Source organism: Pseudophryne corroboree, chromosome 4 (assembly GCF_028390025.1).
Source record: "Pseudophryne corroboree isolate aPseCor3 chromosome 4, aPseCor3.hap2, whole genome shotgun sequence".
Taxonomy (NCBI): domain Eukaryota; kingdom Metazoa; phylum Chordata; class Amphibia; order Anura; family Myobatrachidae; genus Pseudophryne; species Pseudophryne corroboree.
Window position 1 is genome coordinate 723,107,994 of NC_086447.1, and position 72,089 is coordinate 723,180,082.

General features: G+C 46.2%; 1 protein-coding gene across 4 annotated transcripts; it reads left to right on the forward strand.

Annotated features, from left to right (window-relative positions):
- The first annotated feature begins 11,040 nt into the window (after positions 1–11,040).
- Positions 11,041–47,680, forward strand: B3GAT3 (beta-1,3-glucuronyltransferase 3). Of its 4 annotated transcripts, none has more exons than XM_063918050.1 (7): positions 11,041–11,183; positions 26,755–26,882; positions 33,700–33,819; positions 33,921–34,044; positions 35,905–36,235; positions 40,791–41,081; positions 47,293–47,680. In XM_063918050.1, the coding sequence occupies exons 3-7, from the start codon at positions 33,738–33,740 to the stop codon at positions 47,389–47,391; spliced, it is 927 nt and encodes a 308-aa protein (XP_063774120.1). In that variant the 5' UTR covers positions 11,041–11,183; positions 26,755–26,882; positions 33,700–33,737; the 3' UTR covers positions 47,392–47,680. The 4 variants fall into 4 exon arrangements, with proteins under 4 accessions (XP_063774120.1, XP_063774119.1, XP_063774122.1 ...); XM_063918049.1 differs by having other exon boundaries at positions 26,777–26,882; XM_063918051.1 differs by lacking the exon at positions 11,041–11,183 and adding an exon at positions 11,553–11,621 and having other exon boundaries at positions 26,777–26,882.
- Positions 47,681–72,089: the final 24,409 nt, after the last annotated feature.

Consider the following 72,089-nt stretch of genomic DNA (forward strand, 5'->3'; position numbering starts at 1 on the left):
GAAACAAACCAAAAAAGTGAAAATAAACTGTGTTTGAGAAGAAGCACAAGTATGCCTAACTAGCTATTAGTCGCCCTGAAAAGAGAGGAGCAAGTTGGTATTGTTTGTCCAGACCATGCTTATACATTATGTAAATCCAGATGCATCAAGACTGTTCTGGGAAAATAAACCCAGTTAAATACTTTTAATTGAAACAACTGAGAGAGTCCTGGCAAAACAAGAATACATGTGATCCCAACTAGAGATGAGCGCCTGAAATTTTTCGGGTTTTGTGTTTTGGTTTTGGGTTCGGTTCCGCGGCCGTGTTTTGGGTTCGACCGCGTTTTGGCAAAACCTCACCGAATTTTTTTTGTCGGATTCGGGTGTTTTTTTCAAAAAACCCTAAAAAACAGCTTAAATCATAGAATTTGGGGGTCATTTTGATCCCATATTATTATTAACCTCAAAAACCATAATTTCCACTCATTTTCAGTCTATTCTGAATACCTCACACCTCACAATATTATTTTTAGTCCTAAAATTTGCACCGAGGTCGCTGGATGACTAAGCTAAGCGACCCTAGTGGCCGACACAAACACCTGGCCCATCTAGGAGTGGCACTGCAGTGTCACGCAGGATGGCCCTTCCAAAAAACACTCCCCAAACAGCACATGACGCAAAGAAAAAAAGAGGTGCAATGAGGTAGCTGTGTGACTAAGCTAAGCGACCCAAGTGCCCGACACAAACACCTGGCCCATCTAGGAGTGGCACTGCAGTGTCACGCAGGATGTCCCTTCCAAAAAACCCTCCCCAAACAGCACATGACGCAAAGAAAAAAAGAGGCGCAATGAGGTAGCTGTGTGAGTAAGATTAGCGACCCTAGTGGCCGACACAAACACCGGGCCCATCTAGGAGTGGCACTGCAGTGTCACGCAGGATGTCCCTTCCAAAAAACCCTCCCCAAACAGCACATGACGCAAAGAAAAATAAAAGAAAAAAGAGGTGCAAGATGGAATTGTCCTTGGGCCCTCCCACCCACCCTTATGTTGTATAAACAGGACATGCACACTTTAACCAACCCATCATTTCAGTGACAGGGTCTGCCACACGACTGTGACTGAAATGACGGGTTGGTTTGGACCCCCACCAAAAAAGAAGCAATTAATCTCTCCTTGCACAAACTGGCTCTACAGAGGCAAGATGTCCACCTCATCATCATCCTCCGATATATCACCGTGTACATCCCCCTCCTCACAGATTATCAATTCGTCCCCACTGGAATCCACCATCTCAGCTCCCTGTGTACTTTGTGGAGGCAATTGCTGCTGGTCAATGTCTCCGCGGAGGAATTGATTATAATTCATTTTAATGAACATCATCTTCTCCACATTTTCTGGATGTAACCTCGTACGCCGATTGCTGACAAGGTGAGCGGCGGCACTAAACACTCTTTCGGAGTACACACTTGTGGGAGGGCAACTTAGGTAGAATAAAGCCAGTTTGTGCAAGGGCCTCCAAATTGCCTCTTTTTCCTGCCAGTATAAGTACGGACTGTCTGACGTGCCTACTTGGATGCGGTCACTCATATAATCCTCCACCATTCTTTCAATGTTGAGAGAATCATATGCAGTGACAGTAGACGACATGTCCGTAATCGTTGTCAGGTCCTTCAGTCCGGACCAGATGTCAGCATCAGCAGTCGCTCCAGACTGCCCTGCATCACCGCCAGCGGGTGGGCTCGGAATTCTGAGCCTTTTCCTCGCACCCCCAGTTGCGGGAGAATGTGAAGGAGGAGATGTTGACAGGTCGCGTTCCGCTTGACTTGACAATTTTGTCACCAGCAGGTCTTTGCACCCCAGCAGACTTGTGTCTGCCGGAAAGAGAGATCCAAGGTAGGTTTTAAATCTAGGATCGAGCACGGTGGCCAAAATGTAGTGCTCTGATTTCAACAGATTGACCACCCGTGAATCCTTGTTAAGCGAATTAAGGGCTGCATCCACAAGTCCCACATGCCTAGCGGAATCGCTCCCTTTTAGCTCCTTCTTCAATGCCTCCAGCTTCTTCTGCAAAAGCCTGATGAGGGGAATGACCTGACTCAGGCTGGCAGTGTCTGAACTGACTTCACGTGTGGCAAGTTCAAAGGGCATCAGAACCTTGCACAACGTTGAAATCATTCTCCACTGCACTTGAGACAGGTGCATTCCACCTCCTATATCGTGCTCAATTGTATAGGCTTGAATGGCCTTTTGCTGCTCCTCCAACCTCTGAAGCATATAGAGGGTTGAATTCCACCTCGTTACCACTTCTTGCTTCAGATGATGGCAGGGCAGGTTCAGTAGTTTTTGGTGGTGCTCCAGTCTTCTGTACGTGGTGCCTGTACGCCGAAAGTGTCCCGCAATTCTTCTGGCCACCGACAGCATCTCTTGCACGCCCCTGTCGTTTTTTTAAAAATTCTGCACCACCAAATTCAAGGTATGTGCAAAACATGGGACGTGCTGGAATTTGCCCATATTTAATGCACACACAATATTGCTGGCGTTGTCCGATGCCACAAATCCACAGGAGAGTCCAATTGGGGTAAGCCATTCTGCGATGATCTTCCTCAGTTGCCGTAAGAGGTTTTTAGCTGTGTGCGTATTCTGGAAAGCGGTGATACAAAGCGTAGCCTGCCTAGGAAAGAGTTGGCGTTTGCGAGATGCTGCTACTGGTGCCGCCGCTGCTGTTCTTGCGGCGGGAGTCCATACATCTACCCAGTGGGCTGTCACAGTCATATAGTCCTGACCCTGCCCTGCTCCACTTGTCCACATGTCCGTGGTTAAGTGGACATTGGGTACAACTGCATTTTTTAGGACACTGGTGAGTCTTTTTCTGACGTCCGTGTACATTCTCGGTATCGCCTGCCTACAGAAGTGGAACCTAGATGGTATTTGGTAACGGGGGCACACTGCCTCAATAAATTGTCTAGTTCCCTGTGAACTAACGGCGGATACCGGACGCACGTCTAACACCAACATAGTTGTCAAGGACTCAGTTATCCGCTTTGCAACAGGATGACTGCTGTGATATTTCATCTTCCTCGCAAAGGACTGTTGGACAGTCAATTGCTTACTGGAAGTAGTACAAGTGGGCTTACGACTTCCCCTCTGGGATGACCATCGACTCCCAGCAGCAACAACAGCAGCGCCAGCAGCAGTAGGCGTTACACGCAAGGATGCATCGGAGGAATCCCAGGCAGGAGAGGACTCGTCAGAATTGCCAGTGACATGGCCTGCAGGACTATTGGCATTCCTGGGGAAGGAGGAAATTGACACTGAGGGAGTTGGTGGGGTGGTTTGCGTGAGCTTGGTTACAAGAGGAAGGGATTTACTGGTCAGTGGACTGCTTCCGCTGTCGGCCCAAGTTTTTGAACTTGTCACTGACTTATTATGAATGCGCTGCAGGTGACGTATAAGGGAGGATGTTCCGAGGTGGTTAACGTCCTTACCCCTACTTATTACAGCTTGACAAAGGGAACACACGGCTTGACACCTGTTGTCCGCATTTCTGGTGAAATACTTCCACACCGAAGAGCTGATTTTTTTGGTATTTTCACCAGGCATGTCAACGGCCCTATTCCTCCCACGGACAACAGGTGTCTCCCCGGGTGCCTGACTTAAACAAACCACCTCACCATCAGAATCCTCCTGGTCAATTTCCTCCCCAGCGCCAGCAACACCCATATCCTCCTCATCCTGGTGTACTTCAACACTGACATCTTCAATCTGACTATCAGGAACTGGACTGCGGGTGCTCCTTCCAGCACTTGCAGGGGGCGTGCAAATGGTGGAAGGCGCATGCTCTTCACGTCCAGTGTTGGGAAGGTCAGGCATCGCAACCGACACAATTGGACTCTCCTTGTGGATTTGGGATTTCGAAGAACGCACAGTTCTTTGCGGTGCTACTGCTTTTGCCAGCTTGAGTCTTTTCATTTTTCTAGCGAGAGGCTGAGTGCCTCCATCCTCATGTGAAGCTGAACCACTAGCCATGAACATAGGCCAGGGCCTCAGCCGTTCCTTGCCACTCCGTGTGGTAAATGGCATATTGGCAAGTTTACGCTTCTCCTCCGACAATTTTATTTTAGGTTTTGGAGTCCTTTTTTTACTGATATTTGGTGTTTTGGATTTGACATGCTCTGTACTATGACATTGGGCATCGGCCTTGGCAGACGACGTTGCTGGCATTTCATCGTCTCGGCCATGACTAGTGGCAGCAGCTTCAGCACGAGGTGGAAGTGGATCTTGATCTTTCCCTAATTTTGGAACCTCAACATTTTTGTTCTCCATATTTTAATAGGCACAACTAAAAGGCACCTCAGGTAAACAATGGAGATGGATGGATACTAGTATACAATTATGGATGGACTGCCGAGTGCCGACACAGAGGTAGCTACAGCCGTGGACTACCGTACTGTACTGTGTCTGCTGCTAATATAGACTGGTTGATAAAGAGATGTAGTAGTAGTATGTATGTATAAAGAAGAAAGAAAAAAAAAACACGGGTAGGTGGTATACAATTATGGACGGACTGCCCAGTGCCGACACAGAGGTAGCTACAGCCGTGGACTACCGTACTGTACTGTGTCTGCTGCTAATATAGACTGGTTGATAAAGAGATGTAGTAGTAGTATGTATGTATAAAGAAGAAAGAAAAAAAACCACGGGTAGGTGGTATACAATTATGGACGGACTGCCGAGTGCCGACACAGAGGTAGCTACAGCCGTGGACTACCGTACTGTACTGTGTCTGCTGCTAATATAGACTGGTTGATAAAGAGATGTAGTAGTAGTATGTATGTATAAAGAAGAAAGAAAAAAAAAACACGGGTAGGTGGTATACAATTATGGACGGACTGCCCAGTGCCGACACAGAGGTAGCTACAGCCGTGGACTACCGTACTGTACTGTGTCTGCTGCTAATATAGACTGGTTGATAAAGAGATGTAGTAGTAGTAGTATGTATGTATAAAGAAGAAAGAAAAAAAAACCACGGGTAGGTGGTATACAATTATGGACGGACTGCCCAGTGCCGACACAGAGGTAGCTACAGCCGTGGACTACCGTACTGTACTGTGTCTGCTGCTAATATAGACTGGTTGATAAAGAGATGTAGTAGTAGTATGTATGTATAAAGAAGAAAGAAAAAAAAACCACGGGTAGGTGGTATACAATTATGGACGGACTGCCCAGTGCCGACACAGAGGTAGCTACAGCCGTGGACTACCGTACTGTACTGTGTCTGCTGCTAATATAGACTGGTTGATAAAGAGATGTAGTAGTAGTAGTATGTATGTATAAAGAAGAAAGAAAAAAAAACCACGGGTAGGTGGTATACAATTATGGACGGACTGCCGAGTGCCGACACAGAGGTAGCTACAGCCGTGGACTACCGTACTGTACTGTGTCTGCTGCTAATATAGACTGGTTGATAAAGAGATGTAGTAGTAGTAGTATGTATGTATAAAGAAGAAAGAAAAAAAAACCACGGGTAGGTGGTATACAATTATGGACGGACTGCCGAGTGCCGACACAGAGGTAGCTACAGCCGTGAACTACCGTACTGTGTCTGCTGCGACTGGATGATAAATAATGATATAAAAAATATATATATATATCACTACTGCAGCCGGACAGGTATATATTATATAATGACGGACCTGCTGGACACTGTCTGTCAGCAGAATGAGTTTTTTATAGAATAAAAAAAAAAACACCACACAAGTGAAGTCACACGACGAGTGTTTAACTTTTTCAGGCAATCACAATATAGTATACTATACTACTAACTATACTGGTGGTCAGTGTGGTCAGGTCACTGGTCAGTCACACTGGCAGTGGCACTCCTGCAGCAAAAGTGTGCACTGTTTAATTTTAATAATAATATGTACTCCTGGCTCCTGCTATAACCTATAACTGGCACTGCAGTGCTCCCCAGTCTCCCCCACAATTATAAGATGTGTGAGCTGAGCACAGTCAGATACGAGTGTTTAACTTTTTCAGGCAATCACAATATAGTATACTATACTATACTACTAACTATACTGGTGGTCAGTGTGGTCAGGTCACTGGTCAGTCACACTGGCAGTGGCACTCCTGCAGCAAAAGTGTGCACTGTTTAATTTTAATAATAATATGTACTCCTGGCTCCTGCTATAACCTATAACTGGCACTGCAGTGCTCCCCAGTCTCCCCCACAATTATAAGATGTGTGAGCTGAGCACAGTCAGATATATACATAGATGATGCAGCACACTGGGCTGAGCAGTGCACACAGATATGGTATGTGACTGAGTCACTGTGTATCGTTTTTTTCAGGCAGAGAACGGATATATTAAATAAAACTGCACTGTCTGGTGGTCACTGTGGTCAGTCACTAGTAAACTCTGCACTCTCTACAGTTCTACAGTACTCCTAAGCTCCAGTAAATCAGGTCAATCTCTCTCTCTCTCTCTTCTAATCTAAATGGAGAGGACGCCAGCCACGTCCTCTCCCTATCAATCTCAATGCACGTGTGAAAATGGCGGCGACGCGCGGCTCCTTATATAGAATCCGAGTCTCGCGAGAATCCGACAGCGTCATGATGACGTTCGGGCGCGCTCGGGTTAACCGAGCAAGGCGGGAAGATCCGAGTCGCTCGGACCCGTGAAAAAAAACATGAAGTTCGTGCGGGTTCGGATTCAGAGAAACCGAACCCGCTCATCTCTAATCCCAACATGTGCTGTAGTTAACTCTGATGTTATTTTAAGCTCCAAGTTTCAATATACACAGCTTACTAAACTCTGCTGGCCCGGAGAACTCACACATGCCTAGTTTCCCATATTTTGAGGGAAAAACAGTACCCTGATGTAACCAGTGATGTTCGGTGAGGTGAGGCAGGTGAGGAAGAGCTTTTGCTGCCATACTCCAGTATACGCCACAGTTTTGACTATATAAAGTATATGAAAAATACAAAGAAAATATAAATATTCTCTTTGTATTATTCTAATCATTTTTTATAGTCAAACCTCTGGAGTAAAAAGTCTATGACAGCTGAGGCAGCGACACACCTGACTACCTTGTCCGCACATCTCTGATCAACACTCACCAATTTTCCAGAAGTACATACTGCTGCACCTGTGTATAATGCCACAAGAACCCTTGGGCTCATATATTGTGTGCTAATCTGGCTCCGGTAGTAGTCAGTGCCTTCTCAGTCATTTACCTCACCGCATGTCCCTGGATGTAACCATAAATAAAATCACTTAATTTTGGTATACATTATATTAATATAACCAAGGCTTTTTTTCTGTGGTACCAATACTCAGCTAAACTTACCTCTAGCTTGCTGAATGCCCTGTGGCTAGGTAATTGTCTCCGAAGTCTATAAAGTAGCTGGAATGGAGAAGGCTGGTGGAACGGTATCCGGGCTCTAGGTCGACACGCATTATGTCGACACCTATTGGTCGACACACATTAGATCGATACAGGAAATAGGTCGAAACAACCACAAGGTCGACATGGAAAATGGTCGACATGAGTTTTTCACATTTTTGTTTCATTTTTTTTAACTTTTTCATACTTTACGATCCACGTGGACTACAATCGGGAACCTTGCCCGAAGCATAACGAGCGAAGCATGGCGAGCGAAGCATGCAAGGGGACATGGTGCACTAATTGGGGTTCCCTGCCACTTTACGGAGAAAACAACACAATTTAAAAAAACACTCATGTCGACCTTTTTCCATGTCGACATTGTTCATGTCGACCTAATAGCAGTGTCGACACATTCCATGTGTCGACCTATTCACTGTCGACCAATAGGTGTCGACCTAGACACTGTCGATCCTGAGTCCGATAACCGGTGGACAAGGTTCTAGGCAAGAGTGTCAAAATATATATACAGGACTGAGAGAATTTCCTGTTTCCAGAAGCTAGTTTAATTCTCTTGGGTTCGATTCCTACCAGGACTCTAAAGGGGGGTACACACGGGGTGTGCTGAGCGATCTATCACAAAATGCTCAGCACACCTTCTTCCCCCCCCCCGCTCAGCATACAGCGCAATGTGCAGGGGGGGGGGGAATGCACCCAGCACAGATTTTAAGCACAGATCGCTACGTGTGTACCCCCCTTAACTGTGTGGAGTTGGTATATTCTCCCCATGCATGTCTGGGTTTCCTCTGGGTACTCTGGCTTCCTCCCAAAATCCAAAAATATGCTGGAAGGTTCATTGGCACCCCCCCAAAAATAACCCTAGCGTGTGTATGTGTGTGTACATGTGGTAGGAAAAATAGATTGTAAAAACTCCACTGGGCAGGGAGTGAATGGCCAGGTATTCTTTGTAAAGCGCTGCAGAATATGTGAGCGCTACATAAATAACTGGCAATAAATAAATGACTGCCCTCTCATCTATCATCATGCGTAGTACCGATAATGGGGGAATCTGATTAAGAAAAATATTTACTGTATATCGAACTAAATGGTAACCCTAGTGATAACTTTGGAACTATATACAGTAAGTCACAATATCATGCCACGATAATGTAATTACTGGAGATGAATTTGAGTATCAGTACGGTAAGGGCCTGATTTAGAGGTGGACGCAGTGATGGTGTTGGACATAAGCGGCTGATGTTTTCAGCCAGTTAATACATCTGAGTCGCACTGTATCCCGATGGTCACCGCCAAGGACGCAAAGAACGCCCACTGTTTCGGCATTCCTGGTTGGTAACAGTGAAGTGGCTATGCAGATGTGGGCGTGCTGTGTCCAGCGACTGCATCTTTTTACGCAGTTGCACTGACTTGGGCGGCCATGATCAGACATGCATTCTGTGCCTCCATAGGCCTGGTATAATGTCCGATGGTGCGACCGATGGGGAGTCTTTGTAGGCACATCGCTTGATCAGCGGCGCATTCTGTGGCATTAGCATATAGGGGCAGTAGTGCTGTGTAACAAGACAAAGTTGAGGCTGCATTAATATGAACCTGTCAATCAGGCCCTTAGTCTCCTAAGATTGCAATACACTGTCATGCCCCTAAGTTAAATAAATTAAAGTTAAATAACACCCAGGTTGCCCCATAATATCGGGCATACATTCATTAGCTGCAAGGTTTTCACACTCTATAGATATACAGCTACAAGCAGTTGTTATGAAACTAAACTCCTATACAAGGGATGCCATACTACACTCCTTAGTAGATTGAATGGAAAGACACCTGTAGATTGTTGGCGGATGACGTGCAGACCTTGAATCGCTTTCCGCTATCCCAGAATTGGGAATAATAAGGGCTGGTAATGAGGAAAGCATTGAGGCGGTCGTCAAAGAACTCAGCCTAAACATCTGGAATTTAAAATTTACCCACAAATGCAGTGCTGCCATCAGAAATTGTTGGGCCTGACAAAATAGGCAAGCCCCCCCCCCCCCCCCCATCCTGGGATGGGGGCATGGCAAGAGGAAAAGTTGTTGTGAAGGGCACAGGAGAAAGGTGGGTTGTGGGGACGCAGGGAAACATGGGATGCTGTAGGATCAATCTTAGAATTAGGTGGGGGGCAGTGGCGTATCTATAATGGGTGCAGTGTGTGCGGTGAACACGGGCCACCGGGGTTCAGCGGCGACCGCACAGTCTGCACCCATTTTTTAAAATACTCACCTCTCTGGAGTCCCCCGCCGGTGGTAGCATCTCTCCTCAAATCTCCGGTAAATGGAGCTGCGGACATTTTTCTGGAGATTTGCGCATGCGTAGTAAGAAAATCTCTGGGAAAATGCTGCATCACCATTTTCCCTGAGATTTGCGCATGCGTAATAGATGCACCACCGCAAAATACTTTTTTGCCTTAGAGGCTGAGTAGGGAGTCCAGCAGTACAATCAGTAGCAAACAACGTCCATGTCGTCCAAACAACGCGTTTCGGAGAAAATCTCCAAGCTTGAAAAAGGAGATTCTGGACTCCCTACTCAGCCTCCAAGGAAAAAAAGTATTTTGCGGTGGTGCCGTGTTACTCTACCGGGGCGCTATTGCTTTTCAAATAAATGCTCTTTGCCCACCGCAAATCCTCTAGAGGGTGAGAAACTCATTTGGGATCAGTGCAATCTTATCTGTTGTATATATATTTATGTTTTACTGTGTAATCATTAAAAAGTGTGTTTTTATTTATAACACCTTGTTATTCATCTTTGTTATAAGAGCGCCTATGCACATATTATATTATTTTCCATATATTTAAATATTGTATTTAAAAAAATATATACCTAGGGGGTGTTTTGCAAATGTTATTAGGAATTTCTCCTACAAATACATGGAAATCTGGTAATCCGGATAGGGCATGAATAAACTCTAACGTGTTTCACGGGCCTACTTTCTCAGATTGTTTATGCCAATTTGTAAAGTAAGTCCCTATTTATGATGAGCACACACTTAAACATGTTCTCATGGTTGGGACGAATTCCCTTCATCCTGGACCATCCGGCATTGAGCGTAGCCACTGTGTGATGTAATGAATGAAGGAAGGAACGATATGTTGTTCCGTCCTTCATTGGACTGCAATCCTTGTATACTCATACACCATTTCTTCTGGTTGGCTGTGCAAAATGCTAAACTAGAAGATAACATATGCGACCCGTGGGAGTGCACAATTATGCACACACTGCACGATATACACAATTTGTCATTCTTATTTGCCCGGAAACAACAAATTGTGCAAATATCTTGCAAGAGTGTACCTGGCCTAAGATGAGTTCTGTGGGTTACTCTGTGGCAAGGCCTGGTTAGATCCCAGTTGATGTGGCAATTGCCTATTTATGGCTATGGCACTTACAGTATAAGTAGGCAACGTGTCTGGATTTAAAGCAAACTAAGCATCAGAAATGTTTATTGGCAGATGGGAATTTTAATAATCCCTACTGTGGATATTAAAATGCTTTAAATGCATCAGGAAAATATCTTTGAAAAAGTTGGGCGTCACCCAGTGAAACACATCATTATTTGGAAATGATTATTGCAATTACAACCTGTGAATGAGACCATTATGTGTGTACCAGAACTATCGGCACTAGGAACCTTATTTCACAGCCTCTGCAGTGAGGGATGACACTTTTGGTTGAACTGGCTGGCAACTGCAGGAACAGACAGCATACAAATCAAGCGTTTTTTTGCCCCAATAGCTGTAGGAGGATGTCATAGATATTAGTACGAAGGTAACTATGATTGTAATCTATTACTAACAGCCTTCATTACTAGCATGACAATTACCAGTACCCTCCTAATGAGGAGCTCAGGCACTGCCTTGCAGAAGAGACTGTTCTCCATGACAATTCAGTTATCATTATGGGCTTATGGTAGAGGCTAGATCCAAGTGGCCTAAGGGCATACTTGCCTACCTGACCCTCTCCATGAGGGAGAAAATGCTCTGTTCCTGGACTTTCCTGGTAATGTATGATTGCCATCACCTGTGGATAAATGCCTTTCTTATCAATTAACTAGCTCACCACAGGTGATGGCAATCATACATTACAAGGAAAGTCCAGGAACAGAGCATTTTCTCCCTCATGGAGAGGGTCAGGTAGGCAAGTATGCCTAAGGGACCTTCATGGGCTTATAGCATCTATTCCAGCTAATACTGTCTGTGCCTGCTTGTAAGTAACTCATGGTCTCTAATGTACTTATAAGCAATATTTGATTTTTTTTTATACCTTTATGTATGTATGATGTTTAGTTGTATGTTTCTTTTGTTGATAAAAGTATTCAGATTCAAATATTCCCTTATATACTGTGAATTGGTTTTGTTAAGTATTTCTTTCTGATAGAGCACTTCTGTAATGTCAGTCTTTGCTGCACACTTTTTTTCTGGAAAACTATATAAAAGTGACTGTACTGTGATGCAGGAGTATCAGCTCATGTGGCTAACGGATGCAAGGTGGCACCAGACTGTCAGTAATATACACACTGTACAATAAAACGTCCGATCAGAACTTCTCCATGCACCTCCACATGGGCCATCCACACATCCCTGTGTGCCACACACACAACTTGGCATCCCCACATCTCAGCCACACAGCGCGTGGAATCCCCAAATCCTTAGTTGCCAAACAGCAGCAGTCCTCTGCGTGGGTCTACTACGATATCCCAGCGCTGGGATCCCGACCGCCGGAATGCTGGCAGTGGGGCGAGCACAAAAGAGCCCCTTGCGGGCTCGCTGCGCTCGCCATTCTGCAGTCGCCATGGTGGCGTGCTACATGCGCCACGCTATTTGTGCTCCCTCCAGGGGTGTCGTGAACACCCCAAGAGGGAGAATAGTTGGCTGTATTTCAGGATCCCGACAACCGGGATATCGAATGCTTCCCCTCTGCGTGTAGTGCATCTACTGTGCAGCCTCTTAATTGGGTACATGTGTATTGCAGCCCTGTGCCATGATACATAAAGCAGGGCTTTACACATTTTTCAAAAATCTAGGAGCCAGGATGAAAGCGTAGGATCCAGACATCATTATCCCAAAAGAAAAAAAAACCTGAAATACAACCACCACACCTTTCATGCGGCTTCATGCTGAAGTACGTCACGTGTTGTGTTCTGGCTTGGTGGGTATATAATGTGTGCGATAGACCGTTTGCGCACACATAGGTCATAAGTAAATGGGGCGATTTATCTGAGTTGCAAAAAGGGATGATTATCGACTGTTGGGACAAGGATGGCAGTATTTCTGACACAGCGCAGTTTATGAACTGTTCGCGTGCTGCTGTGGTCAGGGTGTATCATGACTGGACAAATGGCACCATTGCGAATAACTGACGTGAAAACTGGGGAGCACCATGTGCCACTGATGTGAGAGGTGAACATCAATTACGAAGGTGCACGAGGGCCACAGTGGAGAAGCTCACCATCAAAGTGTACCTGTGCCAACCTACCAGCACTCCCAGTCAGTCTAGCTGCTGTCCGTGCTGCATTTGGCAGTTAATCTCGCTATTGGCTGGTGATCATAATATTGTGACTCAAGCGTGTATCGTTTTTGGGTCCTACTGTGCCTGACTTACTACGAATTAGGGGCACTACTATCTAATATACTATAAATTTGCAGCAAAAGATAGGCATGTTGTTGGGTCTGATGAGTATTGAAGGCCTATAAACATTTTCATACTTATTGGCTGGGGATGATAATTTGTCTCCTAAACTTGTAAGGTGGCACCTAGATTTTAGAAAAATTTGTGGTGACTTGTTATAATGGAGGCATACAAATTTGTAGACTTAATAATGTCTTATAAGGAGGTGACCTTAAGTGTGTGTGTGTGTGTGTGTGTGTGTGTGTAGTATATGTAGGAGTACATAATACACTAAGGGGCACGTGTATAAAAGCTATTAACATACTGTATGTGCTATGTTTCGCACACTGACTGTCTATTTCTCTTAAGTCCTAGAGGATGCTGGGGACTCTGTAAGGACCATGGGGTATAGACGGGCTCCGCAGGAGACATGGGCACTACAAAGAACTTTTTGTATGGGTGTGCACTGGCTCCTCCCTCTATGCCCCTCCTCCAGACCTCAGTTAGATTTTGTGCCCAGAGGAGATAGGGTGCATTACAGGGAGCTCTCCTGAGTTTCTCTGATTAAAGAATTTTGTTAGGTTTTTTATTTTCAGGGAGCACTGCTGGCAACAGGCTCCCTGCATCATGGGACTGAGGAGAGAGAAGCAGACCTACTTCACTGATAGGCTCTGCTTCTTAGGCTACTGGACACCATTAGCTTCAGAGGGAGTCGGAACGCAGGTCTCACCCTGCCGTTCGTCCCGGAGCCGCGCCGCCGTCCTCCTCGCAGAGCTGGAAGATAGAAGCCGGGTGAGTATTAGAAGAAAAGAAGACTTCAAGGCGGCAGAAGACTTCAGATCTTCACCGAGGTAAGCGCGCAGCGGTAACGCTGCACGCCATTGCTCCCGCACAACACACACACAGAACAGGCACAGATGGGTGCAGGGCGGCGCCCTGGGCAGCAATAAACCTCTGGACTGGCATTTCTGGGCATATTAGGCTGCGGAGGCAGTAAATACATATACCCCCGCCATTTTTTTAATATTGAAGCGGGACCGAAGCCCGCCGCTGGTGGGGGCGGAGCTTGATCCCTCAGCACTAACAGCGCCATTTTCTCCACAGAAGCTGCAGAGACGCTGGCTCCCCGGACTCTCCCCTGCTGAACACAGTAACAGAGGGCTGAAAAAGAGGGGGGGGGGGCACAATTATTGGCGCAGTGAGTGTATAACATTGTGATATATCATAAAAGCGCTATCTGGTTTTATTCCATTGTCAGTTGGCGCTGGGTGTGTGCTGGCATACTCTCTCTCTGTCTCTCCAAAGGGCCTTTGTTGGGGAATTGTCCCCTTATAGTCATATCCCGGTGTGTGTGGGGTGTCGGTACGTACGTGTCGGCATGTTTGAAGCGGAAGGCTCGTCCAAGGAGGAGGTGGAGCAGATGAGTGGTGAGTCCCCGTCGGCGGTGCTGACTCATGAGTGGATGGACATGTGGCATATGTTGAATGCAAGTGTGGCATCATTACATAAAAGACTGGACAAAGCAGAGTCCAGGGACACAACAGGGAGTCAATCCACGGATTGGACCGAGTCACAGGGCCCTGCAGGGTCTCAGAAACGTAGATTCCTAGGCATGATTCTGGACACGGAACAAAAGAAGATTTTTCTTCCATCGGAAAAAGCCCAGGACCTCCAGAACATGGTCAGAGACCTGCTAAAGCCAAAAAGAGTGTCAGTTCATCAATGCACTCGAGTTCTGGGAAAAATGGTGGCAACCTACGAGGCCATCCCCTTCGGCAGGTTTCATGCGAGGATTTTTCAGTGGGACCTTCTGGACAAGTGGTCCGGGTCCCATCTACAAATACATCGGAAAATAACACTGTCCCCCAGGGCCAGGGTTTCGCTCCTATGGTGGCTGCAGAGTGCTCACCTTCTAGAGGGTCGCAGGTTCGGCATTCAGGACTGGGTTCTGGTGACCACGGACGCGAGCCTCCGAGGATGGGGAGCAGTCACACTAGGAAGGAATTTTCAGGGAATATGGTCAAGCCAGGAGGCTTGTCTACACATCAACGTGCTGGAATTAAGGGCCATATACAACGGCCTACGACAAGCCGAGAATCTTCTTCGCGACCTACCGGTTCTGATACAATTAGACAATGTAACAGCCGTGGCTCATGTAAACCGCCAAGGCGGGACGAGGAGCAGAGTCGCGATGGCGGAAGCCACCAGGATTCTTCGCTGGGCGGAAAATCACGTAAGCGCTCTGTCAGCTGTCTTCATTCCGGGAGTGGACAACTGGAAAGCACACTTCCTCAGCAGACACGATCTCCATCAAGGAGAGTGGGGACTTCATCAGGAAGTCTTTGCAGAGATAACAAGTCTCTGGGGAATTCCTCAGATAGACATGATGACGTCACGCCTCAACAAGAAGCTTCGGAGGTATTGTGCCAGGTCCCGGGACCCTCAGGCAGTAGCAGTAGACGCCCTGGTGACACCATGGGTTTTTCAGTCGGTCTATGTGTTTCCTCCTCCTTCCTCTCATCGCAAAAATTTTGAGGATCATAAGACAAAAAAAGAATACAGACAAGGGGGGTAATTCCAAGTTGATCGCGGTAGGATTTTTGTTAGCAATTGGGCAAAACCATGGCCCTCATTCCGAGTTGATCGGTCGCAAGGCGAATTTAGCAGAGTTACACACGCTAAGCCGCCGCCTACTGGGAGTGAATCTTAGCTTCTTAAAATTGCGACCGATGTATTCGCAATATTGCGATTACTAACTACTTAGCAGTTTCAGAGTAGCTCCAGACTTACTCTGCCTGTGCGATCATTTCAGTGCTTGTCGTTCCTGGTTGACGTCACAAACACACCCAGCGTTCGCCCAGGCACTCCCACCGTTTCCCCGGCCACTCCTGCGTTTTTTCCGGAAACGGTAGCGTTTTCAGCCACACGCCCATAAAACGCTGTGTTTCCGCCCAGTAACACCCATTTCCTGTCAATCACATTACGTTCGCCGGAGCGATGAAAAAGCCGTGAGTAAAAATACTTTCTACATAGCAAAGTTACTTGGCGCAGTCGCAGTGCGAACATTGCGCATGCGTACTAAGCGGATTTTCATTGCGATGCGATGAAAAATACCGAGCGAACAACTCGGAATGAGGGCCCATGTGCACTGCAGGGGAGGCAGATATAACGTGCAGAGAGAGTTAGATTTGGGTGGGGTGTGTTCAATCTGCAATCTAATTTGCAGTGTAAAAATAAAGCAGCCAGTATTTACCCTGCACAGAAATAAAATAACCCACCCAAATCTAACTCTTTCTGCACATGTTATATCTGCCCCCCTGCAGTGCACATGGTTTTGCCCAATGGGCTTCTCTCCCAGAAGTCCAGACTTTTGTAAAGGGAGTGCTGCACATCCAGCCTCCTTTTGTGCCCCCAGTGGCACCTTGGGACCTTAACGTGGTGTTACAGTTCCTTAATTCACACTGGTTTGAACCCCTTCAAATGGTTGAATTAAAATTTCTCACCTGGAAAGTGGTCATGTTATTAGCCTTGGCATCTGCAAGGCGGGTGTCAGAGTTGGCGGCCTTGTCTCACAAGAGCCCCTACTTGATTTTTCATGTAGACAGAGCAGAATTGAGGACTCGCCCTCAATTTTTGCCTAAGGTGGTGTCATTTCATATGAACCAACCTATCGTGGTACCTGTGGCTACGAGTGACTTGGAGGACTCCAAGTCCCTGGATGTAGTCAGGGCCTTAAAAATGTATGTAGTCCGGACGGCTAGAGTTAGGAAAACAGAGGCTCTGTTTGTCCTGTATGCAGCCAACAAGGTTGGCGCGCCTGCTTCTAAGCAGACTATTGCTCGCTGGATCTGTAACACGATTCAGCAGGCTCATTCTATGGCAGGATTGCCGTTACCTAATTCAGTAAAGGCCCATTCCACTAGGAAGGTGGGCTCTTCTTGGGCGGCTGCCCGAGGCTACTCGGCATTACAGCTTTGCCGAGCAGCTACTTGGTCGGGATCAAACACTTTTGCATAATTCTACAAGTTTGATACCCTGGCTGATGAAGACCTTGCATTTGCTCAGTCGGTGCTGCAGAGTCATCCGCACTCTCCCGCCCGATTGGGAGCTTTGGTATAAACCCCATGGTCCTTACGGAGTCCCCATCATCCTCTAGGACGTAAGAGAAAATAAGATTTTAAACCTACCGGTAAATCTTTTTCTCCTAGTCCGTAGAGGATGCTGGGCGCCCGTCCCAGTGCGGTCTGAATCTGCAAGACTTGTATATAGTTGTTGCTTACATAAGGGTTATGTTACAGTCGGAATCGGTCTTTTGACGGATACTGTTTGTTGTTCATACTGTTAACTGGTTGAATATGTTCCAGGTTATATGGTATGATTGGTGTGGGCTGGTATGAATCTTGCCCTTGGATTAACAAAATCCTTTCCTCGTATTGTCCATCTCCTCTGGGCACGGTTCTCTAACTGAGGTCTGGAGGAGGGGCATAGAGGGAGGAGCCAGTGCACACCCATACTAAAAGTTCTTTGTAGTGCCCATGTCTCCTGCGGAGTCCGTCTATACCCCATGGTCCTTACGGAGTCCCCAGCATCCTCTACGGAATAGGAGAAAAAGATTTACCGGTAGGTTTAAAATCTTATTTTTACCTTTAGCGATGCATCAAAAATGTGCCCTTCAATCAAAGTGCCTTTCTCTGTGAAAAGTACCCTGCCCTTAAAATAAAAATCGTAGAGTGAACACTGCATGGGGCTAGTAGATAGGTACCAAACAAAACAGCAACATTTATGATGTTGAGTGTATTATTATAATGCCATAGTAGGTAATACTGTATAAGATATATAATATTTTTTTTATACATTAGAAATGTAGGTTCGTTTGCAGGATTCTTGCTGATATATTAATATGGCCATCTGGAAAATCTTACCATGATCCTAACTGTGTGGAGTTTGTACTTTCTCCCTGTACTTCTGTGGGTTTCCTCCGGGTATTCCGGTTTCTTCACACACACCGAAAATATACTGGTAGGTTAACTGGCTCCCAAACAAAGAATTAACCCTAGTGTGTACAGATGTGTCCTTCCTCATTGTTACTGCAGTCACGTTAAACAGCCTATCTAGTTGGGCCTAGTCATGAGCACGTTTCCTAACACTGAGCATCTTTTTGTGCATTCCCCCCCCCCCCGAAAATGAATCTTATTTACATTTCTCTGACGTCCTAGTGGATGCTGGGGACTCCGTATGGACCATGGGGAATAGACGGCTCCGCAGGAGACTGGGCACATCTAAAGAAAGATTTAGGACTATCTGGTGTGCACTGGCTCCTCCCCCTATGACCCTCCTCCAAGCCTCAGTTAGATTTCTGTGCCTGGCCGAGCTGGATGCACACTAGGGGCTCTCCTGAGCTCCTAGAAAGAAAGTATAGTTTAGGTTTTTTATTTTACAGTGAGACCTGCTGGCAACAGGCTCACTGCAGCGAGGGACTAAGGGGAGAAGAAGCGAACCTACCTAAGTGGTGGTAGCTTGGGCTTCTTAGGCTACTGGACACCATTAGCTCCAGAGGGATCGCACACAGGACCCGACCTCGTCGTCCGTTCCCGGAGCCGCGCCGCCGTCCCCCTTACAGAGCCAGAAGCAAGAAGGTCCGGAAAATCGGCGGCTGAAGACTTCTGTCTTCTCCAAGGTAGCGCACAGCACTGCAGCTGTGCGCCATTGCTCCTCATGCACACCACACACTTCGGTCACTGATGGGTGCAGGGCGCTGGGGGGGGGGCGCCCTGAGCAGCAATATTAACACCTTGGCTGGCAAAACTGACACCATATATAGCCCCAGAGGCTATATAGGTGTAAATTACCCCTGCCAGAATAACACAAAAAGCGGGAGAAAGCCCGCCGAAAAAGGGGCGGAGCCATCTCCCTCAGCACACTGGCGCCATTTTCCCTCACAGCTCCGCTGGAAGGATCACTCCCTGGCTCTCCCCTGCAGTCCTGCACTACAGAAAGGGTAAAAAAGAGAGGGGGGGCACTAAATTTAGGCGCAGTATATATATAATACAAGCAGCTATAGGGGAAAACACTCTGTATAGTGATATCCCTCTGTTATATAGCGCTCTGGTGTGTGCTGGCATACTCTCCCTCTGTCTCCCCAAAGGGCTTTGTGGGGTCCTGTCCTCTGTCAGAGCATTCCCTGTGTGTGTGCTGTGTGTCGGTACCGCTGTGTCGACATGTATGATGAGGAAAATGATGTGGAGGCAGAGCAAATGCCTGTAAATGTGTTGTCACCCCCTGAGGGGTCGACACCTGTGTGGATGGACTTATGGAAGGCATTACGTGACAGTGTCAGCTCCTTACATAAAAGGTTTGACGACATAGGACAGCCGGCTACTCAGCTTGTGACTGTTTCAGCGTCTCAAATGTCATCAGGGGCTTTAAAACGCCCGCTACCTCAGATGGCAGACACAGATGTCGACACGGATACCGACTCCAGTGTCGACGACGATGAGACTAGTGTACCCTCCAATAGGTCCACCCGTTACATGAATGAGGCAATGAAAAATGTTTTACACATTTCTGATAGTACCCCAGGTACCACAAAAAAGGGTATTATGTTCGGTGAGAAAAAACTACCTGTAGTTTTTCCTGCATCTGAGGAATTAAATGAGGTGTATGAGGAAGCCTGGACTTCCCCCGATAAGAAATTGATAATTTCTAAACGGTTATTGGCAGCGTACCCTTTCCCGCCAGAGGATAGGTCACGTTGGGAAACATCCCCTAGGGTAGATAAAGCGCTTACACGTTTATCAAAACAGGTGGCACTACCGTCTCGGGATACGGCCGCCCTAAAGGATCCTGCTGATAGAAAGCAGGAGGCTACCCTAAAAGCTATATATACACCACACGGGCATTATATTGCGACCAGCGATTGCATCAGCATGGATATGCAGTGCTGCTGCTGCGTGGTCAGATTCCCTGTCGGATAATATTGATACCCTGGATAGGGACAATATTTTGCTGACAGTAGAGCGAGGCGCATCCTTTCTGCCGAGAGGCAAAGGTTGAGGGAAAAAGCTGCAGCATACAGCCAGTTCCCAAGAGCAAAAGTCCTCTCCCGCGTCCGGTAAGTCCACAGCATGACGCTGGGGCTTCACAGGCGGACCCGGGTACGGTGGGGGCCCGTCTCAGAAATTTCAGCACACAGTGGGCTCTCTCACAGGTGGATCCCTGGATCCTTCAAGTAGTATCTCAGGGGTACAGGCTGGAATCCGAGACGTCCCCCCCCCCCCCCCCGCCGTTTTCTAAAATCTGCCTTACCAGCAACTCCCTCTGCCAGGGAGGCAGTGTTGGTGGCTATCCAAAAACTGTATTCACAGCAAGTGATTGTCAAGGTACCCCTCCTTCAGCAAGGAAAGGGTTACTATTCCACAATGTTTGTGGTACCGAAACCGGACGGTTCGGTGAGACCCATCTTAAATTTAAAATCCTTGAACACGTATATCAGAAAGTTCAAGTTCAAGATGGAATCGCTCAGGGCGGTTATTGCGAGCCTGGACGAGGGGGATTACATGGTCTCTCTGGACATCAAGGATGCCTACCTGCATGTCCCCATTTACCCTCCTCACCAGGAGTACCTCAGGTTTGTGGTACAGGACTGTCACTATCAGTTCCAGACGCTGCCGTTTGGGTTATCCACGGCACCGAGGGTCTTTACCAAGGTAATGGCCGAAATGATGATACTCCTTCGCAAGAAGGGAGTTTTAATTATCCCGTACTTGGACGATCTCCTGATAAAGGCGAGGTCCAAGGAACAGTCGGTAGTGGGGGTAGCACTTTCTCGGGAAGTGCTACAACAGCACGGCTGGATTCTCAATATTCCAAAGTCACAGCTGGTCCCGAAGACACGTCTTCTGTTCCTGGGAATGATTCTGGACACAGACCAGAAAAAAGTGTTTCTTCCAGTGGAAAAAGCCGAGGAGTTGTCATCTCTAGTCAGAGACCTCCTAAAACCGGGACAGGTGTCGGTACATCAATGCACCCGAGTCCTGGGAAAAATGGTAGCTTCGTACGAAGCAATTCCATTCGGAAGGTTCCACGCAAGGACTTTCCAGTGAGACCTGTTGGACAAATGGTCCGGGTCCCATATCCAGATGCAACAGCGGATAACCCTGTCGGCAAGGACCAGGGTGTCGCTGCTGTGGTGGCTGCAGAGGGCTCATCTACTAGAGGGCCGCAGATTCGGAATACAGGACTGGGTCCTGGTGACCACGGATGCCAGCCTTCGGGGCTGGGGTGCAGTCACACAGGGAAGAAATTTCCAAGGACTGTGGTCAAATCAGGAGATTTCGCTTCACATAAATATTCTGGAGCTAAGGGCCATTTACAATGCCCTAAGCCAAGCAAGGCCCCTGCTTCAGAACCAACCGGTACTGATCCAATCAGACAACATCACGGCGGTCGCCCATGTAAACAGACAGGGCGGCACAAGAAGCAGGAGGGCAATGGCAGAAACCACAAGGATTCTCCGATGGGCGGAAAATCATGTGTTAGCACTGACAGCAGTGTTCATTCCGGGAGTGGACAACTGGGAAGCAGACTTCCTCAGCAGGCACGACCTCCACCCGGGAGATTGGGGACTTCATCCAGAAGTCTTCCAAATGCTGGTAAACCGTTGGGAAAGACCACAGGTAGACATGATGGCGTCCCGCCTCAACAAAAAGCTAAAAAGATATTGCGCCAGGTCAAGGGACCCTCAGGCGATCGCTGTGGACGCTCTAGTAACACCGTGGGTGTACCAGTCGGTTTATGTGTTTCCTCCTCTGCCTCTCATTCCCAAGGTACTGAGAATAATACGAAGGCGAAGAGTGAAAACTATACTCGTGGTTCCGGACTGGCCAAGAAGAGCTTGGTACCCGGAACTTCAAGAAATGCTTTCAGAGGACCCTTGGCCTCTGCCGCTCAGACAAGACCTGCTGCAGCAGGGGCCCCTGTCTGTTCCAAGACTTACCGCGGCTACGTTTGACGGCATGGCGGTTGAACACCGGATCCTGAAGGAAAAGGGCATTCCGGAGGAAGTCATCCCTACCCTGATCAAAGCCAGGAAAGATGTCACCGCAAAACATTATCACCGCATTTGGCGGAAATATGTTGCTTGGTGTGAGGCCAGGAAGGCCCCAACGGAGGAATTCCAACTGGGTCGATTCCTGCATTTCCTGCAAGCAGGGGTGACGTTGGGCCTCAAATTGGGGTCCATTAAGGTCCAGATTTCGGCCCTGTCGATTTTCTTCCAGAAAGAACTGGCTTCACTGCCTGAAGTTCAGACTTTTGTCAAAGGAGTTCTGCATATTCAGCCTCCTTTTGTGCCCCCAGTGGCACCTTGGGATCTCAATGTGGTTTTGGAGTTCCTGAAATCACATTGGTTTGAACCACTTAAGACTGTGGATTTGAAATATCTCACGTGGAAAGTGGTCATGCTGTTGGCCCTGGCTTCGGCCAGGCGTGTGTCAGAATTGGCGGCTTTGTCATATAAAAGCCCTTATCTGATTTTCCATATGGATAGGGCAGAGTTGAGGACTCGTCCTCAGTTTCTCCCGAAGGTGGTATCAGCGTTTCACTTGAACCAGCCTATTGTGGTGCCTGCGGCTACTAGGAACTTGGAGGATTCCAAGTTACTGGACGTAGTCAGGGCCCTGAAAATTTATGTTTCCAGGACGGCTGGAGTCAGGAAAACTGACTCGCTGTTTATCCTGTATGCACCCAACAAACTGGGTGCTCCTGCTTCTAAGCAGACTATCGCGCGCTGGATTTGTAGCACTATTCAGCTGGCGCATTCTGCGGTGGGACTACCGCAGCCTAAATCTGTAAAAGCCCATTCCACAAGGAAGGTGGGCTCATCTTGGGCGGCTGCCCGAGGGGTCTCGGCTTTACAACTTTGCCGAGCTGCTACTTGCTACACGTTTGCAAAATTCTACAAATTTGATACCCTGGCTGAGGAGGACCTGGAGTTCTCTCATTCGGTGTTGCAGAGTCATCCGCACTCTCCCGCCCGTTTGGGAGCTTTGGTATAATCCCCATGGTCCTTACGGAGTCCCCAGCATCCACTAGGACGTCAGAGAAAATAAGAATTTACTCACCGGTAATTCTATTTCTCGTAGTCCGTAGTGGATGCTGGGCGCCCATCCAAAGTGCGGATTGTCTGCAATACTTGTAAATAGTTATTGTTACACAAATCGGGTTGTTATTGCGAGCCATCTGTTCAGAGGCTCCTTTTGTTATCATACTGTTAACCGGGGTTCCTATCACGAGTTATACGGTGTGATTGGTGTGGCTGGTATGAGTCTTACCCGGGATTCAAAATCCTTCCTTATTGTGTCAGCTCTTCCGGGCACAGTGTCCTAACTGAGGCTTGGAGAAGGGTCATAGGGGGAGGAGCCAGTGCACACCAGATAGTCCTAAATCTTTCTTTAGATGTGCCCAGTCTCCTGCGGAGCCGTCTATTCCCCATGGTCCTTACGGAGTCCCCAGCATCCACTACGGACTACGAGAAATAGAATTACCGGTGAGTAAATTCTTATTTTCTAAGACCTTGCTGATTAAAATGATATGCTGCATGCATATATTATCTGCAAATGAAATGCTACGTCAGTGGTTTCCTGGAAAACGATGCAAATAAGACACATTTTCGGGGGGGGGGGGAAAGACCCTTGCAGCGGGCAGTCACTTGGAAGCTGGTGGCTCTTATGCGCCCAGTGTGCCATGACTCATTGCGTACAGAGGCTAGATGAGGAAGTATACATCTGTATATGGGCAGACTAGATGGGCCAATTGCTTCTTATTTTCCATTAAATGTTTATAATTGCTCCGTCGGTAGCCTATTACCTATAGCGGTATAACACCCCCTATAAAATGCTCTATTTGTGTGTGTATTTATAATCTTGAATATAAAACTCCTAAACATAAGCAATAAACATGCAGTTTGTGCATTGCGATATATTCATGTTGTGTATTTCTGGTCAGCGACTAGTAATTAGATTGAGTCTATAAGGGTAATAAAGGAAAACTTGTACGTATGCATTTCACACTTAAAAGTACAAAGTCAGTGAAAGATTTATTGATAACTGGCAAATACAACAGAAAGTAATTGCAGCCTGTTGTAAAGAGTAGGGAAAAATGTTAAAATAAACACCTCCATTCAGAAAGGCCACACATGAAGTTATCAACTGCTGTGATATAAAAAGGACAGAACAGCCACAAAGCTTTGGTGGAAAGAGTTAAGGATACATTCAGTTGCAATGTACAATAGGCAATCCCCCATAGAACAGCATTATCGCTTTCAGTCTTGATTAGAACCTCCTTAAAAAGTCGCCATCCACATATCACAGGCTTAACGACCTAAGCCTTTCTTTCGCTATAAGCAACTTAATATGAAGTGTTAATTTGGTTTAATTCTTCTCGGGATTCGTTTCCAGCAATCAATGCATGACATGAATTATAATGCTTTTGCAATTTGAACCAGATAGGATACTGATTCAGAACAGCTGTCGACTTGCACAAGATACTGTAGAAGTAAATGGGAACTGTGCTTTAAATGGGATCCAGCAGCAAGCCAGAGACGTTACAGCAGGCTGTACTGTAGATTGGCTATCTATATATCGGCTTGCAGCAGGAATTTGTGTAAAAGACTGAGCTGTGAGGATGGAGTCATTCAGCTTAATTCCATAAGATGTGCAATCTTATCATACATATCCTAGTTTATATCCTAGTTTCTCTAACAGATTCAAGTGCAATCTGACTAATTGAAGTATGAAAACATTCAGGCTACATAGGAGCTGTCAGGCTGTATCAACACCACATTCCAGTGGCTTGTGTTCAGTGTCACAAGGCTTTAGTTCCAGATATACAAGATAAACGCCGGTCTGCAGAATCCGTTTGGAAAAATAAATGTGGCAATGTCATTTATAGAGGGCAGTCCATTATTTGATTATGATATTGTGTGCAGAGAACCTTTGCATGTTGAGTATGAACAATGAGGATTATGCTGTATTAAACATATATCAAGCACTGGCCACCTTTTAAACATGTATTTATAGTCAAGGGTACAGTATGGTTATGTAGTTTAATTTCAGCTAACCTAATGTATGTGCATCCAGAGTCACATAGCACCTGCCCCTAATTCTGAGATGCTTACTTTTCTTTTTTTCTTGGCCAATGACCTACTGGTAAAAAAAAAAAACCCTAAGCTGAGTAAACCATTATTATGCAGACTGTAGAGCACCAAAGTGTGCTTTGGCTTTATTTAAATGACATGCACCTGACACTGGTCCTAATTTAGACCCAGACAGATGTAGAACATTGGGTGGCGGACACACATGGGAATTGCATAGATATCCATGCAATTCCGGTACGTGTTCCTTGGGGTATCTGGACTCTAGGTCGACATTGAGTAGGTCGACACGGCCATTAGGTTGACATGGAAAAAGGCCAACATGAGTTTTTCACTTTTTTTCTTCATTTTTTTTATCTTTTTCATGCTTTACGATCCACGTGGACTACAATTGGGAATGGTAACCTGCGAGGCACCTTACACTAATTGGGGTTCCCCATCACTTTACAAAGAAAACTACACCAAAAAAACATAAAAAATACTCATGTCAACCTTTTTCCATGTCGACCTTGTTCATGTTGACCTATTTCCTCTGTTGACCTAGTCACTGTCAACCAATAGGTGTCGACCTTGAGTCACATACCCGTTCCTTGGCATGACAAGGTGGTAGCTGACGCCAGTGTGTGTGTAGGTGTCGGGTACTGTGTTTCATTGATGCTGGCAGCCAAATTCCATCTGACAGTAGACGGCCCATTAGCATAAATTCACAGTAGAGGCTGCTACAAGGTGACTAATTACGCCAAAAAACCCCAACAGCCTGGTCTGATTGTTCCCGGTGAATGTCTTAATGTTGGTATAACCAGATTGCTTGGAAAACTTGGCTGCTGTCAGTTGTTTCTGTACTACCTCCGCTCTAGCATATGACAGTGGGACTACAAATACCAGTATGCCATTCAGAGTTCCCCAATCTCTAGTGACAGGTTTTAAGGATTGTTGTTACATTCTTTAACACCCACTGCAGACTATAAATCAGTGCTTCCCAAACTTTCTTGAATCCCTGCGACCCTATAGTATATAAAAAAAAAAAATTGAATGGCACCCTTAGGCCAAAAGTTTCTTATTGCCAAATCATTTATTTGGTCAGGGACAGGATTCGCTTCTGTTTGTTCACACATTTTATGATGGGAAGTCACATGCACTGGTTTTGCCTATAACATTGCCCATAACTGATTTTAATTGGTCTTGGACCACCATCGGAGGGCACCCCTGCAAATGTACCACGGCACCCATTTATGGAACCACTGCTATAAATAATTTCTTGTGCATTCTGAATTAATTATTATTTGTTATTTCCGAAGTTATTATTTAATAAAGGTTACCAAATAAAGTGCAAAAATTACTTTATAATCAAGTTTATTAAATACATTTATAAGGCAGTAGGGAAATTCTAGCGCACCAAGGTGCTGCAGCAATGATGTGGGTATTTCTGCATTGGGTGCCACAGGTAATCACCTCTTCCATAACATTACTTAGTCTGTTTAATATTTAGTAAGATAGTGAATGCCCAAAAATGATTTGTCATCGCCCCAATGCTCAGCCTCTGTAACATCAACTAAAATAATGTAGTCATGGTCATCCTAGTGACGTCGTTACTCTGCTCCAGGGGCTGATGTCACCTGAAAGGCTTCTATCTCGGATTTCCTTTCATTGCGCCTGAGTATGCAGGAAAGTTGCGGCCGCAGTCATTTACGAAGGAGCAGAGGAAGGAGGTTAGTGTCCAAAACGTAACAAAAGTGTATATACAGTATGCCTAACTGAGGAATATATTTATGCATATATAGTATGAATGAAGAGTAATATGATCCATGTTATACATGCTGCCTGAGGTGCAATGTATGGTGCTGCCAGTAAGATAAGGAAATGCATTTACTTGATTTTACTGTATAGTGTTCTGCACATCTGTGCGGTTCTAAATGTAATTTCTCTAACGTCCTAGTGGATGCTGGGGACTCCGTAAGGACCATGGGGAATAGACGGGCTCCGCAGGAGACTGGGCACTCTAAGAAAGATTTAGTACTACTGGTGTGCACTGGCTTCTCCCTCTATGCCCCTCCTCCAGACCTCAGTTAGAATCTGTGCCCGGCCAGAGCTGGGTGCTTTTAGTGGGCTCTCCTGAGCTTGCTAATAAGAAAGTATTTTAGTTAGGTTTTTTATTTTCAGAGAGCTTCTGCTGGCAACAGATTCTCTGCTACGAGGGACTGAGGGGAGAGAAGCAAACCTACTAACTGCGGCTAGGTTGCGCTTCTTAGGCTACTGGACACCATTTGCTCCAGAGGGTTCGAACACAGGATCTTAACCTTGGTCGTCCGTTCCCGGAGCCGCGCCGCCAGAAGACAGAAGCCGGCAGAAGCAAGAAGACATCGAAATCGGCGGCAGAAGACTCCTGTCTTCACATGAGGTAGCGCACAGCACTGCAGCTGTGCGCCATTGCTCCCACACTAACACACACACTCCGGTCACTGTAGGGTGCAGGGCGCAGGGGGGGGGGGCGCCCTGGGCAGCAATTAAGTACCTCCTGGCAAAAGCAGCATATATACAGTTGGACACTGTTATATGCATGAGCCCCCGCCATTAATTTTACACAAAATCGCGGGAGAAGCCCGCCGCTGAAGGGGCGGGGCCTTCTTCCTCAGCACTCACCAGCGCCATTTTCTCTCCACAGCTCCGCTGAGAGGAAGCTCCCCAGGCTCTCCCCTGCACGATAGAGAGGGTGAAAAAGAGAGGGGGGGGGCACATAAATTTGGCGTAAAAACAATATATACAGCAGCTACTGGGTTAACACTAAGTTACTGTGTGATTCCTGGGTTATATAGCGCTGGGGTGTGTGCTGGCATACTCTCTCTCTGTCTCTCCAAAGGGCCTTGTGGGGGAACGGTCTTCAAATAGAGCATCCCCTGGGTGTGTGGTGTGTCGGTACGTGTGTGTCGACATGTCTGAGGTAAAAGGCTCCCCTAAGGAGGAGATAGAGCAAATATGTGTGTGAGAGGGTGTCTCCGTCTACAACGCCGACACCTGTTTGGATATGTGTAAGTGCTGAGGTGAATTTATTGCACAAAAGATTAGAGAACAGACAGGAAATCTACCCATGTCTGTCCCTGTGTCACAGAGACCATCAGAGTCTCACAATGCTCACTATCCAAAATAATAAACACTGCTATCGACACGGAGTTTGACTCCAGTGTCGACTACGATAATGCAAAGTTACAGCCAAGATGGCTGAAATGTATTCAATATATGATTATTGTAATAAAAGATGATTTGCATATCACTGATGACTCATTTGTCCCTGACACAAGGGTACACATGTTAAGGGGAAGAAAGTTGAGGTAAATTTCCCTCCTCTCATGAGGAAAAAGAGCGGGAATCTCCAGACAAGAGACTGCAGCTTCCCACAAAAAATTCTCAGGCAGTATCCTTTCCCCACTAGGGCCAGGATGTGTTGGGAATCTTCCCCTAGGGTGTCCTGTTTGCACAGAAGGTAGCAGGGATCCTGCAGATAGCGTGCACATTCTAGTATACTACTCAGACCGGCGATTGTGTCGGCATGGGTTTATAGCGCTGTGGCAGCGTGGACAGGTACCTTTATCAGCAGAGATTGAGACCCTAGTATGCATATAGATATATATATATATATATATATATATATATATTAAAGATGCTGTCTTAAGTGATATATATATATATATAACATGCCCAAAGAGACATGAGTATACTGGGTCCTAGAGTCAAAGCTATGTCGATTTCTGCTTGACGTGTCCTGTAGAATATGCAATGGACAGATGATGCCGACTTAAGAGGCATGTGGAAGGCTGAGGATTGTGTGGAGAAGGGTTCTCGGACCTGGTCTACACAGCTATAGCTGGTAATTCTGATATTTTGCCTTATATTCCTGCACAGCCTAGGAAAGCACGACATTATCAAATGCAGCCTTTCGAATAAAGAAACAAGAAAGTCCGAGGTGCGTCCTTTCTTGCCAGAGGCGGGGGACAGGAAAGAAGCTGCACAACACAGCTAGTTCCCAGGAACAGAAGTCCTCCCCGGCCTCTACAAAAATCCACCGCAAGGCGGAGCTAGGCCCGGTGGGGGCACGCCTTCGTCAGTTCAGCCACAAGTGGGTTCACTCCCTCTTAGATCCCTGGGCAATAGATATTGTGTCTCAGGGATACAAGCTGGACTTTGAGAAGATGCCCCCTCACGACGGCCCTGCCGGCTTCCCCCCCACGAGAGGGAAACAGTGTTAACTGCAATTCATAAATTGTATCTTCAACAGGTGGTGGTCAAGGTTCCCCTCCTTCAACAAGGAGGGGGTAATTATTCGACCATGTTGTAGTCCCGAAACCAGACGGTTCGGTCGGACCCATATTGAATTTAAAATCCCTGAACATATACCTGAAAGGTTCAAGTTCAAGATGGAATCGCTAAGAGCGGTTATTGCAAGCCTGAAAGGGGGAGATTTTATGGTGACTCGGGACATAAAGGATGCATACCTTCATGTCCCCATTTATCCACCTCATCAGGCGTACCTCAGAATTGCGGTACGGGATGGTCATTACCAATTTCAGACGTTGCCGTTTGGTCTCTCCACGGCCTTGAGAATATTCACCAAGGTAATGGCGGAAATTATGGTGCTCCTGCGGAAGCAAGGTGTCACTATTATCACGTACTTGGACGATCTCCTCATAAAAGCGAGATCAAGAGAGCAGTTGCTGAACAGCGTATCACTTTCTCTGGAAGTGAAACGGCAACACGGCTGGATTCTATATATTCCAAAGTCGCAGTTGGTTCTTACAGCTCATCTGCCTCTCCTAGGCATGATCCTAGACACAGACCAGAAAAGAGTATAACTCCCGATAGAGAGAGCTCAGAAGCTCGTGACACTGGTCAGGAATCTATTAAAACCAAAACAGGTGTCAATGCATCACTGCACTCGAGTCCTGGGAAGGAGGGTGGCATCATTTGAGGCCATTCCCTTCGGCAGGTTCCATAGGAGGACCTTCCAATGGGACTGACTGGACAAGTGGTCAGGATCACATCTTCGGATGCATCGGTTAATAACCCTATCCTCCAGAGCCAGGGTGTCTCTCCTATGGTGACTGCAGAGTGCTCACCTTCTCGAAGGTCGCAGATTCTGCATTCAGGACTGGGTTCTGGTGACCACGGATGCAAGCCTCCGAGGTGGGGGGGCAGTCACACAGGGAAGAAATTTCCAAGGGCTGTGGTCAAGGCAGGAGACTTGCCTTCACATCAATATCCTGGAACTAAGGGCCATATACAACGCCCTAAGTCAAGGAGCAGGGTCACGTAAGCGCACTGACAGCAGTGTTCATTCCGGGAGTGGACAACTGGGAAGCAGACTTCCTCAGCAGGCACGACCTCCACCCGGGAGAGTGGGGAATTCATCAGGAAGTCTTCACGCAGATTGCAAATCGATGGGAACTGCTACAGGTGGACATGATGGCGTCCCGCCTAAACAAAAAGGTAAAAAGGTATTGCGCCAGGTCAAGGGACCCTCAGGCGATAGCTGTGGACGCACTAGTAACACCGTGGGTGTTCCAGTCGGTCTATGTGTTTCCTCCTCTTCCTCTCATACCAAAGGTGCTGAGAATTGTAAGAAAAAGAGGAGTGAGAACAATACTCATTGTTCCGGATTGGCCAAGAAGGACTTGGTACCCGGAACTGCAAGAAATGCTCACAGAGGACCCATGGCCTCTGCCTCTCAGACAGGACCTGTTGCAACAAGGGCCCTGTCTGTTTCAAGACTTACCGCGGCTGCGTTTGACGGCATGACGGTTGAACGCCAGGTCCTAGCGGAAAAAGGCATTCCGGATGAAGTTATTCCTACGCTGATAAAGGCTAGGAAGGACGTGACAGCAAAGCATTATCACCATATATGGCGAAAATATGTTGCTTGGTGTGAGGCCAGGAAGGCCCCTACAGAGGAATTCCAGCTGGGTTGATTCCTGCACTTCCTACAGTCAGGTGTGACTATGGGCCTAAAATTAGGGTCCATAAAGGTCCAGATTTCGGCCCTATTCATTTTCTTTCAAAAAGAACTGGCTTCACTGCCTGAGGTTCAGACGTTTGTTAAGGGAGTGCTGCATATTCAGCCCCCTTTTGTGCCACCGGTGGCACCTTGGGATCTTAACGTGGTGTTGGGTTTCCTGAAATTCCACTGGTTTGAGCCACTTAAGACTGTGGAGCTAAAGTATCTCACGTGGAAAGTGGTCATGCTGTTGGCCTTGGCTTCGGCTAGGCGTGTGTCAGAATTGGCGGCTTTGTCATGTAAAAGCCCCTATCTGGTTTTCCATATGGACAGGGCAGAATTGCGGACTCGTCCGCAATTTCTGCCAAAGGTGGTGTCATCTTTTCATTTGAACCAACCTATTGTGGTGCCTGCGGCTACATGTGACTTGGAGGATTCCAAGCTGTTTGACGTAGTCCGGGCTTTGAAGATTTAGGTAACCAGAACGGCTGGAGTCAGGAAGACTGACTCGCTGTTTATCCTGTATGCATCCAACAAGCTGGGTGCTCCTGCTTCAAAGCAAACTATTGCTTGCTGGATCTGTAACACGATTCAGCAGGCTCATTCTGCGGCTGGATTGCCGCATCCAAAATCAGTGAAAGCCCATTCCACAAGGAAGGTGGGCTCTTCTTGGGCGGCTGCCCCAGGGGTCTCGGCATTACAGCTTTGCCGAGCTGCTACTTGGCCGGGTTCAAACACCTTTGCAAAATTCTACAAGTTTGATACCCTGGCTGAGGAAGACCTTGTGTTTGCCCATTCGGTGCTGCAGAGTCATCCGCACTCTCCCGCCCGTTTGGGAGCTTTGGTATAATCCCCATGGTCCTTACGGAGTCCCCAGCATCCACTAGGACGTTAGAGAAAATAAGATTTTACTCACCGGTAAATCTATTTCTCGTAGTCCGTAGTGGATGCTGGGCGCCCGTCCCAAGTGCGGACTTTCTGCAATAAGTGTATATAGTTATTGCTTAATAAAGGGTTATGTTATGTTGGCATCCATTGGTTGATGCTCTGTTGTTTGTTCATACTGTTAACTGGGTAAGTTTATCACAAGTTATACGTGTGATTGGTGTGGCTGGTATGAGTCTTACCCTGGGTTCCAAAATCCTTTCCTTGTAATGTCAGCTCTTCCGGGCACAGTTTCCTTAACTGAGGTCTGGAGGAGGGGCATAGAGGGAGGAGCCAGTGCACACCAGTAGTACTAAATCTTTCTTAGAGTGCCCAGTCTCCTGCGGAGCCCGTCTATTCCCCATGGTCCTTACGGAGTCCCCAGCATCCACTACGGACTACGAGAAATAGATTTACCGGTGAGTAAAATCTTATTTTCTCTCGCTTTTTTAAAATGGGTATGATACTGTATACCGGCATTTGGAATGCCGGCATCCCGAAGCTCATTATCCTGACAGGGGTCGGTTAAGTATTTTTACCCCGCACCACCCCTAACCTTTCCTTTCTGCAGTCTTACAGTAACATCCTAACCTGCCCCTGTGGTGCCTAACCCTTCCCGGGGGTGCCTAACTATAACCCTCCTTTTCCCACTGCCTGAGCTTAACCCCCTCTCCCCACCCCCAGTTGGTCGGCATTCCAAGTGATGTCCGAGTTCTGCCAGCACTTTGGTTGTTTGTCGGGATTACAATGCCAGGATTTCGAGCACCGCCATCAGGACTGCCGGCATCCTGACCACATCCCTTTTATATAGTACAAGCTTTAGTTGTACAGTTTTGGTTAGTTTAGATATTCAGACCCTCTAAATGAACCATTTGTACATGTTGGCTAATGCTGTGCTTCATATTCTCTCTTTCCCCTTAATTCACTCTTGCATATAAGTGGCTTAAATTAATAAATTCCTCATAAAGGTGTTATTTAGCATCAATTGGTAATTATTAGTTATGCTAGCAGCACTTTCATGTGAAAAGCGTACTACTCAATTTTTTTGGTTTCCCCTTATCAGGACACATCACATGACCGCACTGCATGGAATGTGGCTTGCCCAGTACCGTAGAAGCCATTGGCTGCCCCCATCCCCTTTCCTCTTCCCTACAAAAACCTATTCACCTGCTGCTAGTATGAGTGACATTGAAGGGTGACCCCTGAACAGCATATATGTTCCAATTGTACTGGCACCTCTCCTTTTTTTTTTTTTTTAAGTCCTGACAAATCTCATTAACAGTAATGTTGTCTCGTTAGGCAGTGTTTGTCTGTTATGGTGGATTTGTACAGTAAGTTTTTCTTTGGAGCTGCAGTTACTTGCCAGACTGCAGCACATGCTGCTAATCCCGCTATAGAGCCTCAGAACCCATAGAGGAGCTGGTCTGTGCAATTTGTTCCCCCTTGAGAAAGAAGTAGGGCATTCATGTTACCAGTACCCATCAGGGAATTGCAATAGTAGATTTTAGTAGTCTAAAGCATTTGGGCTGGGTGGCAGAAACTGGGTGAGGTTTGCATGTGTTTAAATAATATATAATTGCTGATTCCTACTTCTAAATAATCTGTTTCCTTATTACCAGGTGTTCATGTGTGAGTGCATCCCCGATCCCTCTATAACATGAGGCTGAAACTCAGGAATATCTTCCTAGTGTATTTTGTGGTGTCCACTGCTGGTCTCTTATATGCTTTGCTACAACTGGGTGCGTCCCAAATTGAGCTTACAATTTGTGCATACAATTATTTTTCTAATCACATTGCCATAGTCTTCCCATGAGGTTATCTGTTCTGTGATTGTTTCCAGGTCAGCAATGTGACTGCACGCGTCACATGAACGCTGCAAATGATGTTCGCAGATGGGAATATCCGCACCACCGAAATGTGGAGAACTTGCCAGTTATATATGTAATAACCCCAACACACACAAGGTGAGCATGAATCTCCAGTAATCTAACACAGCCTGTTCCCAGTATCCTGACATGCTATATTTGCCATAAGTTTAATAGAATGAAGTTTTATAGCAACTACAGTCTGGGGATTTCAAGCAAATGAAAGTCTGTGCAAACTGGTGGTCACTGCTCCCCAAAAAGATGTCAAACATATAGGGGGGGATTCAAATCTTATTGCACCCCCTATCTCCCGTCTAAAGTGACGGGAGATAGAGGGGCGATATTCAAATGACCCCCGTTATAGCGCCCAAACGGGTCTCTTTACGTACATTTCAGCTTGCTACACCCGGGGGTAGCGAGCTGCAATGAACTTATCGCGCCCATTGGCATTTACATTTTAATCCAGCTCATAGAGTCTGGATAAGTAATAGTCGTGTCCTATTTGTATTTGAGCGCTGGTTCTTAAACTTGTCCTCAGGACCCCAAACAGCCATGTCACCGGTGGCTCTTTAAAATGTGACCGTTGGTGGTACACCTGTGCACCTGCTTGGTGACCTGGAATAGGGTTCACTGTAGTGTGAACTGCGGGCAGGGTGCTGTCCAGGAGAGGGTGTGTGACCACTTAGGGAAGGGGGCGTATACTCGTGTCACACTCTAGGGGGCAATGCCAGCCCTTGTGGAGATGCTGGTCTGCCTCCAAGCTCTCCTCTCACTGTGAATAGATGCTGCGCGCATGCGCACAGTATTTATTCACTGGTTTTGATTGGTAAACTGCAACATTTCCCACCCACAGGACACTGTGATCCACGGGTGGGGACAGCAGAGGGCAGGCTGTTTCAGCAGGGTGCCAACATAAGGGCAGGACATATTTTGTCATTTTAAAATCTGTCTCCATGCTGAAACAGTCTAGTGTGAGCACTGCTGGAAAATGTGAAGCGTTAGTGGTCCTGAGAAACAGGATTATCCAATACAAAATTCAACTTGTTATGACTACGTGCAGAATGGAAACGTACATATTCACGGTATGCATATTAATAAAATTTGTTTTAAACTAAATTTTTCATTTAACATTAAATTTATCCTTTTTTAAATTGACTTTGGTTAAGGCCACAGTACCTTTTTGTCACCCTCACTGGTGTTCTGCTCATTCATTTGTTCCCAGTTTTAAAATGAGAAGGGGACCGTGCAACCTTCAGACAGTCAGATCATTAGAAAGCCGACAGCAGCACATGTTTTCTTACAGATGTGCTGATCCTGTAGGAGGCAGCAGGTCAGACGTATGCTGGGAATACTGGTGGTCATTCCGAGTTAATCGCAGCCAGCAACTTTTTGCTGCTGCTGCGATCAACTAGCCCACGCCTATGGGGTAGTGTATTTTAGCTTTACAGGGCTGCGATTGCTTGTGCAGCCCTGCTAAGCTAAAAATTTCTCAAGCAGAACATGACTAGCCCTGGACATGCTTACCCTGTGCGACGATCTCTGCGATGCTGGAGCCACCTTTGACGTCAGACGTCCGCCCTCTGTTCTCCTGGACACGCCTGCGTTTTCCTTACCACTCCCCGAAAGCTGCAGCCAACAGTCCGGATCCGCCCAGGAACGCCTTCTTTCTGACAATCTTCTTGAGGTCGGCTCTGCGACCGCTTTCTTCGTAGGACGCAACGTAACCCGGCGACCCCTGTCGCTGGGTTCTTTAGCAGTATAGTAATGTTGGGAGGCTCATGTCAAGTTGATGCAGGGAAAGTGTAGACTCTGATCCAGCTCTATGTAAAACAGTTCACTTATCCACCTTGTTTATTTTTTACTTATGTCTCTTAGTTTTTGACTTAATTAAATTCTTTACACAAATGATTGAAATAGTCCAGTTTTTAATATACTCCACTTGCTGTTTCTTGTGGTCAGACCCCATCAGCGAGCTGAGCTTACCCGGCTGTCCCAGACATTGCGTCTCATCCCTGCTCTGCACTGGATTCTGGTAGAAGATTCTGCAGAACGCACTGCTGCCGTTGCCGATCTACTAGCACAGAGTGATCTGCAGTACACCCACCTGCACGTACAGACCCCATCGGCAATGAAGCTTAAAGAATCCGATCCAAACTGGTTGAAGCCACGTGGTGTAGAGCAACGAAACGAGGCCTTACACTGGCTGCGCGAGAACCGATCACCCAGGGACCGCGGAGTTGTGTATTTTGCGGATGATGACAATACATACAGTGTTAAAATCTTTCAGGAGGTAAGCAATGTCCCTCTTAGGAGGAGTTTTTTTTTATTTATTAGCAAAATGTATTTAGCACTTGTTTTTATGTGATGGCTGTTAATAGTAGTTATCTCATAATACATGTATGTACAGGGCAAAATTACCTTTAATATTATGCATACTCTCAAAGGCAATTATCCAATTTGTAGACCATAAAAAAGTGTAAAAAAAAAGAGCCAGAACTATGGGCCTAATTCAGACCTGATCGTACACGGGCTATTTTTTTGCACTGCTGCGACCAGGTAATCGCTGCCTACAGGGGAGGGGGTAATCGCTGTGCAGGGGTGCGATCGGCAGTGCAGTCAGCTGCACCAACAAAAGTTTGTGCAGTTTCTGCACAGCCCAGGGCGTACTCAGCCGCTGCGATGATCCTGGAAGAAGCTGACGTCAGGAGCCCTCCCTGGAAACAGCCGGGCACGCCTGCGTTTTCCTGGACACTCCCTGAAAACGGTAAGTTGACACCCCCGGCCTCTTCCTGTCAATCTTCTTGCGTTAGCCGCTGCGAACGCTTTCTTTGTTAGTTCCGTCGCCGACAACCGACGCGCCTGCTTTTTGGGCCCTAAGCCCTGTTTATACGGTATACGTTTAGGATCCTGGCAGTCGGGATCCCAGCAGCCATAATACAGACACCGGAATCCCGAAAGCCGTAAGAACACCGACAACGGAATCCCGAAAGGATCAGTCAGAATCCCGAAGCTAACTATTAACGACCGTCTTGGGTTTAGCCTGCAGCAGGGGAGATTTAGGGTTAGGCTGTGGGAAAGTGCAGCAGGGGAGATTTAGTTTTAGGCTGCGGGAAAGTGCAGCAGGGGAGATTTAGGGTTAGGCTGTGGGGTAGGGGAGGTTAGGTTTAGGCACAATCAGGGCGGGGGTTTAGGGTTAGGCTGCGGACAAGGAGAGTTAGGGGGGTTGGGGAGGGGAGATACGGTAATGTACCTAATGCATCCCTGTTAGTATTGCTGCGATCGGGATGCTAGCGTCAGGTTGCTAACCGCCGGATTTTCATGCTGAATCTGTTTATACTTGTCCTTAAGGCAAGGGCAGGGCTTTGTTTTATATCTATCAGGCTTCATTCAAAACACTCTTACCTGTGCAGTTCTTTGATTCTTGACCTATGGGACAGATCCTTACAGGTGGCTGATACATCTGTGACACATCTGTGACTACGTTGATGTCCATCATGTCAACACTGATGAAAATGTCAGCTTGGTTAGAATGTCATTAAAATGTTCATGGTGGTCCAGTGGTGACTTACCTTCTCTCATCAGCAGTTATGCTGGTGAGTAACATTAACCCCTAACCATAGCCTGAGCTTAGCCCTACCCTGCAACCTAACCCCCTCTGCAAGTAGTGTGTGTGCTGCATCTCGCTCTCCCTACTGATGGTTGTGCTGCATCTCGCTCTGCCTGCTGATTGTGTGCTGCACCTCGCTCTCCCTACTTCTGATTGTGTACATGTACAGTATGTGTGCTGCATCTCGCTCTCCCTACTGCTGATTGTGTACATGTACAGTATGTGTGCTGCATCTCGCTCTCCCTACTGATGATTGTGTACATGTACAGTATGTGTGCTGCATCTCGCTCTCCCTACTGCTGATTGTGTACATGTACAGTATGTGTGCTGCATCTCGCTCTCCCTACTGCTGATTGTGTACATATACAGTATGTGTGCTGCACCTCGCTCTCCCTACTGCTGATTGTGTACATGTACAGTATGTGTGCTGCATCTCGCTCTCCCTACTGATGATTGTGTACATGTACAGTATGTGTGCTGCATCTCGCTCTCCCTACTGCTGATTGTGTACATATACAGTATGTGTGCTGCATCTCGCTCTCCCTACTGCTGATTGTGTACATATACAGTATGTGCTGCATCTCGTTCTCCCTACTGCTGATTGTGTACATATACAGTATGTGTGCTGCATCTCGCTCTCCCTACTGCTGATTGTGTACATATACAGTATGTGTGCTGCACCTCGCTCTCCCTACTGCTGATTGTGTACATATACAGTATGTGTGCTGCATCTCGTTCTCCCTACTGCTGATTGTGTACATGTACAGTATGTGTGCTGCACCTCGCTCTCCCTACTGCTGATTGTGTACATATACAGTATGTGTGCTGCATCTCGCTCTCCCTACTGCTGATTGTGTACATATACAGTATGTGCTGCATCTCGTTCTCCCTACTGCTGATTGTGTACATATACAGTATGTGTGCTGCATCTCGCTCTCCCTACTGCTGATTGTGTACATATACAGTATGTGTGCTGCATCTCGCTCTCCCTACTGATGATTGTGTACATGTACAGTATGTGTGCTGCATCTCGCTCTCCCTACTGCTGATTGTGTACATATACAGTATGTGTGCTGCATCTCGCTCTCCCTACTGATGATTGTGTACATGTACAGTATGTGTGCTGCATCTCGTTCTCCCTACTGCTGATTGTGTACATATACAGTATGTGTGCTGCATCTCGCTCTCCCTACTGCTGATTGTGTACATATACAGTATGTGTGCTGCATCTCGCTCTCCCTACTGCTGATTGTGTACATATACAGTATGTGTGCTGCATCTCGCTCTCCCTACTGATGATTGTGTACATGTACAGTATGTGCTGCATCTCGCTCTCCCTACTGATGATTGTGTACATGTACAGTATGTGTGCTGCATCTCGCTCTCCCTACTGATGATTGTGTACATATACAGTATGTGTGCTGCACCTCGCTCTCCCTACTTCTGATTGTGTACATGTACAGTATGTGTGCTGCATCTCGCTCTCCCTACTGCTGATTGTGTACATGTACAGTATGTGTGCTGCACCTCGCTCTCCCTACTTCTGATTGTGTACATGTACAGTATGTGTGCTGCATCTCGCTCTCCCTACTGCTGATTGTGTACATATACAGTATGTGTGCTGCATCTCGCTCTCCCTACTGCTGATTGTGTACATATACAGTATGTGCTGCATCTCGTTCTCCCTACTGCTGATTGTGTACATATACAGTATGTGTGCTGCATCTCGCTCTCCCTACTGATGATTGTGTACATATACAGTATGTGTGCTGCATCTCGCTCTCCCTACTGCTGATTGTGTACATATACAGTATGTGTGCTGCATCTCGCTCTCCCTACTGCTGATTGTGTACATATACAGTATGTGCTGCATCTCGCTCTCCCTACTGATGATTGTGTACATGTACAGTATGTGTGCTGCATCTCGCTCTCCCTACTGCTGATTGTGTACATATACAGTATGTGTGCTGCATCTCGCTCTCCCTACTGATGATTGTGTACATATACAGTATGTGTGCTGCATCTCGCTCTCCCTACTGCTGATTCACATATACAGTATGTGTGCTGCATCTCGCTCTCCCTACTGCTGATTGTGTACATATACAGTATGTGTGCTGCATCTCGCTCTCCCTACTGCTGATTGTGTACATATACAGTATGTGCTGCACCTCGTTCTCCCTACTGCTGATTGTGTACATATACAGTATGTGTGCTGCATCTCGTTCTCCCTACTGATGATTGTGTACATATACAGTATGTGTGCTGCATCTCGCTCTCCCTACTGCTGATTGTGTACATATACAGTATGTGTGCTGCATCTCGCTCTCCCTACTGCTGATTGTGTACATATACAGTATGTGCTGCATCTCGCTCTCCCTACTGCTGATTCACATATACAGTATGTGTGCTGCATCTCGCTCTCCCTACTGCTGATTCACATATACAGTATGTGTGCTGCATCTCGCTCTCCCTACTGCTGATTGTGTACATATACAGTATGTGTGCTGCATCTCGCTCTCCCTACTGCTGATTGTGTACATATACAGTATGTGCTGCACCTCGTTCTCCCTACTGCTGATTGTGTACATATACAGTATGTGCTGCACCTCGTTCTCCCTACTGCTGATTGTGTACATATACAGTATGTGTGCTGCATCTCGTTCTCCCTACTGCTGATTGTGTACATATACAGTATGTGTGCTGCATCTCGCTCTCCCTACTGATGATTGTGTACATATACAGTATGTGTGCTGCATCTCGCTCTCCCTACTGCTGATTGTGTACATATACAGTATGTGCTGCATCTCGCTCTCCCTACTGCTGATTGTTTACATGTACAGTATGTGTGCTGCATCTCGTTCTCCCTACTGCTGATTGTGTACATGTACAGTATGTGTGCTGCATCTCGCTCTCCCTACTGATGATTGTGTACATATACAGTATGTGTGCTGCATCTCGCTCTCCCTACTGCTGATTGTGTACATATACAGTATGTGTGCTGCATCTCGCTCTCCCTACTGATGATTGTGTACATGTACAGTATGTGTGCTGCATCTCGCTCTCCCTACTGCTGATTGTGTACATATACAGTATGTGTGCTGTATTTCACTCTGTCCCAATCACCTTTGTCTACATATTGTAGAACATATTATTTGTATTGTACATATATAGTGTCTAAGCCATCATGTAGTTCTGTATTTTTAGAGCTGTGCTATAATGTGGGTTTTTTTATTTATAGATGCGCCACACACTAAAAGTGTCCATCTGGCCAGTTGGATTGGTAGGAGGATTGAGGTATGAGGGGCCACTAGTGGATGGAGGCAGAGTAGTCGGCTTTCACACAGCCTGGAAGACGCACAGACCATTCCCCATAGACATGGCTGGATTTGCGGTGTCTCTGTCCTTACTTCTGACTCATCCCAAGGCATGCTTTGACCCAGATGCTGAGAGGGGGTTCCTGGAGAGCAGCTTACTGGGACAGCTGGTGACCGTGAGTGAACTAGAGCCACGAGCGGATAACTGCACTAAGGTGGGTATGTTTGCTATAGATTGTAAGCTTGCGAGCAGGGCCTTCCTACCTCTGTCTGTCTGTTTTTGCCCAGTTTGTTCTATTACTGTTCTAATTGTAAAGTGCAACGGAATATGCTGCACTATATAAGAAACTGTTGAGAGATATATGTGTGTGTGTGTGTGTGTGTGTGTGTGTGTGTGTGGTTGATTGCCGCCCATTGGGAGTGCTAAGTGGCTGAATGCAGTGATGCCATAGTGATAACAGGATAAAGACTTATGAGGTGGAAAGTTTATTGGAGAAATAACTTTTAAGCAGAGGTGGAATGCAACTCAAATCAATGGGAACCTTTTCGTTTTCCAAAATATTAATTTACTGTACGTTTAATATTTCACAGCACAGTTTTATTATTGTCTTTTCTCTGACGTCCTAGTGGATGCTGGGACTCCGTAAGGACCATGGGGAATAGCGGCTCCGCAGGAGACAGGGCACAAGAATAAAAGCTTTAGGATCAGGTGGTGTGCACTGGCTCCTCCCCCTATGACCCTCCTCCAAGCCTCAGTTAGATTTTTGTGCCCGAACGAGAAGGGTGCAGGCTAGGTGGCTCTCCTGAGCTGCTTAGAATAAAAGTTTAATTTAGGTTTTTTTATTTTCAGTGAGTCCTGCTGGCAACAGGCTCACTGCATCGTGGGACTAAGTGGAGAAGAAGCGAACTCACCTGCGTGCAGAGTGGATTGGGCTTCTTAGGCTACTGGACATTAGCTCCAGAGGGACGATCACAGGTACAGCCTGGATGGGTCACCGGAGCCGCGCCGCTGTCCCCCTTACAGAGCCAGAAGAGACGAAGAGGTCCGGTGAAATCGGCGGCAGAAGACAATCCTGTCTTCAGACTAAGGTAGCGCACAGCACCGCAGCTGTGCGCCATTGCTCTCAGCACACTTCACACTCCGGTCACTGAGGGTGCAGGGCGCTTGGGGGGGAGCGCCCTGAGACGCAATATAAATGATATATACCTTAGGTGGCAAAAGAATACATCACATATAGCTCCTGGGTTATATGGATGTATTTTAACCCCTGCCATTTTTACACAAAAAAGCGGGAGATAAGGATGTCGTGAAGGGGCGGAGCCTATCTCCTCAGCACACAAGCGCCATTTTCCCTCACAGTTCCGCTGGAAGGACGGCTCCCTGACTCTCCCCTGCAGTCTTGCTTCAGAATCAGGGTAAAAAAGAGAAGGGGGGGCACTATTGGCAGCAAATGACAATATAAACAGCAGCTATAAGGGAATAACACTTATATAAGGTTATCCCTGTATATATATATATAGCGCTGGGTGTGTGCTGGCAGACTCTCCCTCTGTCTCTCCAAAGGGCTCGTGGGGTCCTGTCCTCTATCAGAGCATTCCCGGTGTGTGTGCTGTGTGTCGGTACGTGTGTGTCGACATGTATGAGGAGGAAAATGATGTGGAGGCGGAGCAATTGCCTGCGTTAGTGATGTCACCCCCTAGGGAGTCGACACCTGACTGGATGATCGTGTTCAAACAATTAAGTGATAATGTCAACACTTTGCAAAAAACTGTTGACGACATGAGACAGCCGGCAAATCAATTAGTGCCTGTCCAGGCGTCTCAGACACCGTCAGGGGCCCTAAAACGCCCGTTACCTCAGTGGGTCGACACAGACCCAGACACAGATACGGAGTCTAGTGTCGACGGTGATGAGTCGAACGTAATGTCCAGTAGGGCCACACGTTACATGATCACGGCAATGAAGGAAGCATTGCACATTTCTGACACTACAAATACCACTAAGAAGGGTATTATGTGGGGGGTGAAAAAACTACCAATAGTTTTTCCTGAGTCAGATGAATTGAATGAGGTATGTGATAAAGCGTGGGTTTCTCCCGACAAAAAACTGCTAATTTCTAATAAATTATTGGCACTATATCCTTTCCCATCAGAGGTTAGGACACGTTGGGAAACACCCCCTAAGGTAGATAAGGCGCTCACACGTTTATCTAAACAAGTAGCGTTACCGTCTCCTGATACGGCCACCCTCAAAGAACCAGCTGATAGGAGGCTGAAAAATATCCTAAAAAGTATATACACACATACTGGTGTTATACTGCGACCAGCAATCGCTTCAGCCTGGATGTGCAGTGCTGGAGTCGCGTGGTCGGATTCCCTGACTGAAAATATTGATACCCTGGATAGGGACAATATATTGTTAACTATAGAGCATTTGAAGGATGCATTACTATATATGCGTGATGCACAGAGGGATATTTGCACCCTGGCATCAAGAGTAAGTGCTATGTCCATCTCTGCCAGAAGAACGTTATGGACGCGTCAGTGGTCAGGGGATGCGGATTCCAAACGACATATGGAAGTATTGCCGTATAAAGGGGAGGAGTTATTTGGGGCTGGTCTTTCGGACCTGGTGGCCACGGCAACGGCTGGAAAGTCCACCTTCTTACCCCAGGTCACTTCACATCAACAGAAAAAGACACCGTCTTTTCAAACTCAGTCCTTTCGTTCCCATAAATACAAGCGAGCAAAAGGCCATTCCTTTCTGCCCCGGGGCAGAGGAAAGGGAAAAAGACTGCACCATGCAGCCGCTTCCCAGGATCAGAAGCCTTCCCCTGCTTCTGCCAAGTCTTCAGCATGACGCTGGGGCTTTACAAGCAGACTCAGGCTTGGTGGGGGCCCGTCTCAAGAATTTCAACGCGCAGTGGGCTCACTCGCAAGTGGATCCCTGGATTCTACAGGTAGTATCGCAGGGGTACAAACTGGAATTCGAGGCGTTTCCCCCTCGCCGGTTCCTGAAGTCTGCTCTGCCAAAGTCTCCCTCCGACAGGGAGGCAGTTCTGGAAGCCATTCACAAGCTGTATTCCCAGCAGGTGATAATCAAGGTACCCCTCCTACAACAAGGAAAGGGGTATTATTCCACGCTGTTTGTGGTACCGAAGCCGGACGGCTCGGTGAGACCAATTTTAAATCTGAAATCCTTGAACACTTACATAAAAAGGTTCAAATTCAAGATGGAATCACTCAGAGCGGTGATAGCGAACCTGGAAGAAGGGGACTATATGGTGTCTCTGGACATCAAAGATGCTTATCTCCACGTCCCAATCTACCCTTCTCACCAAGGGTATCTCAGGTTTGTAGTACAAGACTGTCATTATCAGTTTCAGACGCTGCCGTTTGGGTTGTCCACAGCACCTCTGGTCTTTACCAAGGTAATGGCCGAAATGATGATTCTTCTTCGAAGAAAAGGCGTATTAATTATCCCTTACTTGGACGATCTCCTGATAAGGGCAAGGTCCAGGGAACAGTTAGAAGTCGGAGTAGCACTATCTCAGATAGTGTTACGTCAGCACGGGTGGATCCTAAATATTCCAAAATCGCAGCTGATTCCAACGACACGTCTTCTGTTCCTAGGAATGATTCTGGACACAGTCCAGAAGAAGGTTTTTCTCCCGGAGGAGAAGGCCAAGGAGTTATCCGAGCTAGTCAGGATCCTCCTAAAACCAGCCCAGGTGTCTGTGCATCAGTGCACGAGGGTCCTGGGAAAAATGGTGGCTTCTTACGAAGCAATTCCATTCGGAAGATTCCATGCAAGAACGTTTCAGTGGGATCTACTGGACAAATGGTCCGGTTCGCATCTTCAGATGCAGCAGCGGATAACCCTGTCACCAAAGACAAGGGTGTCTCTCCTGTGGTGGTTGCAGAGTGCTCATCTTCTAGAGGGCCGCAGATTCGGCATTCAGGATTGGATCCTGGTGACCACGGATGCAAGCCTGAGAGGCTGGGGAGCAGTCACACAGGGAAAAAACTTCCAGGGCTTGTGGTCAAGCATGGAAACCAGAGGCTGCAAGGATTCTTCGCTGGGCGGAAAATCATGTGATAGCTCTGTCAGCAGTGTTCATTCCGGGAGTGGACAACTGGGAAGCAGACTTCCTCAGCAGACACGACCTTCACCCGGGAGAGTGGGGACTTCACCCAGAAGTCTTCCACCTGATTGTAAACCGTTGGGAAAAACCAAAGGTGGACATGATGGCGTCACGTCTAAACAAAAAATTAGACCGATATTGCGCCAGGTCAAGGGACCCTCAGGCAATAGCGGTGGACGCTCTGGTGATACCGTGGGTGTACCAGTCAGTGTATGTGTTCCCTCCTCTGCCTCTCATACCAAAAGTACTGAGAATCATACGAAGGGGAGGAGTAAGAACGATACTCGTGGTTCCGGATTGGCCAAGAAGGACTTGGTACCCGGAACTTCAGGAGATGCTCACGGAAGACCCGTGGCCTCTACCTCTAAGAAAGGACCTGCTCCAGCAGGGGCCTTGTCTGTTCCAAGACTTACCGCGGCTGCGTTTGACGGCATGGCGGTTGAACGCCGGATCCTGAAGGAAAAAGGCATTCCAGATGAAGTCATCCCTACCCTGGTCAAAGCCAGGAAGGATGTAACCGCAAAACATTATCACCGCATTTGGCGAAAATATGTTGCGTGGTGTGAGGCCAAGAAGGCCCCTACAGAGGAATTTCAACTGGGTCGTTTCCTCCATTTCCTGCAAACAGGACTGTCTATGGGCCTAAAATTAGGGTCCATTAAGGTTCAAATTTCGGCCCTGTCGATTTTCTTCCAGAAAGAACTGGCTTCAGTACCTGAAGTTCAGACATTTGTAAAAGGGGTACTGCATATACAACCTCCTTTTGTGCCTCCAGTGGCACCTTGGGATCTCAATGTCGTTTTGAGGTTCCTTAAGTCACATTGGTTTGAACCACTCACCACTGTGGACTTAAAATATCTCACATGGAAGGTGAGATGCTGTTAGCCCTGGCTTCAGCCAGGCGTGTGTCAGAATTGGCGGCTTTATCATATAAAAGCCCTTACTTAATTTTTCATTCTGACAGGGCAGAATTGAGGACTCGTCCTCAATTTCTCCCTAAGGTGGTTTCTGCTTTTCACATGAACCAACCTATTGTGGTGCCTGCGGCTACTAGGGACTTGGAGGACTCCAAGTTACTTGACGTTGTCAGGGCCCTGAAAATATATGTTTCCAGGACGGCTGGAGTCAGAAAGTCTGACTCGCTGTTTATCCTGTATGCACCCAACAAGCTGGGTGCTCCTGCTTCTAAGCAGACTATTGCTCGTTGGATTTGTAGTACAATTCAACTTGCACATTCTGTGGCAGGCCTGCCACAGCCTAAATCTGTAAAAGCCCATTCCACAAGGAAAGTGGGCTCATCTTGGGCGGCTGCCCGAGGGGTCTCGGCTTTACAACTTTGCCGAGCAGCTACTTGGTCAGGGGCAAACACGTTTGCTAAATTCTACAAATTTGATACCCTGGCTGATGAGGACCTGGAGTTCTCTCATTCGGTGCTGCAGAGTCATCCGCACTCTCCCGCCCGTTTGGGAGCTTTGGTATAATCCCCATGGTCCTTACGGAGTCCCAGCATCCACTAGGACGTCAGAGAAAATAAGATTTTACTTACCGATAAATCTATTTCTCATAGTCCGTAGTGGATGCTGGGCGCCCATCCCAAGTGCGGATTGTCTGCAATACTTGTACATAGTTATTGTTAACAAAATCGGGTTATTGTTGTTGTGAGCCATCTTTTCAGAGGCTCCTTCGTTGTTATCATACTGTTAACGGGGTTCAGATCACGAGTTGTACGGTGTGATTGGTGTGGCTGGTATGAGTCTTACCCGGGATTCAATATCCTTCCTTATTATGTACGCTCGTCCGGGCACAGTATCCTAACTGAGGCTTGGAGGAGGGTCATAGGGGGAGGAGCCAGTGCACACCACCTGATCCTAAAGCTTTTATTCTTGTGCCCTGTCTCCTGCGGAGCCGCTATTCCCCATGGTCCTTACGGAGTCCCAGCATCCACTACGGACTATGAGAAATAGATTTATCGGTAAGTAAAATCTTATTTTTATAAGTTTTATATATTTATTATTGATTTCCTTTGTGTCTTTTTTTTATAGCCTTAGAAAAGAAACATTTCTGCAGTATTATCACTCTTTATTATAAATATTCTCAATTAGGTAATTTTATTCTTCCTACTATTGATGGCCCTTTTAATAGAGTATATCATTGTAGCCACACTGTAGTTTTGGACTTGTAGATAGCCCAGAGCGTTTTGCATGTGTCATATACCTGGCTGTCTGCCCTGTTTTTCATCTTCTTTTCATCATGTATATGACTTGACTCTCTGCCTACACAGATCTGGGTATGGCATACAAGGACCGAAAAACCTAAACTCAAGCAAGAAGATCTGCTGGAGAAACAAGGAAGGGGGTCAAACCCTAAAATACAGGTGTAATCCAATCACAGATGTTTCACTTTCATTTATACGAGTGACCCATCTTTCAGAGCCAGACTTTAATGTATGATGAATGTCCCTTCTTGACTGTTATATGTATAACAGTCCGGGAGGATCTGTAAATGTATTTATGTTCCTTTAGTGCATTGTTTGTAAAGCAATGGTGTTTCCAGTTCTTTGTTTTTGATTTTTTTTTTTTAATGGAGTATTTTGGTTGATCCATGATCCATGTTTTTCTCCAATGTTATATTATATATTTTTTAAAATAAACATTAAATTCTAATACTAACATTACCAATTTCTATTTATTTGTGGGCTGTAAACATATTTGTTCTGATTTGGAATGAATGCTCTCATCGTGGGTACACGCTAGGTGACTTGCTCTATGAGCGACGTCACCTAGTGTTTCCCCTCCCTGGCCAGGGCGGTCGGCAGCCGGGCATACACACTGAGCAAAAAGACATTCATATCGCTCAGTGATGTCACGCAGTGGCCTAGCCGTACATGTAGCTCTTGGACGGCAGTCAAAATTGAGCTGCCTTCACGGCCGACAGCGAGGGCCGTGTCTCGCTGGTCAGCGGTGGCATACACACTTGCCGAGAAAGTGAGCGACTTCGCTCGGGGTGGGTGAAAATGAGCGATGACGCTCATTTTCTCGGCAAGTGTGTATGCACTTTAACGGGGGTTTGAATCCAAATATAGTATCTTAACAAGCCCTTAAGGTGGCCATACACTAGTGCGATTTCTCCAAAGGGAGAAGCCGCATACATTGCCCTTGAACTGCCCAGCAGCTTCCCGGGCAGCAGGATCGCATACGATACATCGTATGCAGTCCTTTTGTATACGATGTATCGTATGCGATCCCAGCCAAGGCTGCCTCTGAGAAACCTATAGTGCAGCCTCTGCGATCCACAGGCTCTGATCCAATGAGCATGGGACCGCGCATCGAATTGACTTGCGATTTGCCACTAATTCAAGGCCCTAATTCAGGTTGGATCGCAAATCGGGATCCAACCGGAATGTTTGCGGTCGGCCCGTGGGCACATGTGCAGTGCCCGTACTGTGCATGCATCCGCACTTTCTGAGGGGAGCCGCAGAAAATGCGATCGCCTCTGCCTGTCAGGCAGTTGTAGTAAATGGAGTGCAAACTTTGGAAGTAAATGTTACCAGTGGAGTACCCCAGGGATCTGTACTTGGACCAGTTCTCTTTAATATCTTTGTTGGTGACATTGCAAATGGTATTGAAGGGAAAGTATGCCTTTTTGCAGATGATACAAAGATTTGAAACAGGGTAGACACACCAGGAGGGGTAAAACAAATGATTGATGACCTAGCTAGGCTTGAGAAATGGTCAAGAATGTGGCAACTACAGTTTAATGCTAAAAAATGCAAAATCATGCACTTGGGTCTCAAAAACCCAAAGGCTAAATATAGTATCAAGGGTACTATAATGGAAACTACTGAGGAGGAAAGGGATTTAGGAGTCACTATTTCAAGTGACTTGAAGGCAGGAAAGCAATGCAACAAAGCAATGAGAAAGGCAAGTCAGATGCTTGGTTGCATAGGGAGAGGAATCCGTACCAGGAAAAAATAAGTGATAATGCCACTGTATATAGGTCATTGGTACGGCCTTATCTTGAATACTGTGTCCAGTTCTGGAGACCATATCTCCAGAAGGATATAAATACATTAGAGAGTGTACAAAGAAGGGCAACTAAAATGGTGCATGGATCTTCACATGTATAGTTTGGAGGAGAGAAGGGAAAGAGGGGACATGATAGAAACTTTCAAATATACCAAGGGTTTTAACTAGTGATGTGCACCGGAAATTTTTCGGGTTTTGGATTCGGTTCCGCGGCTGTGTTTTGGATTCGGACGCGTTTTGGCAAAACCTCCCTGAAATTTTTTTGTCGGATTCGGGTGTGTTTTGGATTCAGGTGTTTTTTTACAATAAACCCTCAAAAACCGCTTAAATCATAGAATTTGGGGGTCATTTTGATCCCATAGTATTATTAACCTCAATAACCATAATTTCCACTAATTTCCAGTCTATTCTGAACACCTCACAATATTATTTTTAGTCTTAAAATTTGCACCGATGTCGCTGGATGGCTAAGCTAAGCGACCCAAGTGGCCGACACACACACACCTGGTCCATCTAGGAGTGGCACTGCAGTTTTCTTTTTCATCCACTAGGGGTCACTGGAGTTACTCTTGGGATATGGACGGCTTCCATAGGAACAAGGCACTGAATAGTTAAATTTAGAACTCTCCTCCCCTCCATATCCCAGAGTACCTCAGTGTTTTTTCTGTGCTCATTGTAGCAACAAGGCTTGTGTGGATTATCCACACTTCTTTTGAATATTTTTATTTTTATTTTGAACATTTTCCACATCCCTTCCCCCCTTCCAATAGGCGTGGGTCCGGGATAGTGGAAGCTGCTTACAAGCAGCTACTGGCGTGTCGGGCCTCTCTAAAAAGAGCTCCCTCACTGCCACGTGCAGGACTACCTGCAGGAGGAGCTGGACGGAGCTTGCAGAAGAAGCCCCGTCGCAGACCTCGCTACAAGCGTCCAGGTATGTTGGGGGACGGGGCGGTCAGCTCACGCTGCCGCCCCGCTGTGTGGGGTGTGGGGACACTGTGTTGAATGATGAGCACTCCGCCGCTTCCAGGACACCGCCGCATGATGGCCCGCCGCCGTTACCTGATCACCGCTGTGCTGCCTCCCGCTCATAGAGCCGCGCCGGCCGCATTCACTGTGCTGAGCCGCCGACGGCTCTAGGCAGCACGCTCCCTGGCTCCCACTACCGCTCCCCGGCTCCCTCCAGCAGCTCCCCGCAGGTAATCCCCGGCTCCGTGTAATAGAGTACACGGAGTACGAGGGGGGGGGAAGCACACACATTAGGAGGTGAGAGTGTACCCATAGCAGCAGCAGAACGCTGCATGGGTTTTTAGATAAAGAGGCTAATAAGCTTTTTTTTAACAGGAAATGCACTGATTATGTCTGATTGGGAATTATAATCTGCACTTTGTTTATACTGTAAGCATGGGGGGGCCATTTTAACCATGCTGTTTTTACTGTTGTGGTTCCAGACGTTCCTGTACTACATCTCTACTCCACAGAAGGCGCAGGGGTGTTAGTGGGAATTTGGGATCAGATTTCATATAGACTGGCGTGCACTGCACTTGGCCAGATATATATATATATATATATATATATATATATATATATAGACACCTTAGTACAATTTTACTGAGTCGTGCAAGTTGTCTGTCTTTGTATTTTGTGTTGTCTGTCTGCATAATGAGTAAAGCACCAGCAAAAACAAAAAAGCAGTTTCACTGCCATGTCTGTAAGAATGTGTTACCGGATGGATCTACCACATGTACAGTATGTTTTGTGGATTCAGCTACGAATACAAGTTCGGCTCCGGTTAAAAAGCCGGTTTCATCCACTGACCCTCCATGGGCTATGCTAACACAGGTTATGGCTGGATTGCAATCAGAATTGGTCGCCGCTCGACAAGAGCGGGAAGCGGCAAGATCTGAGTCTAGGGTGAGACCGCTAGAACTACCGGAGGGGTCTCAGCCTTGCCAAAAGTCCAAGTCCACTTTGGGGAGAAAGGATAAATTTCATTTGTGTTATGATTTACCAGTTTCTGCTATGTTGAATTCTGACGATTCTATGCCAGACCTCTTTGCGCAAGATGACTATGAGGAGGGCGAAGTAGACCAGCAGTCAGATAGTGACGATTTTGACAGCCCGGGCATTGATAATCTCATCAGAGCGGTGCGTCATTCTCTGAAGTTTACAGAAACTGAGGAGCCGCTGACAAATGATGAGGTCGTCCTTACTAAACGACCGAGAACTCCAATGTGTTTTCCTGTTTCGGAATCTCTTAATAAGAAGTTATTAGAAACACGAAAGAATCCGGATAAACGGTTTTCTATACCTCACAGATTTAAGTCTAGTTACCCGTTTCCAGAGTCTGTGATAGCTACATGGGAGAATCAGCCATTGGTGGATTCGTCTGTGTCTAAACTTACAAAGAAATTAACCATACCAGTACCAACTGCTACTACGCTTAAAGACCCGTCGGACCGTAAAATAGAAGCTATGCTAAAGTCCATGTATACAGCAGCAGGAGTGTTGCTTAGACCTGGGTTGGTTGGCATTTGGGTAACGAAGGCGTTAATGGTATGGATAACAGAACTCAAGTCTGCCTTACGTGACGATCACCTTATACTTCTCGCTGATCAAATCTGGGAAGCTGCTGATTATCTATGTACAGCTTCTACTGACGTCTGTCAGCTCACTTCTCGCCTTTCATCCTCGCTAGTTACAGCACGACGAGCACGCTGGCTGCGGTCTTGGCAGGCGGAGGTCAAAAAAGATATAGAGGCGTTACCTTACGGTGGCGAGAAGTTGTTTGGTCCTGAATTGGACAAATGGATTTCTGAGGCCACGGGAGGAAAATCTGTTTTCTTACCAGTGCCTCCAACAGTACCTAGACGGAGATACTCTGGACCGGCCTTCAAATCCTTTAGACCTCAGTCCTTTCGGGGGCGTGGCAGAGGAACAGCCACGCCTGGTAGACGAGGCCGTGGACGTGGTTTCCAACAAACCAACACCAGTCGTCAGGACGCTAAGGTCACTGACAAGCCAGTGGCATGACGGGCTCCCAGCCCATCTCGGATCTCCAATTGTGGGAGCACGCCTTCAGACGTTCCAGTTGGCGTGGCTCCAGACGTCCACAGATGGGTGGATCCGCAATTTAGTGTTAAAAGGTTACAAAATAGAGTTCGAATGTCTTCCGCCACTGCGGTTTTTCAAGACAGGACTGCCTCTGTCGGACGACAAGAGGGCGGTTCTGCAAATTGCCATTCAGTCTCTGCTGGATGCAGCAGTTTTGATTCCGGTCCCTGTACACCAACAAGGTCAGGGTTATTATTCCAGTCTGTTTGTGGTACCAAAGCCAGATGGCTCGGTCAGGCCAATATTGAACTTAAAGGGTCTCAATCGGTATGTCACTTACTACAGATTCAAGATGGAATCTCTGCGGTCAGTAATTGCAGGTTTAGAGCCACAGGAATTCATGATTGCACTGGATCTCAAGGATGCGTACTTACACATTCCGATTTGGCCACCTCATCAGAGGTTTTTACGGTTTGCAATACGGCAAAACCATTATCCGTTTCAGGCTCTACCGTTTGGCCTCTCGTCAGCGCCTCGGGTATTCACCAAGGTGATGTCTATGATGATAGCTCATCTCAGATCCCTGGGAGTTATAATAGTTCCGTACTTGGACGATCTGCTCATCAAAGCTCCGTCTCACCAGATGCTCCTCCAACATGCGTTGCTAACGTACAATGTACTGGTTCAGCACGGTTGGATTGTCAACTTCAAGAAATCACATCTGATTCCGTCTCAACGACTTCAATTCCTAGGTATGATTTTCGATACGGTAAATCAAAGAATTTACCTACCAGAACAGAAAGTGCAGGTCATTCGTCATCTGGTACAATTAGTGCTCAGGCCACGCACAGTCTCGGTACATTTGTGCATTCGCCTCTTAGGCACAATGGTGGCGGCTTTCGAAGCACTTCAGTTCGGGAGATTTCACTCACGTCCTTTTCAACTGGATGTGCTCGCACAGTGGTCGGGCTCGCATCTGCAGATTCACCACAGGGTGAGGTTGTCACCACGGGCCAGAGTGTCTCTACTCTGGTGGCTTAAAGTACACAATCTAACCGCAGGGAAACGGTTCGGCGCCTGGAATTGGATAATTCTAACGACGGACGCGAGCCTCAGAGGTTGGGGAGCTGTAGTTCAAAATTGTCAGCTCCAGGGTCTCTGGACGGATCACGAAAGATTGCTGTCTATAAATGTACTGGAACTCCAGGCAATTTACAATGCGCTACGACAAGCAGTGCACATGCTTCGGTCTCAGACTGTTCAGGTGCAGTCAGACAATGCGACGGCGGTCGCATACATCAACAAACAAGGAGGAACGAGAAGCCGCATGGCAATGCGGGAAGTAGCTCGAATTCTCAATTGGGCCGAGCGACACCAAGTGATATTGTCGGCAGTGTTCATTCCGGGAGTGGACAACTGGGAGGCGGATTATCTCAGCCGTCTGGATTTTCATCCAGGAGAATGGGCATTAAATCCAGAAGTGTTTCACATGTTGGTCCAAAGGTGGGGTTACCCTCAAGTGGATCTGATGGCATCTCGCCACAATCACCAAACGCCCCAGTATGTGTCCAGAACGCGAGATCCAAAGGCAGTGGCAGTGGATGCTCTCACCATCGCGTGGCCGTACAGCCTCGTGTATCTGTTTCCGCTGCTCCCTCTGTTGCTAAAACGGATCAAAAGAGAGTCCGTCACAGTAATACTAGTGGCGCCTCATTGGCCTCGGAGAGCTTGGTTCTCGGATCTCCGCGGGCTACTCGCAGACGATCCTTGGCCGCTCCCACTACGTACGGACCTGTTACAACAGGGTCCGTTCCTTTACCCCGATTTAGCGCGGCTGCGTTTGACGGGGTGGCTGTTGAGACCGCCCTCTTAAGAAGAGAGGGTATTCCAGAATCGGTGATACCAACCATGTTACGAGCTAGGAAGCCGGTTACGGCAGCTCATTATTACAGAATTTAGCGTGTCTATATAGCTTGGTGTGAAGATCGGAAGTTTCCGACTTCATCTTTCAAGTTATCCCGTTTTTTGTTATTTCTTCAGACAGGGTTAAATGGAGGACTGCGTTTATCTACACTAAAGGTGCAGATATCTGCGTTGTCCATTTACTTTCAAAGACGATTGGCTCTATTGCCGTCTGTACACACTTTTCTGCAAGGAGTCCTCCGAGTACAGCCTCCATTCATTCCACCTACAGCGCCATGGGACTTGAATCTGGTTTTAGATTTCTTACAGTCTTCATATTTTGAACCCTTACAACAAGTGGATATTAAGTTTCTCACTTGGAAAACAATTTTTCTACTAGCCTTCGCTTCAGCAAGGCGTGTTTCAGATTTTGGTGCCTTGTCATGCAAGCCACCGTATTTGGTGTTTCATGATGACAGAGCGGAACTTCGGACGAATTCCACTTTCTTACCAAAGGTAGTGTCATCATTTCACATCAATCAACCAATAGTAGTTCCTGTGTTGACAGGAAATTATGGAACCTTATGGATGTGGTACGCGCATTACGTATTTATGTATCCCGAACGTCTACAGTTCGGAAGACGGATACGTTGTTTCTTCTCTATGATGCTGCCAAGATGGGTTGGCCAACTTCTAAGCAGACTATATCCAGATGGATTAAACTGACCATTCGTCAGGCTTACCTTCATGCTAGGTTACAGCCGCCTACATCAGTAACAGCTCATTCCACACTTTCTGTGGGAACTTCGTGGGCAGCTGGTCGTGGGGCTTCTACGACGCAGCTTTGCCGGGCGGCTACATGGTCATCAGTGCACACGTTTGTGCGCTTTTATAAGTTTGATACGTTTGCGGCATCAGCAGCTAGCTTTGGCCGCCTAGTGTTACAGGTGCCAAACAGCTCTCCCGCCCATGGGGGAAACTTTGGTACGTCCCAAGAGTAACTCCAGTGACCCCTAGTGGATGAAAAAGAAAATAGGATTTTGGTACTTACCAGGTAAATCCTTTTCTTTGAATCCATAGGGGGCACTGGACGCCCACCCAGAGCAGTTTTACCTGGTTTGTGGTAAGTTCAGAGGATCTTATGGTAACACATTCTCACCGACTGGTTCAAAGTTTCAAGTTCTAGCGGTTATAGTGCCAACTGTTTAGTTGTCAGTCACGTTATGTGTCAACTTTATTGTTGTCCGTTATGTTATATGTAATTCTCCATTGTCAACCTCTCTATAGCTCCTGTTCGCCTCAGTAAAAAACACTGAGGTACTCTGGGATATGGAGGGGAGGAGAGTTCTAAATTTAACTATTAAGTGCCTTGTTCCTATGGAAGCCGTCCATATCCCAAGAGTAACTCCAGTGCCCCCTATGGATTCAAAGAAAAGGATTTACCTTGTAAGTACCAAAATCCTATTTTCTAGCGAGAGGATGAGTGCTTCCGTCCTCATGTGAATCTGAACCACTAGCCATGAACATAGGCCAGGGCCTCAGCCGTTCCTTGCCACTCCGTGTCGTAAATGGCATATTGCCAAGTTTACGCTTCTCATCAGACGCTTTTAATTTAGATTTTTGGGTCATTTTACTGAACTTTTGTAGTATACTTGACGACACAGAGGTAGAGCAATGGACTACTGTACCGTACTGCTATATATATATATATATATATATATATATATATATATATATATATATATATATATATATATATATACAGGTGGTCAGCAAAATTCTGCACTGTCCTCCTATATACTGCGCACAACTAAAATGCAGCACAGGTATGGATGCATAGTATACTTGACGACACAGAGGTAGAGCTGTGGACTACTGTAGCGTACTGCTATATATATATATATATATATATATATATATATACACACACGTGTGTATGTATGTGTATGTATATGTATATATATATATATATATATATATATATATATATATACACACACTGGTGGTCACAGCAAAATTCTGCACTCTCCTCCTATATACTACAATGCAGCACAGATATGGAGCGTTTTTCAGGCAGGGAACGTAGATATTTTCAGTACACTGAGCACAGATATTTGCAAGCACACTGAGCACAGATATTTGCAGCACACTGAGCACAGATATTTGCTGCGCACTGAACACAGAAACTGAGAGAACGCAGCCACGTCCCCTCGCTATCATCTCCAAAGCACGAGTGAAAATGGCGGCGACGTGCGGCTCCTTGTATAGAATACGAATCTCGCGAGAATACGACAGCGGGATGATGACGTTCGGGCGCGCTCGGGTTAACCGAGCAAGGCGGTAAGATCCGAGGCTGCCTCGGAACCGTGTAAAATGGGTGAAGTTCGGGGGAGGGGTTCGGATCCCGAGGAACCGAACCCGCTCATCACTAGTTTTAACAAAGTTCAGGAGGGAAACATTCTTCAAAGGAAGAGGAGTATTAGAACTCGAGGACATACACTGAAACTGGAGGGAGGGAGGCAGGTTCAGGGGAAATTTAAGGAAAACTTATTTCACAGAAAGGGTAGTGGACAGGTGGAATAGCCTCCCATCAGAGGTGGTAGAGGCTAAGACTGTAGAGCAATTTAAACATGTTTGGGATAGGCATATGAATATCCTTACAAAGAATTAAGGTTCAAAAAGGGTTGAGATTACCTAAAGGATAAAAAGGGGCAGACTAGATGGGCCAAGTGGTTCTTATCTGCCGTCAAATTCTATGTTTCTATGTGTATGTCCATGGGGCGAATTAAATTAAGTGCATTGTCCATAGGAACCTGGTGTAAAAGTCAAATTACTTTCTAACAAATATTTAAAATGCCAGCTCTGTTATATACTGTGGACGCCTGCGCATCTTATTACCATGTGCTTTGAATGCGCGCTATACATCGCAAAAACACTGCATCCCATAAGAGAAAACAATACACCCACACATTATCTGAGTTCCAAAGCTCATCGATGTATATATTTGTTATTAAAAGGATATGTATTCAATATATCACAATGTACAGTATATGTGTATATATATATATATATATATATATATATATATATATATATAGTTACATGGTTACAATTTACACAGTAAGCAGTTATTACAAACTTATTCAAATACAGACACAGCCAGTAATACATCACCATCTCCCTCAATGCACTTTATAATCGCTCCAGTTCCTTCATCTTTAGCTGTGCCTCAACTCCAGCTAACAGCAGCAAAATATTACCAACACTCCATCTCGCTCAGCATCTGGGACAGAAAGGGCAGCCGGCTCTGTGTGTGATCACCTATACACTGAGTCTCTTGGGGGCATGCACAGATCTCTTGTTATTAGTCTAGGGGAGGGAACTTTCTCATTCATGATGAGTCATTGGTCAGTTTATATGCAAGCCTTGAAGACATCAAAAGAGCTGGCCTGAGTTTCCTGTCCACATGCTTTAAATGGAATGTCCTTTGTTGTCAGTTGAATTGTGGCTTAATATTCATACATTCAATCATATCTACTCATGGTAATGTGCTACAACTTAATAACAGGCATCAAATGAGTCTACACATTAATCTGGTTACTTTGACACCAAGCACGACATGTCCATCTTGCTCCGCTCCAATGATACACATACATGACGTTATATTCCATTATATAATTTGTCTGGTGCTTGGTATGTTCAATTTATGTGCTGTATGAAATATGTGTTGAATATATCTTTGTGGCATGTCTGTGTAAATGCATATGTTACCATATATTGCGGTGCGCGCTGTGCGTATTCGCAAGTATAGCGACTCATAATGTGTGGAGTCTGTATGTTCTCTCTATGTAATATTTTTGACTTCGACAGTCCACACTTTGGCAGTAAACAATAACTGCCATAAATTAACATAAGAAAAATATTTCAGATAATAATCAGTGACCTAGACACACGTATGGATTAATTTCACAAATCAGACACTTGACTATATTTGGGGAAGACAGGGAGGAGGACGAGACATCCTCTATATGCACTCGGCAGTCACTGGACCACTGGTTGGTTGTGGGACAACATTCAACCTATAGAGTATGATGGGACAGTGTTATGGCCTATGATGTCTGATTTGAACGAACATTTCACACATACATGTACCTACGTTTTTGTACACTGATGTTCGGATTCCATTGAGGTTCTGCTGGGTAGAGGGAGAAAACACACACAAATCGTGAAAGTGACATATAAAATTTTCGTGGTTTACATTCCTATCATTCCCTAAACATTGTTTCCAATTCTGGAACGTATGCTAGGTCTGTTTAATCATTGAACAAGGGTTATAAGTAATGTCCTTCCTAGATAACATAAACCTTCGGAGTTCGGGGAGAGCCACTCATAAACATTTCTTCCACACATATTAATGAGCTCTTTATTTGCTATGTGTGAATAGCCATTGTCTGATTGTACCTGATTACATGAAATTGGTGAGATTTAAACATACCAAGGCTCTATCTATGGTACTGGTGGATCTTAAGACTAGGGGGTCTAGTTATATTACATTCCTTGTCCACCGGTCCACTCCCCCTTCCGTGTAATTCAAGTACCTCAGCTAACTCTAAAAAAAAAAATATGGCACTAATCCTGCATCTTTTCGTCTCAGAGGTACCTGTGAGCAGATCCAACATTCCGTTTGGTTTAAGACCTTACCCACTAGTGAGTGGTAATCACTCAAGGGATGTCTATCAAATGCTGCCTTATTGCTAGACTGACATCTCTGGATGCACTCATCTTCAAATATGGGGTCACAATAACTACAAAATACAGTATTCCTCAGGCAGTAGCCTATCACGTTGCCTCCAAACTCCGTAACTTCTAGACCAGGGCTGGCCAAACCCGTCCTCGAGATCTACCAACAGTTCACATTTTCCAGACCACCTAGCTGGTGCACAGGTGTAGTCATTATTAATTAAGATGTGCTGCATTCATTCCTAACTGACAATTCTACAGATCTCCAGGAGGCCTGGAAAACATGAACTGTTGCAGGGGTGTGGTTCATCAAATCGACAGTATCTAGGTCGACCACTATAGGTTGACAGTCACTAGGTCGACATGGATGGAAGGTCGACAGGGTTTCTAGGTCGACATGTGCTAGGTCGACAGGAGGTGTTTTTTTTTGTGTAGTTTTCTTCGTAGAGTGACCGGGATCCCAAATTAGTGCACCACGTCCCCTCGCATGGCTCGCTTCGCTCGCCATGCTTCGGGCATGGTGCCTTCGCTCCGCTACTGCTTCGCTCGGCACAGATTACCGTTCCAATCGTAGTCCACGTGGATCGTTACGTATGAAAAAATTTGAAAAAAGAAATTTTTTTTGGGAAAAACTCATGTCGACCTTTAGACCTGTCGACCTAGCACATGTTGACCTAGATACTGTCGATCTTCAGACCGGATCCCGTTGGTAGATCTCGAGGACCGGTTTGGCCAGCCCTGTTCTAGACCTTTGATTTTTCTCTGGCTTTAACAAACTGATCGGCTAATCCTGGGATCCTATAAGGAAATCACTCCTTCCTCCAGAACCAGTTCCAGTCCCACACTCGACTCCTCATGAAAAACCTCACAAAAATAGAATGTCCTGAAAAAAATGTTTGTGAGTGGGAAAAAGGAAAGAAAAAAAATAAAACAAAACAAATCTTGTCCATAGCAAATCAATTACGACGACTGTTCTTTCTGTAATCCTTTAGCATGCTTAGGTAGTGTTCAACAGTGCCGCCTCTCAGTCTTCATGGAACAGACTCTCTGGTGATACTTTTGCGATCTCACTCCATTTAAGAGTTCCTTCCGGACTACTGACTTTCCTGCAATGGAAATCGTGGACCCAAGTCTCTCTCTCTGCTACTTTCACTGGAATAGTGCTGTCAACAAAACTTGGTACGGTCCTTCCCACCTGTCTATTAGGCAACCTGAGCGTAAGAACAATCACACAGTCTCTTGGTTCACAATCAAGACAGTTAGTATTTGGCATACCAGGAATCAACAGTTTCAAGTTCTTTTGTTAAGTTCTCAAATGCTGGCTCATCTCGATAAGGTACTGTACTGTCACCTCATTGGTGTATTTCTGATCATTGTGCGGATCAATCATGACATGAAGTTGTCTTCCAAAAAAAACAAGAAAACAAAAACAACAATTTCGAAGAGGGTGATTCGTTAAGTGAAGATCTGGGAGTGGTTCCGATGGTACATAATACTAGTGGCAGTGTCTATGACCACAATAGTCCAGTATCACTTTGCTCCTACTTCTAGGGGGTACCATATCTACACACACATTTCTCTAACGTCCTAAGTGGATGCTGGGACTCCGTAAGGACCATGGGGAATAGCGGCTCCGCAGGAGACTGGGCACAAAAGTAAAAGCTTGAACTAGCTGGTGTGCACTGGCTCCTCCCCCTATGACCCTCCTCCAAGCCTCAGTTAGATTTTTGTGCCCGAACGAGAAGGGTGCATGCTAGGTGGCTCTCCTGAGCTGCTTAGAGTAAAAGTTTATTTTAGGTTTTTTATTTTCAGTGAGTCCTGCTGGCAACAGGCTCACTGCATCATGGGACTAAGGGGAGAAGAAACTAACTCACCTGCGTGCAGAGTGGATTGGGTTTCTTAGGCTACTGGACATTAGCTCCAGAGGGACGATCACAGGTTCAGCCTGGATGGGTCCCGGAGCCGCGCCGCCGGCCCCCTTACAGAGCCAGAAGAACGAAGAGGTCCGGTGAAATCGGCGGCAGAAGACGTTCCTGTCTTCAACTAAGGTAGCGCACAGCACTGCAGCTGTGCGCCATTGCTCTCAGCACACTTCACACTCCGGTCACTGAGGGTGCAGGGCGCTGGGGGGGAGCGCCCTGAGACGCAATAAAAAACAGAAATACCTTAGGATGGCAAAAGAAATACATCACATATAGCTCCTGGGCTATATGGGTGTATTTAACCCCTGCCAGTTTTCCAGAAAAAAGCGGGAGATAAGGCCGTCGTGAAGGGGCGGAGCCTATCTCCTCAGCACACAAGCGCCATTTTCCCTCACAGTTCCGCTGGAAGGACGGCTCCCTGACTCTCCCCTGCAGTCCCTACAGACTCAGGGTAAAAACGAGAGAGGGGGGGCACTATTGGCAGCTAAATTATAAACAGCAGCTATAAAAGGGAGTAACACTTATATAAGGTTATCCCTATATATATATATATAGCGCTCTGGTGTGTGCTGGCAAACTCTCCCTCTGTCTCCCCAAAGGGCTAGTGGGGTCCTGTCCTCTATCAGAGCATTCCCTGTGTGTGTGCTGGGTGTCGGTACGATTGTGTCGACATGTATGAGGAGGAAAATGATGTGGAAGCAGAGCAATTGCCTGTATTAGTGATGTCACCCCCTAGGGAGTCGACACCTGACTGGATGGTTGTATTTAAAGAACTACGTGACAATGTCAGCACTTTACAAAAAACTGTTGATGACATGAGACAGCCGACAAATCAATTAGTGCCTGTCCAGGCGTCTCAGACACCGTCAGGGGCGATAAAACGCCCGTTACCTCAGTGGGTCGACACAGACCCAGACACGGATACTGAGTCCAGTGTCGACGGTGAGGAGACAAACGTAATGTCCAGTAGGGCCACACGTTACATGATCACGGCAATGAAGGAGGCATTGAACATTTCTGACACTACAAGTACCACAAAGAAGGGTATTATGTGGGGAGTGAAAAAACTACCAGTAGCTTTTCCTGAGTCAGATGAATTAAATGAGGTGTGTGATAAAGCGTGGGTTTCCCCCGATAAAAAAGTGCTAATCTCTAATAAATTATTGGCACTATACCCTTTCCCGCCAGAGGTTAGGGCGCGTTGGGAAACACCCCCTAAAGTAGATAAAGCGCTCACACGTTTATCTAAACAAGTAGCGTTACCGTCTCCTGATACGGCCACCCTCAAAGAACCAGCGGATAGAAGGCTGGAAAATATCCTGAAGGGTATATACACACATACTGGTGTAATACTGCGACCAGCAATCGCATCAGCCTGGATGTGCAGTGCTGGAGTGGCGTGGTCGGATTCCCTGACTGAAAATATTGATACCCTGGATAGGGACAGTATATTACTAACTATAGAGCATTTGAAGGATGCATTACTATATATGCGTGATGCACAGAGGGATATTTGCACCCTGGCATCAAGAGTGAGTGCTATGTCCATTTCTGCCAGAAGAGCGTTATGGACGCGACAGTGGTCAGGGGATGCGGATTCCAAACGACATATGGAAGTATTGCCGTTTAAAGGAGAGGAGTTATTTGGGGCCGGTCTATCGGACCTGGTGGCCACGGCAACGGCCGGAAAGTCCACCTTTTTACCCCAGGTCACCTCTCAGCAGAAAAAGACACCGTCTTTTCAAACTCAGTCCTTTCGTTCCCATAAGTACAGGCGGGCAAAAGGCCACTCATTTCTGCCCCGGGGCAGAGGAAGAGGAAAAAGACTGCACCAGGCAGCCTCTTCCCAGGAGCAGAAGCCCTCCTCTGCTTCTGCCAAGTCTTCAGCATGACGCTGGGGCTTTACAAGCGGACTCGGACACGGTGGGGGCCCGTCTCAAAAATTTCAACGCGCAGTGGGCTCACTCGCAAGTGGACCCCTGGATTCTGCAGGTAGTATCACAGGGGTACAAACTGGAATTCGAGACGTCTCCCCCTCGCCGGTTCCTGAAGTCTGCTCTACCAAAGTCTCTCTCCGACAGGGAGGCAGTTTTGGAAGCCATTCACAAGCTGTATTCCCAGCAGGTGATAATCAAGGTACCTCTCCTACAACAGGGAAAGGGGTATTATTCCACGCTGTTTGTGGTACCGAAGCCGGACAGCTCGGTGAGACCAATTTTAAATCTAAAATCCTTGAACACTTACATAAAGAGGTTCAAATTCAAGATGGAGTCACTCAGAGCAGTGATAGCAAACCTGGAAGAAGGGGACTATATGGTGTCTCTGGACATCAAAGATGCTTATCTCCACGTCCCAATCTACCCTTCTCACCAAGGGTACCTCAGGTTTGTAGTACAAAACTGTCATTATCAGTTTCAGACGCTGCCGTTTGGGTTGTCCACGGCACCTCGGGTCTTTACCAAGGTAATGGCCGAAATGATGATTCTTCTTAGAAGAAAAGGCGTTTTAATTATCCCTTACTTGGACGATCTCCTGATAAGGGCAAGGTCCAGGGAACAGTTAGAAGTCGGAGTAGCACTATCTCAGTTAGTGTTACGTCAGCACGGGTGGATCCTAAATATTCCAAAATCGCAGCTGATTCCAACGACACGTCTCCTGTTCCTAGGAATGATTCTGGACACAGTCCAGAAAAAGGTGTTTCTCCCAGAGGAGAAGGCCAGGGAGTTATCCGAGCTAGTCAGGAATCTCCTAAAACCAGGCCAGGTGTCAGTGCATCAGTGCACGAGGGTCCTGGGAAAAATGGTGGCTTCTTACGAAGCGATTCCATTTGGAAGATTCCATGCAAGAACGTTTCAGTGGGATCTTCTGGACAAATGGTCCGGATCGCATCTTCAGATGCATCAGCGGATAACCCTGTCGCCAAGGACAAGGGTGTCTCTTCTGTGGTGACTGCAGAGTGCTCATCTACTAGAGGGCCGCAGATTCGGCATTCAGGATTGGATCCTGGTGACCACAGATGCCAGCCTGAGAGGCTGCGGAGCAGTCACACAGGGACAAAATTTCCAGGGCTTGTGGTCAAGCATGGAAACATCTCTTCATATAAACATTCTGGAACTAAGGGCCATTTACAATGCCCTAAGTCAAGCAAAACCCCTGCTTCAGGGTCAGGCGGTATTGATCCAATCGGACAACATCACGTCAGTCGCCCACGTAAACAGACAGGGCGGCACGAGAAGCAGGAGGGCGATGGCAGAAGCTGCAAGGATTCTTCGCTGGGCGGAGAATCATGTGATAGCACTGTCAGCAGTGTTCATTCCGGGAGTGGACAACTGGGAAGCGGACTTCCTCAGCAGACACGACCTTCACCCGGGGGAGTGGGGACTTCATCCAGAAGTCTTCCAAGAGATGGTAAACCGTTGGGAAAAACCAAAGGTGGACATGATGGCGTCCCGTCTCAAAAAAAAAAAAAACTGGACAGATATTGCGCCAGGTCAAGGGACCCTCAGGCAATAGCGGTGGACGCTCTGGTAACACCATGGGTGTACCAGTCAGTGTATGTGTTCCCTCCTCTGCCTCTCATACCAAAAGTACTGAGAATCATAAAAAGGAGAGGAGTAAGAACTATACTCGTGGTTCCGGATTGGCCAAGAAGGACTTGGTACCCGGAACTTCAAGAGATGCTCACGGAGGACCCGTGGCCTCTACCTCGAAGAAAGGACCTGCTCCAGCAGGGACCTTGTCTGTTCCAAGACTTACCGCGGCTGCGTTTGACGGCATGGCGGTTGAACGCCGGATCCTGAAGGAAAAAGGCATTCCAGAAGAAGTCATCCCTACCCTGATAAAGGCCAGGAAGGATGTAACCGCAAAACATTATCACCGCATTTGGCGAAAATATGTTGCGTGGTGTGAGGCCAATGAGGCCCCTACAGAGGAATTTCAACTGGGTCGCTTCCTACATTTCCTGCAAACAGGACTGTCTATGGGCCTAAAATTAGGGTCCATTAAAGTTCAAATTTCGGCCCTGTCGATTTTCTTCCAAAAAGAACTGGCTTCAGTTCCTGAAGTCCAGACGTTTGTCAAAGGGGTACTGCATATACAGCCTCCTTTTGTGCCCCCGGTGGCACCTTGGGATCTCAATGTGGTTTTGGGGTTCCTAAAATCACATTGGTTTGAACCACTCACCACTGTGGAATTAAAATATCTCACATGGAAGGTGGTAATGCTGTTAGCCCTGGCTTCAGCCAGGCGTGTCTCAGAATTGGCGGCTTTATCTTATAAAAGCCCTTACCTGATTTTTCACACGGATAGGGCAGAATTGAGGACTCGTCCTCAATTTCTCCCAAAGGTGGTTTCAGCGTTTCACGTGAACCAGCCTATTGTGGTGCCTGCGGCTACTAGGGACTTGGAGGACTCCAAGTTACTGGACGTAGTCAGGGCCCTCAAAATATATATTTCCAGGACGGCTGGAGTCAGGAAATCTGACTCGCTGTTTATCCTGTATGCACCCAACAAGCTGGGTGCTCCTGCTTCTAAGCAGACGATTGCTCGTTGGATTTGTAGTACAATTCAGCTTGCGCATTCTGTGGCAGGCCTGCCACAGCCAAAATCTGTAAAAGCCCATTCCACAAGGAAGTGGGCTCATCTTGGGCGGCTGCCCGAGGGGTCTCGGCTTTACAACTTTGCCGAGCAGCTACTTGGTCAGGGGCAAACACGTTTGCTAAATTCTACAAATTTGATACCCTGGCTGAGGAGGACCTGGAGTTCTCTCATTCGGTGCTGCAGAGTCATCCGCACTCTCCCGCCCGTTTGGGAGCTTTGGTATAATCCCCATGGTCCTTACGGAGTCCCAGCATCCACTTAGGACGTTAGAGAAAATAAGAATTTACTTACCGATAATTCTATTTCTCATAGTCCGTAGTGGATGCTGGGCGCCCATCCCAAGTGCGGATTGTCTGCAATACTTGTATATAGTTATTGTTACAAAATTCGGGTTATTATTGTTGTGAGCCATCTTTTCAGAGGCTCCTTCGTTTATCATACTGTTAACTAGGTTCAGATCACAGGTTGTACGGTGTGATTGGTGTGGCTGGTATGAGTCTTACCCGGGATTCAATATCCTTCCTTATTATGTACGCTCGTCCGGGCACAGTATCCTAACTGAGGCTTGGAGGAGGGTCATAGGGGGAGGAGCCAGTGCACACCAGCTAGTTCAAGCTTTTACTTTTGTGCCCAGTCTCCTGCGGAGCCGCTATTCCCCATGGTCCTTACGGAGTCCCAGCATCCACTACGGACTATGAGAAATAGAATTATCGGTAAGTAAATTCTTATTTTCTGCACAATTTTCTTTGGGGTAAACAGCAGCATCCATGGCGGCAGGAAATGCCTCTACCCAGATTGAGAAAACATCAGTGCACACCAATACATAACAATAATTCCTAAAGGGTGTTAACTGTTCGAAGTCAATTTGTGTTACATGAAAAGGTCCGTCTGCAGGAGGGATATGGGATGGCTACCTTACCAAATGTTCTTCCTCATGCAAGTAAGACAGGTCATTGCTTTCCTGCTTGCCTGAGAAGAGAACCCTGGTACACGCCAGTAAGCTCTTACCAATTTGCACATACTTTCCTTACCCTAGGTGAGTCAGACCATATGCCGCCTCAGCTAGGCTGGGGAGATACGTCCTGGGGGCCACTGGCTTACCTTGTCCATCTCTCCAGAGTCCTGGGGACTCCTAACCATACCGCTTCGACTTCCAGACCTCCTTTTCCTGTAAGGAACACAAATTTGTATCTTAATTTAACTGTTGTGTGTTTGCAATGAAGAGTACCATGAGCATAACTCAAAAAGAAAAAAACATCTCTAGAGGAGAGAAAGAAGAAGAAAATATCAGGTCTGCGTTCACCAACGGGCATATCAATGTCTATACAAAAATTTTCCTTCACCAGTATTCTTATCCTTCCTCCACCCTTTGTGCATGACAAGGCACACTGCAGTAATACTGGTGTTATCGTGCTGGTGAGATATGCTGGGTTCAGGTAGAACTCTGAAGGACCAATTAGGCATGTAGTGTTTGAACTGTAATTGGGTCCATGTATTGTACCCTCCTGTGTGAACGCAAAAGATGAAGAGGAAACTGTGGAGAATCAGAATAGAGGTTGGTGACAGATAAGTTTGTAGAGGTGGAGAGGATTTTATTAAAATGACAACTGTATTGGGCACTACGGGGCATTGATTAACTACTTGGTCTACCACCCCTTTAAAGCTTGTGCATGCTGTGTCACTACTGGGACTACTTCAGCCATCAATCCAGTGTCCTGTCCATCCTAAGTTCATAGGGAACCCCGTATCTGTGAGATAATTTCCTCTACCTGTGATGGACATGAATCTAGAACAGTGTAATGCAACATTAGTCTTTGAGGGTATCTAACATACCTTGTACTTCCAGAGCGGGAGTACAATATATGTATTTCACATTTAACAAAATCTCTGTTACGTTAGTCAGGGGCCATTTCTGTTAGGAAAAAGAAGGGAAGGAAAGGGTTTAGCATCGTAGGGGCCCAATCGTAACTTCAGCAGGTTTTTGTCAAAGGGTAATGTTGCACTTCTTTCGTTCCTCCCATTTGCCGAATTAGTGTTTATCAGTGATCTTATCCAGACGAGAATTTTCTATTACTGAAAAAGAAATTATTTTTTTAACAAGCTTCTAGGTCATGCGAAGTATTCATTCAATCCTTCTCATCCCGTATTAAGGGTCTGTACATGGTCCAATAAACATTTCCGAGCACATCTTGACTAGGGGCATTACTAGGAATGAATACTTCTTATATGGTAACTAAAAGAAATACCCGGGGGTTACCCTATTTCTTTCTGCTTTCCTACTGGCAAATACTAATGTGCGGACAGGATTTTCTTCATTTCTGACGTTACTTTCTTGGTTTTTATTTTATTTTTGGGTTTTACTATATATGTATTCGAATGACTCCATACTTATCAGTTTCACTGATCTCAGGCACTTCCCCCGCAGGCTACTGCTCTTCTTTTACCGGTTGGTTACTCCTCTGAGTGCATGAGAAATGGCTGAAACCAGTCAGGTCGCCTTCTCCTCCTAAATAAAACTTCGACATTCATTAGTACATATATAGGTTACATTTATATTTTTATTATTTTCTATAGTTTGCATGCTGGCTGTAACTGCTTTCACATCTATATATGGCGGTGTACTTGCTTTCTCTTTTTTTTCTTGTTTATTGTTGCTACTAGTTCAAACAGTTCTTATATTTCCGTTCTTGTCTTATATGACTTTGGTTAGACATACTACCTGCAATACCTTAGAATCAAACTCACCAACCCTATCTTCAGCAATCATACGCACCCATTCTTTGCAAAAAGCCTCCATGTGTGGACCATATTTCTCACACATAATAAACCTCGCTGACCCCCTGGGCTGCGGCTCTCCAGCCTGAACCCTGGCTATCAAACGTCCACCGCTTGTGCAGTTGGATCCCATCGCGGACTTTTTGCTTGCTAATGCAATCCCCAATGCACAACACGAATAGACGGTGAAAGACACCTAGCGCTGTCACTCGCTCCTTCTCCGCTGACGTACCACTCTATTATTATATCTACAGCTATATTATGGCTATGCAGCAACTTTTAAATGTACTTTAAATTTACTTAAGATAAACAATCCAATCTGAATCAAACACAATATGACTTATTTGAACTTTGTTTTGCAACAATAAAAATACGCTGTAGCATTTTAAATATTGTGAGAAACACACTGTCCCTTGAATTTCATATCAGCGGCTTACCGATAAAACAACAAACCACATGAATGAGATTTGGCAGCATCACGATGTGTCCATCGTTAGCTGGTCGACCACAGCGGCGCCTGTACAGTGCATCATTAAGAACGTGATATCGCGGACGCAGCCCCCATCTGTAAAAGTAAAATTACTTTCTAACAAATATATAAAATGCCAGCACTATTGTATACCGTGGACGCCTGCGCATCTTATTACCATGTGCTATGAATGTACGCTATACATCACAAAAACACTGCATCCCATAAGAGAAAACAATACACCCATACATTATCTGAGTTCCAAAGCTCATTGATGTATGTATTTGTTATTAAAGGGATATGTATTCAATATATCACAATGTACAGTATATATATATAGTTAAAATTTACACAGTAAGCAGTTATTACAAACTAATTCAAATACAGACACGGCCAGTAATACATCACCATCTCCCTCAATGCACTTTATAATCGCTCCAGTTCCTCCATCTTTAGCTGTGCCTCAACTCCAGCTAACAGCAGCAAAATATTACCAACACTCCATCTCGCTCAGCATCTGGGACAGAAAGGGCAGCCGGCTCTGTGTGTGATCACCTATACACTGAGTCTCTTGGGGGCGTGCACAGATCTCTTGTTATTAGTCTAGGGGAGGGAACTTTCTCATTCATGATGAGTCATTGGTCAGTTCATATGCAAGCCTTGAAGACATCAAAAGGGCTGGCCTGAGTTTCCTGTCCACATGCTTTAAATGGAATGTCCTTTGTCGTCAGTTGAATTGTGGCTTAATATTCATACATTCAATCATATCTACTCATGGCAATGTGCTACAATTTAATAACAGGCATCAAATGAATCTACACATTAATCTGGTTACTTTGACACCAAGCACGACATGTCCATCTTGCTCCACTCCAATGATACACATACATGACCTTATATTCCATTATATAATTTAAAACCTTATGATGTCTGGTGCTTGGTATATTCAATCTATGTGCTGTATGAAATATGTGTTGAATATATCTTTGTGGCATGTCTGTGTAAATGTGTATGTTACCATATATTGCGGTGCGTGCTATGCGTATTCGCAAGTACGGCGACTCATAATGTGTGGAGTCTGTATGTTCTCTCTATGTAATATTTTTGACTTCAACACTGGAATGATGAGACTCTGCAGGATATTGCTGGTGTGAGTCATTACTTATTTTTGGTTGTGCCCCATAGAGTTGTGAAGAAAAATAAGCAATGTTTACCTGCCCTAATACCTGGAAGTGCAAAGTATCACTTTGCCTAAGACTCCAATGGGAGATCATGGCAAATGGAGTCTGACACCCTGTGTAGGAGAGGCCAGGCCAGCATATAGCCAGTGCTAGATGCTAGCGTGTAAGCAATAACAAGAGCACAGAACAGTGATTAGAGGTTCCTGACAATCCTTTCGGAAGATTATGGTGGACTGCAACCATGCGTTAAGCTATGTTCCAACATCTAACTTGTTAAGCAAATCATTTGCAGTGACATTTTACAGGCCAATTAGGGAACCAAGATACTCTTATTGTTTCTTTGTTTTCAAAAATATATATCACAATTTTAATATATATATTGACACATATAAATGAAGTATAAAACACTATACCCACATAAAACATTCACAATAATATATGTAAAAAAATGTATTCTGGGCATACAATAAATTCGGGTAAAGTCCAGGTTAGTACACCAGCCGTAGATGCTGCATAATTATTCCAATGCACAGATGACCTCAGTCGCATGAATGGTATCCGCTGGTAGCTCTCCCGACTGGGAGTCATAGCCGCCAGCATCATTAGTGGACTGGGAGATGTCTTCCTCTGTGCAGTAAGCCATCACCTGCTGTTGTGAACCAAAGGCTGCCAGTCTGTATAATGCTGCAGGTGTAGAGGTCACAGGCGAGGCTTGGTAAAATGATGCAGCCATCAGCACTACAATGAATACAAAGTGTTATTAGCTAAGTGCACCAGCTGCAAGCCTCCCTAAGCACAGCAGCACAGTCTATAATTATTACCAAGCAATGGGAGAAATGGGTCTACATTTGGAAAAGATAGAAACATAGAATTTGACGGCAGATGAGAACCACTTTCCCCATTTAGTCTGCCCCTTTTATTTATCCTTTAGGTAATCTCAACCCTTTTTGAACCTGAAATGCTAAAGGAACGGAGTCCTAGCAAGGTGTATCCACCATCTCAAACAATATTAAATATTCTATACCTTGGTTCTTTTGAGTGGTCTTCCGACATCATCTTCTCCTTCACAGACTGAAGTATGTGGTCTGGTTGTTCCTTGGCAAAGAGGCTCCATTACTTTGTAGAACGTGCCACTACATGTTTTGTCATGGGCCATTAGCCATTTCTCTCGCTGTGATGGAGCTCCATTCATGCAGCGTTTAACAATTCTGAAGCACCTATCGCACTGCCACTGGTGGCATCGCAGATTTGACGCTGCTGTATGAAACCTGTGGCGTATAGATATTTTGGTGCCAGTCAGGTGGTTTATGAGGTTCATGAGCGCTATATATATTGGTCCATGTTCACCTAAATCTTTCTGCTGCTTTCTATAAATATAGGCATGGATCATTTAGTGCAGGAGGGATTCAACAAGATCTCTCCTGGTCAGCTGCCCTAGGAGAGGTTTGCTCAATTTTATCTTACATGGTCCTCCGAAGTAATGGGTAGGATGTTCACACATTCCGGCACATTTCTTCAGCCTGTTACTCCATGTAACTGTCACGCCATGTAATTTCCCTCCAAAGATCTTGTCATTAAACTCTGTAAAGAGCTGTTCAATGTTAGGGTTGGGGTCTAAGTACTCCCACGCTTTGTCAACTATTGACAAATTGACAAATTGCTACATCATCGTCATCAGAGCAGTACATCGGTTCATCATTGGTCTCCATCATTCTTTCTCTGCCTAGAACTGAGGGCTTAGTAACTGTCAGGTGCTTTGTATGGGAGCCAGAGTGCACGTGTCACAATGGCTTGTTTCATGATTCGTATGGGGTCACAGAGCATGATGCTTGGAATGTTTTTAATTGTAACATACAGAGAGGGGGGTTGGTGCAAGTAATATAGGGGTCTATTTACTAATCTTTGGATGGAGATAAAGTGGACAAAGTACCAGCCGATCAGCTCCTGTCATGTTACAGTCGGTGTTTGAAAAATGACAGTTAGGAGCTGACTGGCTGGTACTTTATCTCTATCCAAGGCTTAGGCTGATATTGCTAAATAAATAGAATGTTTTCAGCTGTAGACAATATAAGAAATATTATCCAAGTAGGGTTTCAGTGTGCAGATATAATGCAGTAATAAATAAATAAGTAAACCTGCAATATTACAAAAAAGCGCAAAAAAACTTACACACTTGTTCACATTGAAGATAAAGAATGGAAAATATAAGGGGAATTTGTGGGGAATATAGCAGTGCAAGAGTATCATGCATGCAATGAGAAACCAGAATGTACAGATGATGCCTGGTTGCAGATGCAGGGCATATTATGGTAACCTCAAAGTACAGCTCATGCTTGTAGATAAACCAAGTAAAAAGATTTTGTTACTGTAGTTTGAGTTATCTAGATGGGAAATATAAAGTCCCCATTTTCTCT

Coding starts and splice junctions, on each gene's coding strand:
- B3GAT3 (XM_063918050.1), top strand. CDS start 33,738: ATGAGGCTGAAACTCAGGAATATCTTCCTAGTGTATTTTGTGGTGTCC. Junction 33,820..33,920: donor ATATGCTTTGCTACAACTGG/GTGCGTCCCAAA, acceptor GATTGTTTCCAG/GTCAGCAATGTGACTGCACG. Junction 41,082..47,292: donor GAGCGGATAACTGCACTAAG/GTGGGTATGTTT, acceptor CTGCCTACACAG/ATCTGGGTATGGCATACAAG.